This window comes from Cornus florida, unplaced genomic scaffold (assembly GCF_030987335.1).
Source record: "Cornus florida cultivar Cherokee Brave unplaced genomic scaffold, ASM3098733v1 CherokeeBrave_3.0.0_Hap2_Chr10, whole genome shotgun sequence".
Lineage (NCBI taxonomy): Eukaryota > Viridiplantae > Streptophyta > Magnoliopsida > Cornales > Cornaceae > Cornus > Cornus florida.
Genome location: NW_026775580.1, coordinates 106,219,810 through 106,291,898, shown reverse-complemented (window position 1 = coordinate 106,291,898; position 72,089 = coordinate 106,219,810). Strand labels below are relative to the sequence as shown.

The 72,089-nt window shown below is 33.2% G+C and overlaps 4 protein-coding genes and 1 pseudogene across 10 annotated transcripts in view; 2 read left to right on the top strand and 3 right to left on the bottom strand.

Annotated features, from left to right (window-relative positions):
- The window catches only part of LOC132276768 (uncharacterized), a 15,372-nt gene extending 10,477 nt beyond the window's left edge, over positions 1-4,895 (bottom strand). For all 3 annotated transcript variants that reach the window (XM_059778367.1, XM_059778365.1, XM_059778366.1), the window contains exons 1-4: positions 3,768-4,895; positions 2,234-2,422; positions 275-367; positions 1-169 (exon numbers count right to left, since the gene is read on the bottom strand). The exon at positions 1-169 is cut by the window's left edge and continues 14 nt beyond it. In XM_059778367.1, the coding sequence (XP_059634350.1) occupies positions 1-169; positions 275-367; positions 2,234-2,422; positions 3,768-3,995 (679 nt within the window). In that variant the 5' untranslated portion in view covers positions 3,996-4,895. The remainder of the gene's footprint in view (positions 170-274; positions 368-2,233; positions 2,423-3,767) is intronic.
- Positions 4,896-24,564: 19,669 nt separating this feature from the next.
- LOC132276765 (zinc finger CCCH domain-containing protein 1-like) lies at positions 24,565-30,149 on the top strand (annotated as a pseudogene).
- Positions 30,150-30,870: 721 nt separating this feature from the next.
- Positions 30,871-35,703, bottom strand: LOC132276764 (phospholipase A1 PLIP1, chloroplastic-like). Of its 2 annotated transcripts, XM_059778359.1 has the most exons (6): positions 34,616-35,703; positions 33,319-33,544; positions 32,510-33,040; positions 32,289-32,348; positions 31,776-32,189; positions 30,871-31,593 (listed from the first exon to the last, which is right to left on the bottom strand). In XM_059778359.1, the coding sequence occupies exons 3-6, from the start codon at positions 33,035-33,037 to the stop codon at positions 31,177-31,179; spliced, it is 1,419 nt and encodes a 472-aa protein (XP_059634342.1). In that variant the 5' UTR covers positions 33,038-33,040; positions 33,319-33,544; positions 34,616-35,703; the 3' UTR covers positions 30,871-31,176. The 2 variants fall into 2 exon arrangements, with proteins under 2 accessions (XP_059634342.1, XP_059634341.1); XM_059778358.1 differs by lacking the exon at positions 33,319-33,544.
- A 4,463-nt stretch (positions 35,704-40,166) lies between these two features.
- LOC132276767 (zinc finger CCCH domain-containing protein 1-like) lies at positions 40,167-47,285 on the top strand. 4 transcript variants are annotated; one of them, XM_059778360.1, is made up of 4 exons: positions 40,167-40,942; positions 41,753-41,907; positions 42,004-42,833; positions 46,920-47,285. In XM_059778360.1, exons 2-4 carry the CDS (start codon positions 41,871-41,873, stop codon positions 47,022-47,024), a joined length of 972 nt encoding a protein of 323 aa, XP_059634343.1. In that variant the 5' UTR covers positions 40,167-40,942; positions 41,753-41,870; the 3' UTR covers positions 47,025-47,285. The 4 variants fall into 4 exon arrangements, with proteins under 4 accessions (XP_059634343.1, XP_059634345.1, XP_059634344.1 ...); XM_059778362.1 differs by having other exon boundaries at positions 40,167-40,946; XM_059778361.1 differs by having other exon boundaries at positions 40,167-40,979.
- Positions 47,286-48,020: 735 nt separating this feature from the next.
- Positions 48,021-51,995, bottom strand: LOC132278337 (phospholipase A1 PLIP1, chloroplastic-like). The gene is made up of 5 exons (XM_059780129.1): positions 51,339-51,995; positions 49,608-50,138; positions 49,387-49,446; positions 48,874-49,287; positions 48,021-48,691 (listed from the first exon to the last, which is right to left on the bottom strand). Exons 1-5 carry the CDS (start codon positions 51,993-51,995, stop codon positions 48,272-48,274), a joined length of 2,082 nt encoding a protein of 693 aa, XP_059636112.1. The 3' UTR covers positions 48,021-48,271.
- Between the last annotated feature and the right edge of the window lie 20,094 nt (positions 51,996-72,089).

The following is a 72,089-nucleotide window of genomic DNA, read 5'->3' as shown; positions in this document are numbered from 1 at the left end:
AGAAGGAATTGTTATAAACATGAAATATGTAAAGAACCAAAGTCTCCAGCGCATAGGTTGAGATAAGTCCATGGTGAGCACCCAGTATCCGGCTCTCATAATAACACCATGCCTTAATCAATATAATGCTACGCTTGAATAAATGATTCTGATTTATCAAGTGATCAACCTACAAATATGAGATTGTTATTGAGTGAAGACATTACACGCCTCATACGAATTCATAATTACAAACAGAAAGACTTATTAGGTGGTGTATGAACACTCTACTAACCTCCTCAAGGAAGCAAAGGGTGCATAACCCACCAAGCTGGTTAAAAGATATGTCTACCACGATGTTTTCGACTAGACACTTTATTATCTTCACCTGCAATAAGATGAAGACACACACACAAAAAGTCAATTTATAACAATAAATTCTAGAATAAAAAATAAATAAAATAAATGTGCATTTATGTGGAACTTGTAAGTTGTAACAAAAGAACATCAAAATAACTAAATACACAATAATAAAGCACCATACTTAAACAATATAATATTTCCTTGATATGTAACAGACCGTAACTTGCAAAATTATTTTTGACTAAGGTCCAAAGTAATTACTCCCTCTGTCCCGTATTAGTAGTCCATCTTTCCTTTTAGAGATGTCCCAAATTAGTCGTTCCATTTGAAAAGTCAAAACAAAATAAAAAATGTCCTTCCATAATTACGCTATTAACTTTTCAAAAATCTCCCCACTTAGTAATATATTATTTAAATTTTAAAAGAAAAACTTGGTAATTTTAAAAGGGGACAATGCAATAATTGCATGTCCCCATAAAAAGTTCTACCCCCAAAATGGACAACTAATATGGGACGGAGGGAGTAATATTTATCATCTTGGCAACCCATTTAAAGCTTCTCCGATCCCCTATGTCAACCATACGACAAACGCCCCACAGGATGGACAGTTATACAAATACCCAAAAAATCCGTCAACCGACCAAAATAAATGAAACAATATAATGACAAAGATACCTAGCCTTCTCAGCAATGAACAAAGAAAACACTACCACAAAAACAATCCTATCATTCATAGCACAATTTCCGCCTCTACAACTAAGGATAACATCTAATTTCTTATCAAAGTGCCAAAATATTGCGATTAAAAGAATCTTCCCACCTAAGATGGTCCTTGGAAGCCAAGTGTTATGGAACTAACGGCATAACACCAAAGAAAATATTAACCAGAAAGTGAAAGAAAAGATCCTCCATTCAGAGTGAATAAATGGATCAATGATAATCGTCCATTTATATGAGCCCCATTCTTTTGTGTCCTAAAACAGAGGAACTTATTTAACAAATTAATGATGGATGACACCATACGCAAATTGATGTGATCAAATAATGGATAAGGAAAGATATTTATTCGCTTACCCCCTCCCTCAAGGAGAGGAGCCACATGTAAATCAACATGATGGTTAACTGAACACATTACAATCTCCAAGCTTTATCAGATGACTCACTGCAACCAATTTATAGTACCTGAGTAACTATCCCCGGGCCATCCAGAGCAGCCCCCAGGTGAGACATTGAATATTCATACCCACCAAGTTAAAGTATGGGATCATAGTTCTCCTGAAACATATTAATATAAATAATGCCACCTTGGAAGGAAACAGAGTTTTCATCACCTCTATGGAGTTTCCATTGCTCAACCAAATGGAAACTTTCAACATCAGTTCCATTAATAAAATACTGCCTTGTCTTACAGCAGAGGAGTGAAAAACACAAATTTGACAACGGATAATGTATCTACCCCCAAGGCCCTTATCCAAACTAGAATTTTGTTGCTAAATATTCCACCGCGAGGCACTACATGTACAGTGTCTATAAAGTTATTTTTTTTCTATTGCTTACGATACATATACGGCATATTGATCTCACAATCAGACTGAACTCCTATAGTTAAATTTTACAGATTGTTTGATTAATCTATATAACTGCGCATAATAAGTATAACATGTGCAAATGAGGTGGAAAATTGTACGGTTATCCAATTGACTTTTCAAAATAAATGTCAAGTAAAACACTATGCTGTTTGAGATGGATTTCGAGTAGAACAAACAATACATAATGTCTGTTAGGAACTGAATGAAAAATCAGTTATAAAAAGACCAACATGAATCTAAGATGCTGAGACACAATCTAAATATAGAGATTGAAACACTAAGCCTGCAGGAAAAGGACATACTTCTGCTTGAATGTACTGAACCTCCTTTACATGAAATTCAGCATTCTCGTTCTTCTCCTCATTCTCCAGCATATCACGAACCTGATTAGCCCATGTTTCCTTCAGACTTTGATTGTTACTAAACGCTGATAAGTCAATGTCTCCATCAGGTAAATAAGTTTTAAGGGGTACAGACCCAAAAGTAAAGACCTGTAGAAAAGGGTAAAACCACCAGAGAGTTAATTAATAATGCAGAAGCAAATAATAACAATATACATGTGAATTTGCATATTAATAGAAAAAGAGAACTCAAAACAGTTCATAGTACTGCAACTGTGAGCAACCACCAACTGCACTTTCTTCTTCTTCTTTTTTTATAAGTTAATATCAAGAAATACTCTAACCAAAATAGCATAATTCCAACCAGTTTTTCGAAGTCATATTGTTAGCCCAGCTAGAAAAGTGACCAGGGTAATGGTCAACACTTCAACTAAATGATACACTGAAATTGAACATCAAAATATATTATTGAATAATTGCAAAATATGATAGAATATAAAGAAGTAATTCAAATTACAAACTTTTGCTTGATCATCTGAAAGTTAACATCTAAACTCGAACAAAACCCATAAAATAATTTACTAAACTTGCAATATCCAATTCGTTTCTTCTTCTTCTTCTTCTTTTCATTTTTTTCTTCTTTGTCCGGTTTTTACTGCATTCTCATGGGTTTCCATTCAGTGATTAGAAACTAGACATCTAGGTGAACCATCAATCAGAACATGTATAGGTGCTACATAAAAGTTCTCACGCACAAGCATATACTTTGTTTGCCCTTTCTAGTCCGCTCACTTATCTAACTCAACATTTTCATGACCATAGTCTCATTCTATTACCATGCCGTCGTTTGATCCCCAAAAGCTCATATGATCAAGCACTTGTAGACTTGTAGTCTTTTATGGTTGTTTAATAAAAAAAAATCCATCAATTTGACAAGTTGATCACTAGCATCATAAGATCCATACCTCCCATTCCATTCATCTTTCTCTAGTAATAAGGCATACTAAAGTAACAAAAATTCTAGCTTTGTGGATATTTTTACCATCAACGACTATTTTCTACAAAAAGATTCACCTAAGTGACCAAAGATCTTTCAAATCCTCCTTACAATTCATCTTACTCTATACGACCAAGCTAAAGCAACAAAGGTTTCTAACTTTATGAGTCCCCTATTACCGTCAAGGACAACTATTATCTACATAAAGAACCACTTAAGTGACAAAAGATCATCAAAATCAAGGTTTTATTTCACATATTTGCAATTTTTTAGGTGGGATTGTGTGGACAATGCAATGGATTTGTGCCCATTAGGCCATTAGTGCACTGCACGGATTAAATCATCAATAAATTCATATCCATTTGCTAGCCACGGCAACAAGCTATATCACAGTAACCGACAATTAACGTAAATGACAATAGTAGTACCTAGAAAAAGGTAATACAAAAATACTGATGGTAACAATAATGATAGCAACAAGGAAAAGAAAAGCTTCACCTGGCAAGGGAAGCACTTCATGACGAGTTGTTGCACATAATGGGCAACTGCCTTTCTGCGCTCTTCCGATGGTGGGTTGGGCTGAATGCAGACAATAAGCTCTGCGGTTCTCTCCTCGGCCTTTAACCATCTCTCCGAGTCAAGGACTCGGATTACTGGACCTGCATTGGGCAAAAGGCCGTTTGGCAATAGGCCACTTGGCTGTGCCCAGCTCTCATGTTCGCCCATGCACGGCTATCCCCTAACTAGCCCACTGCTTGCTTACACTATGACAACTCTATTATTTGCGCCCCAAAAATAAATAAATAAATAGAACTATACTTTATATCTTTAGAGTGAAAAAAAGAGAGAGTTATAAACTTTTCTTCCCAGTTGCCCAGAAAATAATTTTCACAAACTGAAGTCAAATTTGTAGCAAATAGAAACTTATAGAACACCACATATTACATATATATGCATATGAGTATTATTATTATTATTTTATTTTACAAATGGTCAGCACTGCTACTATAAGCCTTGAAAGAAAAACAAAAATAGCGTATTTATAGAAAATCGTTACAAAAGTAGAACCCTAAAACAACATTCAAGATGAGCACTTTTATTACAAAATACAAGAAATTTTAAAAAGTCAAATAAGAAAATTGAATTAGAAAGTTAACGGGATGTTAAATTAGGAAAAGAACAACAATTTTAGATACAAAAGAACAATAGAAATTAGAATCGAAACCCTAAAGAGGGACTACTTAAGGAGTTTGAGAAAAAAAATTTGATCATACAATAGTCAGATCATCGGACTCCTAACTGAGACTGCTTTAGGGTTTCGAGGAAGACAAGAAGGCCATCAATCTCGAGATTTGTGCAATGTCGACGAATGTTATGGTTAGAGTACACGCGAAGATTGAGAGGCACGAAGAGTAGATTGAACCACCATAAACTGATATTGCTATTGATACAAAGTTGAAATTTTGAAGATCGTAAATCCAAAATACGAAAGAGAAACGAGTGTAACGAACTAAAAGAGTCTGAGTGCGAATCAGATTTCAGGAGAGAGAGAGGGGAAGAGGAGAGACGAAGGGAGGGAGAGAGGGAGACGGTGGTATTTTTCCTGGTTGTGCTTATGGGGAGGGGTTCTTCTCAAATGAACATTATATATATGGTAAATGTGAAATATGGGCAATGATTGAATCTCTAAGAAGAAAAATTAAATAAAAATCTTAGAAATAATTAATTTATTACCATTTGTTAAAACAATTTCAAGTGATTGATGTTTTAAGATAGATTGACAATACCATGTTGATAAAAAAAATACAAATGCATCACTATATATATAGACGCTTACATACAGCATTATTTCTTTTAGGAGGGTTACTTAAATTTGTTACATACAGCATTATTTCTTTTAGGAGGGTTACTTAAATTTGTTTAAATTTAGTGTGTTCTATATTAATCTTTTTGTCAGGTACTTTTCTTTTTTAGGAGATTTTTTTCTTTCTATTGAATATTTCTTATAATGTCTGCTATTGGAGAAGAAAATCTTCAATTTCTTCGTATTAGATGTTAGTCTTTTTTTTTTCTTTCTTTTTCTTGTTTTTTTGGTTAATTAGGGCTTGTTTGGTTTGTAATTTTTGTTTTCAGAAAGCTGAAAACTAAAAAATTCTACTTTGGTTCTGTTTTCTGAAAACTCAGTTATAAAAATGTCTGTTTTCATAGAACTATAAAAGATTATTCTCTGATAACAGTTGATAACAGTTTTCTATTTTATGAGAACTATTTTTAAAGTTACAAACCAAGTAAACTCTTAATATTTTTGAACTTTGAGTTTTACTTTTAAAATAACAGTTGGATAGACTTCGTTTGACATGAAAAATAACTTAAAACTATAATAAATTTCGGACTTGGATCCTCCAAGTTGATTTTTTCTAAGTTATCATAAGTTGAATTAATAAGAAGTTGACAACTGTCTTATTAAATAGATCTAAGGTCTTAAAAACACCATGTCACTTATTTAAAATAACATCTCGACGTTGTCCAAAGTGTTGGGTTTGTCAATGCCATTACTGAACCACCGGAAACCATGGCTGAAATGCGTTCTCTCCTCTTCTCTTATGTCTTTCATTCTTTTCCCTGCAACACCACCCTTATGATCTTTCTCTAAACCTTTCTAATTCCTCTCATTCTCTCTCCGGATTTCAATCCCTTTAGTTTTCTAAATTTACCTACAAGCCTTGAAAAACCCTTTTTTCAATTTGTTTCTTTATGAACATTAGGATTTTTTTTAATTGTTTTAGAGAAGGTTTGAGGGTCCAGAACTTAGAGTAAAGATATATGTATTATGTATATATGTGCAATTATATATTTATATGTTTATATATAGAGATTAAAAGAACCCTAAATTTTTTTCTTTTAGAAGGAGCTAGGGGCTGCCATATTATGAAATCTGGTCTGTTTGTTGGCAGTATCAATATTTGAACATGACTGTAATAGAGTGAGGAATTGAATAATTGCAGGTTTGCGTATATAGAGGAAATAAAGTTAAGTGAGAGAGGAAAAAAGGTAACGTTTATTGACGGCGTTTTGTCATTTTGTCCAACATTATGTCGTTTTTGTTTTATTATTTTAAGTAATTGATGTGACGTTCGCAAATCCGTCGACTCACCTAAACTTACACGTGTAACTGTAGGAATGGCAAAAATCCCCAACTCGGTGGGGAACCGCCCCGCCCCCGCCCCTTTTACAACGAGTTTGGAGAACCGTTTAGTTACATGGGGGTGGGGATGGGGATTTAAAAAAAAAAAAAAAAAACTGGCCGGTTTTGGGGCGGGGACGGGGGAGTCCAATCCTCGGCCCAAACCCGCCCCGCAACAACCCCCGATTAGTATATAAAATTATTAATTTACACCTACCATATTATTATATTTACCAAATTAACTTACACTATATATACACATGTTGTAAACCCTAGACTCAATTAACTTCCCATATTCCTCCTAATGACAAGAGGCGGCACTAATAGATCTGACGAAAGGAAAAAAAAAAAATAGCAAGGAGGATGAAGCAACTAGCAGGTACTCGGAACTCCAACCGTCCTACACTCCCTCCTGCCTCCTTCACCATCTTCATCCACCGCTTCAGCCGACATCCACCTGTTTTCACAGATATTTTTCTTTTCTTGTTGGATGATATGTTGTGTACTCAATCCTGGATACTTGGAAGCCCATTGATTTGTTCAAACAATAAGATCCACCAATTGTTTTTTTGGTTCTCATTTGAAGTTATTAGAGGTGAGATTACAATTTTGTTAATATTTGATTTTTTTAATATTTGATTAAAGAATCAGAGGAGTCTGCACATCTCAACGAATTGCTTTGAGTTTTATATATATATATATATATATATATATATATATATATATATATTTGATTGATGAATGATGATGCTGATTGATGATGTTCTTTTGTGTTTGTTTAGTTGATGTTTGCTTGAAAGTTTAGATTTATGTGGCTTTGTCTTATCCAAAAAAAAAAAAGAGTTCAGATTTATGTGGTTTTATAGAAGAAAAAAAATTAGAATTTTCAAATTTTATCGGTTATGGGGTGAGGGCGGGGCAAGCGGTGGCGGGGCGGGGGCGGTTATAGGGGTTGGGGGTAAAAAAATAATCGGTTTTGGGGCGGTTTTGGGGGTTTCAAATTTAAACAGGGATGGGGATGGGGATTGAGAAACCCGCCCCAAACCGCCCCATTGCCATCCCTACGAGTAAGAGGTATGTTAAAAAAACCCTTTTATGTAAAATATACACTGTCACATATGATTGGTAATTTTTTTTCATTTCCAGCAGTTTGTTAAGATACACTACCACATTACCAATGTGTAAAAGGGTTGTGTATTTTACACAGCACCTTTACACAACCACGTAAGCATATTTTCTCTCTCCTCCCCCTTTTCCTACTGGCGGTTCTCTTTCTTCTCTTATTCCTTTACACCTCTTTGTTTCCCACTTTTCTAGAGCACCATAGAGAATAATCTGCAACTGGCGGCAAAGTAAGAACTGTTCGACCATCTTTTATTTTATTTTTTTATTTTTTTTTATAAACATAATTTGATTCATCACTTTCATTTGATCTTATCTTCTACAATCATCGCTGTAGATTCTAGAGTTTTTTTAGATTTTTTATCTTTTTACGTTATATTCTAATGAGATAAATATGTACTAGCCAAAGATTAGATATATATTTTAATCACATAGTTTCTACATACTTGAATATTATTTGATTATTTGTTATTAAGTTAGAATTTTGGTGGTCACAGGAAAGGTTTGATATTGGCGGGATGGGGAAGTGAAATATAGGGAGAAATTATTATTTTCTTTCCTAATTGAAGAGGATTGGGACGCGAGGTTTAATTACGAAAAAGTAAAGTGAATCAAGTAGGGTTGTAAAAGTTATGTAGGGCCTTGGGTATGACATATGGTTGGTTGTTATTGGGGGATATTTTTTTACACAAAAGGAATAAAACAACCGTTGGAACTAAAAATAGGTAGTACAATTTTTTTTGTAAATCTACTCTGACACATCAGATTTACACAAAAATATATACACTACGGTTGGAGTTGCTCTAATAGTACGAGCAATTTAACTTATGATAACTTAGAGAAAATCAACTTAGAGGATCCAAGTCCAATTCTTAACAATCTCGTATTGATTTTTTTTTTTTTTCTCTACCAAGGCTTATTTTTAGAGTTTTTGTCATTCTGATTTTGCCAAACTTAATACTTAATCCAGTGTCACACTAAAGTATCCCATTAACAATGAAGTAGACAAGATGGTCTAAACTCAACGAGAGCATATGTAAGTAGTGGAACAAAATAAGTATCACATAGATTTTATTTTAGTTTATATTAGGTAATTAGATTATATAATGATGCATCTATTTTAGTGGACATTATCACTATGTTTCACTATTTTATTAGCTCGTGATACATTGTTATCACTACATAAAAAATATTTAAGTTTTTTTTTTTTGGTAAAAAGGGTTACTATTCAGTTAGTCATGTCTTTTCTGTACACACTAATGCAATAACTTGTGTGTGCGCGCGCTATTTTTATGGATGAATCAATTAAGCTTTATTATGATTCATTGGACTATGGGGCAGGGGCGAAATGGTATTTGAAATTTAGAATCCTATTTGGGTTCGAAGACGGATTTATAGTTAAACCTGCTGTCCCAGTCCATCCCGATTAAGGGATCCTATAAATACAATATAATATAGGCTTAAATTTTTTTTTTTTGGTAAAAAAAGTTATTATTCAGTTAGTCATGTCTTTTCCGTACACACTAATGCAATAACTTGTGAGTGTGTGCGCTATTTTTATGGATGAATCGACCAAACTTTATTATGATTCATTGAACTAAGGGGCAGGGGCGAAATGGTATTTGAAATTTAGAATCCTATTTGGGTTCGAAGATGGATTTATAGTTAAACATGCGGTCCCGGTCCATCCCGATTAAGGGATCCTATAAATACAATATAATATAGGCTTAAGTGAAAAAAAAAAAAAAAAAAAAAAAAAAAAAAAAAAAATCCCTGTAATATAGGTTTTGTGCACAAATAGTTCCTCTTTTTTGAAAATGTGCACTTCAGCTTATAAAATTCAAAAAAGGTTTAAATATGCCCCTCTGACCGCTTTTTGACAAAAAAGTAAATATAAAACCCCATTTTACGATTGTATTCCTATTTTACCCCTACCTATTTCCTATCCCTTCTCTTTCCCCCTCTGCATAAAACCCTAACAAATGCATAACCAAAATCGCCACCGCCGCCACCGAAAATGCAAAAAATAACACTTTTAAGTTTGTCTTCTTCCTCTTCACCCACCCCCCATTTCTCTAAAATTATCACCTTTCTATCTCTAAAACCAAACCTAGCAGAGTTACAATGGACTCCACCACCAACACCACCCAAACTTATCACCAATTCTTTCTCTAAAACCAAACTAGTCACCATTAGTAGCAGAATCAATTGTTGTGATGTTTCCAATTTTTGGCATTTTTTATTTTTTTTTGGAATTTTGTCGTTGCAAGGGCATTTTCATCCTTTATCGTTTTGCGTACCGGACACTGTGGAGTGTGCCGGTTGTGTCCGAGAGTTGTCTGGGGCATTTTATTGAGTTCAAGACTCTTTGAAATGCAAAGGTGATCATTCGGGTATTTTTTAGCTTTTCGGGCCGGACGGTCCCATGTAGGACTCACTACTGGAATTGTCGAGTACTATAATACCCCTAATTTTAAAAGGATGGTCTTGGTATTTATTTATTTGTTTTAATTGTATTTTTTAATTATTTAATTAATTATTTGACTAATTGCTTATGTGTTTAATTGAATTAGGTATTACTTGATTATTTGATTATGTGTCTATGTATTATTTGTATTTGTCTATGTGTTAATTGTTTAATTAGATTATGTGCTTAAATGGTGTTTTGATTAATTGTAAATTAAATGTTTTCTTTTCTTTTATTATTTTATTTTATTTTTCTTTTATGGTTATGGTTAGTAGTAATGGGCCAACCAATTGGGTCCCATAGACTACTTAGATAGGAGGTTGGATATGTATGGATTATTACCCATGGAAATTGTATGTATATATATTATATACATATATAAAAAGGAAAGTAATTTATTAATTATTTCTATGGTAACTTGGGTAGTAATATTTAATCTGATGTATATGTTTTATATTTAAATAATAAAAATATACATAGATTTGATACGTGTTATGTTTTAAGTTACTTTATAATATTATGGTAACTTAAGTATTATTGGATAATCCATTAATAAATAATGGAATGTGTATAATTTATTTATTTAATAAACATATACATAAATTATATACGTAACATATTTTACTTACCTTTTTAATATATATATATATAAAAGAGAAAGTAATTTATTAATTACTTTTATGGTAATTTGGGTAGTAATATTTAATCTGATGTATATGTTTATTTAAATAATAAAAATATACATAGATTTGATACGTGTTATGTTTTAAGTTACTTTATAATATTATGGTAACTTAAATATTATTGGATAATCCATTAATAAATAATGGAATGTGTATAATTTATTTATTTAATAAACATATACGTAAATTATATACGTAACATATTTTGCTCACCTTTTTAATATTTTTATTTTTATTTTTTTTTTTTAGTTGACTTGGATTGGGAAAAGGGTTAGGGTTATTTTATTTAGCCTATAAATATATAGCTATAGGTTGTAAAATGGGGTTAGAAATATTCACGTGATATATACTAGAGAGATAGTGTTAGAGAGGGAAGGAGGAAAATGAAGGAATGAGGAGAAAAATCCTGTAAAGAGAAGATCAAGGAAGAAGAAGTTTAACTTTCGATCCGAAAGTTTAAGGCAAGTTCTTCTTCTATCTCTTTCCCTTTGATTCGTGTTTCTGTACATGCCTAGGAAATTCCAGGATTTTTTAAACACGTAAAATTAAATAATTATGCATGTTTAATTGGGTTAGAACATATGTTTTATGAAATTGGTTCATATCTGTTCTTGTGTTATGAATTGATAAAATGCATGATTTTGATTTGATTTCTTATGTGAATTTTTACATGTTTAAATTATGTATTTTTCATATCTGTGGAATGATGGAACGTATAAATATGCCTAGGATTCCTGAACATTAAATAGGGACTAGGTTTGGGTTTTAATAAATTTAAATAGACTCAATCATAATGATGCTTGCTATTTGAATGTTTTAAACAAACGAATGAATTTAATCTTTTAAAATATTTTAGCAATTGAGATTAAATGTGTAGGATGAATTGGATATAGAGAATTCTTATTTAACGGTATAATAAAATATCATCATGTATAAGATTCAGTTTGTGTAGGACATATGATATAGGAAGTTTAAAGAAATAATAAGTCATTCCTATTATGTGATAACTTGATATCATATTTATCATAGTTATTTATGGAATGTTTGATGTATTTCCTTAATTGTTACATCAATTGTTGGATTGTGTGGTTTAATGCACCGGTATGGGACGGTGGCATTCTAGGGATGGATTAACTTATCAGTTAAGTCCTACCTATTTTATATAAGGGAATGGATTAACTAAAATGTTAAGTCCTACTTATATTTAAGTCAGGTCAGCTGAACAAGTTGAATGACTTATGGATGATTAATTTATTATATATGGGAATGGATTAACTAAAATGTTAAGTCATACTTAGATTCAAGTCAGGTCAGCTGAACAAGTTGAATGACTTATGGAGGATTAATTTATACTGGATAGGATGGTTACTAGATTTTATATATATAAGTATGGTGCCATGATATGAGCTTGAGTCTCAGGATCAATGGTTAGGGCGCGTATATCGCCAGGGATGTGTAGCTAGATATAGTGTAGTTGTGTACCCTGATAGGTCTAGGTACTCATGCCCACTATATGTGCGTTTTGCATGCTGCCTACTATTCAGGTTGAGACAACCCTATAGTCTAGTGAGGTTCCTTTAGTGTGTATATATGTATATACGGACTACTAGTTACTGTTGGATTAACTAGGATGTATACGTGTATCGGATCTCTGCTTGGACTGTAGTAGAGTAGAACTTGTTTGTGGGCTTGACCCACCATTATTTTTCAGGTGTTCGTCACGAGTAGAGGTTGTTCGTGCTGAGCGGGGATCAGTCTACTTCATTCTTCCGATGCTACATAGGAGTTCCTTTATGATTCAGTTTCCTGTTTTAGATTACTGTCATTTGTTTAGTTTCGATTTTCTAGGGGTCCACACAGTATGGATTCCCGAGTTGTATTTTGGAGGATCAGTTGTATCAGAAGAGTTTATTAATTAATGGAAATATATTATGAGGTTTATTATTAGATTATCATTTTAGTTTCTTGTCAGCATTTTATTTATTCTTCTTTATTCTTTTGTACTCTGTGTTCGTTTATTATCAATTTGTTTTGATATCCTCAGGTATTCGGGCGTGGGCCTGGCCAACCCGCATTCGGAAATTCGGGGGTATCACAAGTACTGAGGCTTTAGTTGGATCCATTTGCATCATAATCATTTTTATTAATGTGTTATGTGTGGTTTTTGTATAGTTGGTGCATATATATGTTTTTGGTGGGAATTAATAAGAAAAAAAGAAAAAGAAAAATTATAGAAGAAATTAGTAGGACCCACTTTAGCCTTTTGAAATGAATTAGAGACCACATATGGTCTCATCTCTCTCTCACTCTCGTAACCCTCTCTCTCACCCTCTTTCTCTTGATTTTTTTTCTTTTTCCTTTAGTCTTAAATCTTTAGATCTTGATTTCTCCTTCATTACTTGGTGTTTTTAAGTGCCGTTTGCGGCAAATTGAAGCTCACGACGAGATCTACGAGTTGATCGGAGCCAATCTCCATTTGACCACCATTTAAGGGATCTCTAAATCCTAGGGGTTGAGGTGAAATTGAGGTTTTTCATCAAATTAGAGGTAGGGGTCTCTAATTCATACAATCTTACACCTTTGTGAGTTAATCTTACTTGATTAGTGATTAAGCATGCTAATTTGTGTTTATTTGCCCTAAAGTGATTGATTTGTGTATATAAAGTATATGATTTTGTGTGTAGTTGATGTTATGCAAATAAAAATGCTTAATTGGTATTACTTCTTGCCTATTGTTCTTAGAATTTGCCAAGTTTCAAGCATGATGTTCTCTTGGGATTTCTGATGAAATTTTGCTATGTAATATGAACTTGAATTGGTGTATGATAATGGATAATGATATGACATGGAATAGCATGATGCATTCATGCATAACATTGGGTAAGGAAAATGGGAAAGTTGTTTTGAAAAATGAAATAAAGGAGTTTTTGGAAAAAAGTTTTGATAAAAGGATTTTGTGAAAACCCAGACGCCAAGGGGGTATCGAGGGTCCGTGACGTTAGTGTAGCCTAGAGGGGAAACTAGGAAGATCGCCCTAACGTGGTTGAGTTATTTGGCCCCAAATGACACCACGGGGTTACCAAGGATCAGGAACAGTAGCCAATCATTTTCTCATGTCGCTAAGGGGGTACCAAGGGACGGGTTACATTAACGGTTTGAAAAGTAAAGAATGGAAGTGATTTGAAGCATGGGGAACGACATACATAGCATCACACATCATGGCATGGCATTGTTTATTTTTAAGTTGGAACTAGATGTTATATTTTCTCCCGGTAAGGCATGACCCCTAATTCTCTATCCCTATTCATTATTTGGGATTCACGGGGCCACAAGAGGTGTGTCTCAGGCATCACCTACTGAGCAAATTGTTCACCCTATTATTAAACATTTTTTAGGGGCGGGGAAAGAAGTAGTGGATGCTGACCTTCCACAAGCATGAAGAGGGCTAGAAATCTATTTTAATACATTTTGTATATTTCCTGTTCTTTTGTAAAGTCTTAAAATTGTAGTAAAATGCATTCATTTTTGCAAACCTTAACTATGTATTGTAATTGTAGTTCTTAATGGAATTTTGATGTAAGTTTAAGACTATGTAAACATTTTATCATAAATGGGACAAGTTATGTATGTTTAAAAATCTTGAATTATTGTTCATTCTTTTGCCGTGAATTCGGACTTGTTGCAAATCAGGTTTTCCGCATAAGTTGGCTTACAAAGGGACTTATCATTTTGATGTTTGAGACAACAGGTAGCAGCATCCCACAGCCTATCAACCGGCTGACTCTCACCATCAGCCGACTGAACCTCCATCATCAGCAGACCGATGCTTGTACAGTGAAAGTCCTGAGAGCATTTCATTTTTCCCATCGTTTCAACCGACCGACCCTGTAGGTCAACCGGCTGATCCTGCTTTGTCAGTCGGCCGATGAAGGCCCATCAGTCGGCTGATCATTCCCTTATAACATGTAATGTTTGACCATTATTGTAAGGTTATGTTATTGGTTACTTTGAGACCCCAGATTAACTTGTATGGCAGATAAGGACACGGAAAGTTGATGGTTTGACCAAGTTGACCTCGGGTTTGGGAAAGGACCCGGTTAATGGTCCGGACCCACAAGTTCGGGTCGTTACAACAATAATGGACTCCAAAAAGATGGGTATAAGCACTAAATTACGAACCCTAGAGTGCATATGTAACCATTAAATGTCGAATTTTAAATCAATTATGAGTAGAATATAGACACACACGGTGTTTTGAAGATTTTCAGACAGACCCAACCTACAAACCCATTTTCAGTGATCTCAAATCCTTTTTGAGAGCTTAGCGCGCGCGCATACACACATATATAGACACACATATTTGAATATATATATATATATATATATATATATATTCAAATATATATATATATATATATATTTGAATATATATATATATATATATATTCAAATACAGAGCTTTGTGACGATCATGGTGGTATACATTGCTGATGAAGATAGTTGTGGTGTTTTGGTGCTTCAGATTGAACCGTATAAATACATACACATATATACTTAATAGATGTGGTGGTGTAATGATAGTTTCAATCAGTGATTGCAAATATATATATATATATTTATTTGGGTTTGTGTAATACCCCTAGTTTTCAAAAGGATAAAATTGGGAATTTAATTTTGTTTTTCGTTGATTAATTGATTTAGTTATGTGTTTTAGTTGTTTTGTTTCTTAATTGTTTAATTATGTGTATTTAATTGTGTTTATTTAAATTAATATTGTCTAATTGTGTTTTTATTTAATTATTTATTTGACTTGAAATTTTCTATGTGTTTTCAGTGACTTATGTAGTTATATTTTTTTTTATTTGTTTTTTTTTAATTGGATGATTTAATTGTGATGTAATTTAGTTAATTAAAAGTAGGTTAAAAGACGTGTGTTTTAGAATAACTCAATTGGTTTATATTTTCCATGGTAGTGTATATAGTGTAGGTTTAGCGTTTTGAAGATTAGTTAGCCGGCTTTTAATGAGTCGTGGAATTAGGATTAGGGTTTAGCAGGAACCTATATATATATAAGACAGTATGGTTTGCTAGGTTGAAAACCCTATTCATGACATAGTATATTGAGAGGAAAAACAGAGAGAAACTGCAGAGGGAATCAGAGAGGGTCATGAGAGATCACCTGTAAGGCTAAAGGAGAAAGAAGGGGTTGCTTTGGGATGGAATTAAGAAGTAACAGAGGGATGAAACAATGATCAGAGGAAGGAACGATCTTGGAGAATTCTGAAACATGAGACGGCATTGAAAGGTTTCAAACTGAAACCTAAAGGCAAGTTTCATTATCTCCTTCCTGTAAACTTGTGTTCTGTGCATTCTTTATAGTCTCCAGGGACTAATTCAACTTTTAAAATTAATGGTTGACGCATAATGTATCAGACTGAAATCTGTTTATGGTTTAAATCACTGAAATTGGTTCCTGCATAAAACTGTGTTGATTATGGTTTTAAACTTCTGTAAATTAATTCGTAAGGGAATCCAAGGAGTTTTTAGGATGGTTTGGACTATAATTTAACACTGAAAACTTTAAAACATAATGTTGATACATGTTTCAGACTTTAAACTGTTCGTATGCTTAGTTAAACTGAAGTTGGTCTTTCTTGCACAAACTGTTGTGTGTTGTTTTAGTTTTTTGTCAATCGGTTCACACTGGAATAAGAGGAGTCTCTAGGGATTTAAGAACTTTAATTGAACCCTAATAATCTTTAAAAGGTTTGGAATAGGACACTGGACTTCGCCGGAAACATAGAAGGTAACCGGACGAAGTAGAGAAGAAGTCTGGAGCAGAGAAGGCTCTCAAAAGGGGGAGAGCCGGCTCTCTCAAAGAGAGAACCATCTCTAGGGCAAGGAGAGCCGGCTTCCCTTGTGGGAGAGCTGGCTCTAGGCTGGTTAGAGCCTGCTCCATGGTTCTAAGAGCAGGCTCTGTGGTTTTGTGCAATACAGAAGCTTAATTACGCACTGTTTGGTTCAAACTGGCTTAGTTTCAGCTGTGTTTAGGTTACTGTGATGGTTTTAAATCTTAATTCATGGAGTATTAAAGCCCTAGGATGCATTTATTTATTTATATACTAATGTTTTAAACCGTAGGAAAATTTAAAGCAAGTCGCAGGTTGTTTACAGACTTAACGGACCGGAAGGATTTAATTGTACAAACTGTGTCTAGAAAATTAAAAAGGGTTGGAACATGGATTTTAAACAATATTACCATGTTATATTAGAGCCACACATAATAAATTAGTGTCTTAGTATTCATGGATTTAACCGTAGGAAAGTGTACAACGGTACAGGCGATTAACAGATGGTAGGAGTTTAATTGCCTAATTTAATTTTAGTAATTTAACGGAATATGTTTATATTTCTAACTCTTGCTTTGGTTGCACGCTAGGATCATTTAATTAACAAGTTTGGTCTATGCATAATTGGATGTTAATGGTGGAATTACTAAATTCTTTTCTGCAACGCATGGATTTAAGCTTGGAATTTTAATTGCTATAATATTAAGCATTACACTGCAATTATTTGGATTACGGTTTGGATTTAAATTGCTAAATTAGTACTATTGGATATGGCCTGGAATTAATTGGAGAATTATAAATATATTTTCTGTCAATTAAATGGATGGATGCTGGAGTTTAGCTTGATGATTTATTAAACTTTGTCTCGTTAGTACATGGATGGATTCTGGATTTTTAGTTGATGAACTGTTTAAATTCTGTATTTATCAACTATTTGGATTATGTGGATTTTATGTAATGAACTGCTTAAAAATGTTGTATCATTTACTAATCATTTGCATGATATGCACCGGTATGGGACGGTGGCATACGGAGGGACGGATTAAATCAAAACGCTAATCTCTACCCATTCATACATAAGGAATGGATTAACTAAAACAGTTAAATCATACATGGATGCATGTCTTGTCAATTAAACGGTTGAACAACATAACGGATTTATGTTTTATCTTTCTGCACTAGGAAGGAATTTATATAAATACTTATGGTACCGTGGTACGAGCTTGAGTGTCCTGATCACGGTTGGGGTGCGTATATCGCCTGAATGGATAACTGGACCTAATGACGTTCCCTGGTAGGTCTAGGTGTGCATGACTACGCTACGGCATTTTGCGTGTTACCTTCTACTCAGGTGTGATGACTATAGGTTAATGAGTATCCTATAGTGTGTATCTATATCTATATGGACTATTTTAGATATTGCCGAACTATCTAGGATGTATCTGCATATTGGATTTATGTACGGATTGTAGTAGATTGGAAATTACATGTGGGCCTGACCCACTCCTATTTTTCAGGTGTTCGCCAGTACCAGACTTAGAGTTTGATCGTGTTGATGCAGTTACAGACACTCACCCATCCGACTACATAGGATTTTCTTTTCTTTTTAGTTTTGGATTTAAATTCTGTAATGTTAATTATCGTTTGGGATTATTAGGGGTCCACTAGATGGATTCCCGAGTTGTACAGATTTGAAGGCTTTAAATTATATTAATTTATTATTTAAAGTTTGAGAATTTTTATTTTTAGGATTTCTTTCAGCGCATTATTATTTTATCCTTAATTCAATTTTTATTCCTGCTTGTTTACATATTAATTGTTTGGTATCCCTCAGATCTGTGCTCGGACTCGATCACCCATGACTCTAGAATCGAGGGGTATCACAGTTTGCTTTGGAAAACCAAAAATCTGTTGCAGTGTTGAGTGGAGAAAGAAAGAAAGAGTGGACAACGGTGGAGGGGTTGGATGAAATGATGGAAAACGCCGACAATGGGTTCCTCCCCTCTGCACTGCCCTCATGGTGGAATGACTCGACGATGCATGCGGTAACAATTTGTAGTGGCGACAATGCCTTGGCGAGCGCGACCACAGACAAAGACGACGCCGATAGTATACCAGGCGAATCGGCCTCGCTGGTCCAAGGGCTGCGTCGAGAATGCGTAGGCAGAACTGCAATTACAATTTCGTCCCAGTTAATAAAATACTAATTCATTGAAAAAAGGGCATTTTAGGCAAAATGTTTACCTTCAAAATAAGGTAGAAAAAAAAAAGAAAAAAAAGAAGAAGAAGATGCTTGGGGGTTCGCCGAACTGTGTAAGCTTCACCGGTGCCACAGAGAGGGATGGATATTGATTATAGTAAAATGACTCAATTACCCCTTAAATTAAAAATCACAAGAGTATTTTTAAGGGTATATTTGTCACAAAAATGTTAGCTTTGTGGGTGTCACAAAAATGTTAGCTTTATGGGAATTGTCTAAAATTGTAATTTTACATTGCCTGATTTTTTTAATATTATTTCATTTTATTGACAAGAGGGTATTATAGTCTTTTTATGCGAACGGGAAGTATTTGCATCAAATTGATAGTATACGGGGGTTTTATACCACATAAGGACTTCTTTTCACTATATCACATAAAGCTAACATAAAGCAGAAGCGAATTTGAGAGCGGCACAATTAAATCATAAATAGTGAGAATTTGAGCGCGCGGAGCATGAGAGCGGGAGCGCTCTCGAAGCATGAGAGCAACACCCGTTGAGAAGAATTATATGACTTAGCTTCACCCTATAATATATATGTTAAAAGCGTTAGGGCTTATAATAACATCCTGGCTGCGTCGCTTCCCTCCCCTAATCAACAATTCTAGGTTTTAACATTCTTATACAACTCGCTGTTTGCCGACCATTCTTTCCGACCAACCACTCAGGTCACGATAGGTATGGTTTTGACCAAATCGTGTGAATAATATGTATATGTAGAGTCCAAAGAGGGAGAGAGAGTATTCTCTCTATATAATTATATACAATGTCGGATCCAAGGTTGGGCTGGGCTGGGCTCCAGCCCACCCAAATTTTTTTATTTTTTATTTTTTATTACTATGGGTATTTTTAGTCCCCCCCCAATAAAAATTATTATTACTATTAGTCCACCCAAATAAGCCCAAGACAGCTAAGCCACAATACTAAAATAAAGGCCCAAGCCAAACAAGCCCTAATACATGTACTAGTCGAACCAGAGCAACCTCTATTCATTCATCAGATCATCAGAGGCTTCCAGCCTTATGCTTTGTTTAGAATGTTGGAGTTGATGGGATTTGGATTTGGAAATAGGATTTGCCTTGTTTGGAACCATTGAATTATAAGTGGGATTTGAAAATTATAGGGTTTCAATTACCTTTTTTTATTGCGTTTCAAATCCAGTCTAAAAAGTTAGGATTTGACAAGATTTGACGGGATAAATAGTCATTAATTATATATTTCCTTAATTAACCCTCCAACGGCTTCTTCTTATTAAATTGGCCCTATCCTATTAAATATCTACTACCATATCTCAATCTCTAATGTTTTCCTTCATATTCTCTTATATATATATATTCCTCTAAGTGTTGAGCATATCTAGGTTAATAGTAAATTGCATATTCAAGTCTTTTGTGTATTTTGTTTTTAATTCTTTTTATATCATCTGAAATTTATTTAAGTACGTATCTTATCAGCTTTTAACCATTTAAGTCTTGAGGTTACCCAAGTTTGCTAGGTGAGTAAACTATGAATCTGTAATTATTTAAATTGAAACGAATTGATTTTTATATGCATATCTATAGTTCTATTTCTAATTGTTTCAAACTTGGTCAAGTCAGTAAATGAATTTGTAATTGAAACATTGTTTAGCATATTATATCCTCTCTGTTTTTTATTTTTTATTTTATTTATTATCATTTATTTTATTTATTATTATTTTTTTGCTATAGTTTAATATATTTAAATTGCATTTAACAAATTGATCCACCACTTTTGTATTTACTTCAAAAATCTACAATCCAGAATTTTATAACAAAAAGTGATGTTGCAATCCTCCATAATTTACACCAATATTTTTTTTGTTTGGTATACTTCAATATCTTAAATTACGTTTAACAGATTGATCCTCAAAGTTATGGAGTAAGACATCAATTTCTCAAAATTACCAAAAGTCTCTGTTTAACAGATTGATTCACCACCACTTTTGTATTCTTGTACTTGAAAAAACCATACAGAATTTTATAACGAAAAGTCATACTCCAATCCTCCATAATTTACACCAATTTTTTTGTTTAGTATACCCAAAGTGCGTTTAACAGATTGATCCACCACCACTTTTGTATTCTTGTATTTGAAAAATCTACCATTGAGAATTGTATAACCAAAAGTCTGCATTTAACAGATTGATCCACCACCACTTTTGTATTTTTGTACTTGAAAAATTTACATAAATGGAGCAGAATTTTATAACCAAAAGTCATGGAATCCAATACTTTAGTATACTTAAAAATTTAAACGAATAGAGCAGAATTTTATAACCAAAAGTCATATCATCCAATTCTTCAAAATTCACAACATTTATGTGCAACAAAATGTATTGTGATTGAATGAATAAATATTACACTTTTATAACCTTCATAAGTCATATATATATATATATATATATATATATATATATATATATATATATATATATATATATATATATAAAAGCCAATATTGCCAATATTATCTTTAATAATTAGTTTACTTAAATAAGTGTACTTAGTATTTAATAAATTAATTAATTATACGTAATAGTTATTATTAATAATTATATGTAAGGTAACAGTGAAAGAAAAATACAACAGTCATTTTATATTAGAAAATTGCAAGAATATATTCGTAATTTATTGTTCTTCCAATATATCCAACAATTTGAACGTGAAAAAAGCTATAATCATTTACTTTGCAACCTAGTGCTAGGGTTTCATTATTAATCATGATATATAAATTTAAATATCAAATGTAGATGGATATCAGACAATAAATTGAAAGGAAAAGACAAAAGGCCATTGGAGTAGTAGTTGTTTTCGTGGCACATTTAGTCACATTATTATCAGCTTAACAATAGTCTGGTTATATATGTAGATCGATTTCAGAAAATGTTGGTGATAGAGAAGAAGTAAGAAAAAAATTAATGAAGGAGATTATTAATAAAGATAGAACTCATGACCATTTACGTATGTGGCCAAATACTTTTGCTAAGCTTGTTGGAATACTTCGGGGAAGTGGTCGTCACAAAGATAATACATATAACTGCGTAGAAGAACAAGTTGCAAAGTTTTTACATATTCTATCTCACAATGTGAGAAATCGAACAATTCGATTTTTTTTTAATCGCTTCACTGAGACAATAAGTCGTCATTTTCACAATGTTATGAGGGCGATTATTTCACTTGAAGATTAGTTTATCATACAGCTTAACAGAACTACAACACCACCGGAAATAGTAAATAATAACATATTCTATCCCTACTTTAAGGTAATTTTCAATTATAATTTTGTACAACCATTTTATAACAACTACTAAACTATATTTATTAATTTGATAGGATTGCGTTGGAACTATTGATGGAACACACTTTCGTGTAAAAGTTCCAAAAGAAGAAGTTACACGATTTAGAGGACGAAAAGATTTTCCTACACAAAATGGCTTAGCAACATGCACTTTTGATTTAAAATTTACATATGTTTTGCTTGGATGGGAACGATCAGCAGCTGACTCAAAGATTCTACAGAGCGCGTTAAATAGAAAAGATAATTTAAACGTGCCTGAAGGTATTTAAATTTAATATTATCACAATAATATCATAAGTATAAGCAAATAAAAACTAATCCACTTTACATGTTTTTAGGTAAATTTTATCTTGGTGACGTAGGATTTGCTTTAAAATGTGGATTTATTACTCCTTATCGAGGGATGCGTTACCACTTAAAATAGTATTCAAAACGTGGTCCCGGAAATTCAAAAGAGATATTTAATCACAGACATGCTTCTTTACGTAATGCAGTTGTAAGGGCATTTGGTGTGTTAAAAAAAAGACTTCCTATTTTGGCCAGTGGAACTGAACCACAATACAATTTTGACACACAAACTAAAATTATATTAGTTTGTTGTATTTTACATAATTTTCTATTAGGAATAAAGCCAGATGAAAGATTAATGGCAGAAGTTGATGAAGATCTTATGAATTGTGTGAGGTTGAACACCCACAAGAAATGCCAAGGAACGACTTGAGTGAAGAGGGTAGACAAGGATCAATGCGAAGAGATCTCATAGCGGCAAACACGTGGACTGATTATGTGGCTAATCAATAATTCTAAGGAAATTTGATGCATTTGAAAGTAAATTTTCATTTATCTTATGATGTGAAACTTCTTTTTTTATTATTGTTATTTAAGAAATTGTTTACTTCTTACCTTATTTGTTTTATTGATTTTATTATAGTTCTTATTTCAAATTGATAATATATACTTTTTAAAAAATATATAATTTACTTGTGAATGTTGCTTTATAGCTTAAACAATGGATACGAGTGATTCTGATGACAAAACAAATGCACCGGAATACATTGTGTGGACACAACAAATGAATGAATTTTTACTTAACGTTTTGCTTGACCAAAAAACACAAGGATAGAAACCTGATAGAAATTTTAACCCTTCAGCATATAACGTTGCAATTGAAGCAATGAACTTGCATTTCACTACAAAGGTAAATAAAGATAATATTCAAAATCAATTAAAGACATTGAAAAGAAAAATGGATATTGCTTTGGAAGTTTTGAGGCGCGGTAGTGGCTTTGCTTGGAATGATAGTACTAAAACAATAGATGCTGAAATGCTTGTATTTGATACCTTAACTAAGATATGAAAATGTTGAATAAAATATTATCTTTAGTTTTTTTTATATCATAAAGTTAAATTTTTGAATGTTTCCTACTTTGATAGAGTTACCCGGCTGCATGCTAAGTCAGAAATGTCTCGCTTCCTTTGTTTAATGTTCTACGTGAAATTTTTGAAAAAGATAGAGCTACTGGATCAAGAGCTGAAATAGTAAAAGAGAAAAAACGTTGTTGGGTAATAGGAGGAAAAAGACACGAGCATGGCAATGTGAGGAAAAGACACAAGTATTGACAAAATAGATGAAATGGTTGCAAGAAATGAGATCAATCTTGAGATTTAAAGGAAATTGAATGTATAAGTGTTCGACAATCACAAACTACATAGGCGCCTTTTGCGTCTGCATCTTCCTCGAAGGATAGTAACAGTAAAAAAAATATTTCAAAATATGACGAGCTGAACCAAAATATTAGTGTCATTACTAGCTTAGTGACTCAAATTGCAAATGCATTTGATAGATCTAATATTGTGGCTGAGAAAGGTACACGTCGATTCTATTATGGTGTAGAAATATTTTCGGAATTAAAGAATATGGACGAAGTTAACAATGCCTTATTTTTTCTGCTTATGACTTTCTTATTTCGAATCCCCTTACAGTTGAATGATTTTTTTAGGTGCCTGGATGAGATGCGTAGAACTTAACTGTTTTGGAAAATGATTGCACGCTTTCCGCAGGTTTAGTTTACTTTTTAATATTATTATTTTTTAAGTATGTTGGTGATGATAGTTGAATAAGTTAGTTTTTTTTTTTTTAAATAAAAATAATAAATAATTATTTTATTTATTTTTTAAAATAAATTTCACTTTTGAGAGTTCCATCACGTAATGATCAAACTTCTTGTTTGTTTCTTGATATAACTTTATAACTTTGGAGTATATTTTACAATAAAATAATTATTTCATTTATTATTTAAACAATATTAAAAATAATATTATATTATTTTTATTCAAAACACCATTTTAAATCCAATTTGTTCCAAACATATAAATAAAACTTCATTTTAATTCCAATTCCATTTCAGATTCCTTTTCCAAATCCTAAAATAATTCATTCCAAATAAAGCCTAACCTCTTTAGGGGAAGTTCTTTTCGCTCATCTGCACAACTCCACCAGGACCACCGGCACCACTGTCCTCCTCTGCGTTCCGAGTCGCCGCCGAGATCCGCCCTTGCCCCTTGGTACGAGTTGAAGCCTCGTTGTGTCTGTCAGCAGGTATGCATGATTATGCTAGTTTTAAGTTTAATTTAATTTGTGATGCTTCAACACTCCAAGATTTCAAACCCCCTGACAGCGGGTAGCAATTAGAGAAGAGTAGTAGGGGAAATTTATTTGACTACTGATTGAACCAAAGCCCTCATTGGATTTGAAGTAGGTTTTTGTTCATTGGGTGTTCTTGGCTGATTTGTTGCCGGTCATTACAGAATTTGCATCATGACAACTGTGTCTCACTGTAATTTAATTGGTCTTAATGAGCAATTTAGATAGATCTCATTGCTTATTTAAAAGATAGAACAAGAAAATTAAACCCCATTAGAGAATGTGTTATGCTGAACAATAATGATGAGTATTAGGACATGAAGTAAAACATAATTTGAGATAAAATTGTTGCAGAGGCAGTTCTCTGAAATTATATATATAGAATAAATTCATAATTTGAACACTTTCAAATCATCATGAAAATAAACAGAGCTCTTTATCTAGAAAGTATTCAACAAACAAATACTTATAAAAAAAAACAAAGTATTCAACAAACAAACAAAAAAAAAAATCTATGGCATTATAAACTAGGAAAATTTGATGATTTTGATCTCTAAGTAGACTAGTAGTATTAGTATAAAAGAAAACATTTTAATCCAATAATTAACAAATTAGAGGTTACTAACTTACTACAGATTTAGATAAAACAAATATAGATGGGTAAGTGTTAGAATTTCAATTGATTTATAAAAAAAAACCAACAAACAAAAATTGCAATAATTCAATCTTTAAAACCCAAAAACCAAATATGAAACGTGTTAAAACAACGATGCGTAGCACGATGGGAGATGAATTTCTTGCTAATTGCATGACCGTACGGGACCTTGTTTGAAAAATTGACTTGGAGTCTATTATCGACAAATTCGAGTCTTTAAAGACTCGTCGAGCACAACTTAGATAGATATTTGTAATCTTTGAATTCAAATATATATCTAATTAAAATGCTACAAGGATCGGTCAAGAATGGCCCAGCCTCTGGAAATGAGGGCCATGCTGGGTAGATTATGTTATAAAAAAAATTTTACTTAAGAAATTGTGTTTTTAAATTTATATTTAATTTTAGCCCACCCCATTGACAATTGTTGGATCCGCCATTGATTATATATATTCTTCATCCATATGTATGTTGTCTTTGTATGCTTCTCTGTTCACTCCTAATAAGTTTAGACTGGATGGGTAGGGTTTGACGAAATCTTACCCGACCTGGTAGCCTAATTCCAATTTTATTATAAAGAGTTACTTTTATTATTTATTTATTTATTGTTATTTATTTATTTGTTAGGTTTTTTTGAGCCAACTGTGAATAAATCATTACAACTTGGGATCTGAATTCAATTCAAGTCCATTTACTTTCACTTCTACAAGCTTCGAATTGAATCTCTGCTCCTGTTCTTCTTATGGCCGACTCAAACGAGCCTCAACAATCTGAACAAGGTATGATGATTTCTCTCCTTTACCTGTCCTTCTGTCGTCTTTTATTGCATATATATCGATTTCATATTTCAATTTATATTTATTTCTGTTTTTGTATTTTACAGTCTGTAATTTCTTTCGAAAACCATCAAAGAACAAGAATATCAGAAAGCGAACACTTGATGATGAAAACGAAGAAGAAGAGGATTCAAAAACTGAGACCTCGCTGTTTGTCAATAAGAAAAAGCCCCCCAAACCTGACAATAAGCTACACTTCTCTACCGGACCCTCCAAGCGCACAGTTTCATCTGAATCAGACATAGACTCCAATGCCTCAATGTTTCAATTCGAGTCCTCAAAGGAAATTCAAGTTCAAGATGATAGTAGGGCAACAGCAACCCTTGAAACTGAGACTTTTTTTTCGAGAGATGCTTGAGCAATCCGTGAGAGGGTTCTCAAGAAAGCAGAGGATGCTTTGAAGGGGAAGCAAAAAAGCTCTGGCGATGAAAAGCTGTACAAAGGAATTCATGGGTATACTGACTACAAGGCTGGGTTTCGAAGAGAGCAAACAGTTGCGGCAGAGAAAGCCGGTGGGGCGCATGGGCCTCTTAGGGCTTCTGCTCAAATAAGAGTGTCAGCAAGGTTTGATTACCAGCCTGACATTTGTAAGGATTACAAAGAGACTGGTTATTGTGGGTATGGAGATTCTTGTAAGTTTATGCATGACCGGGGCGATTATAAGTCAGGGTGGCAAATGGAGAAGGAGTGGGAGGAAGCTGAGAAGGCAAGGAAAAGGAATTTGGCTATGGGTATGGATGACAGGGATGAAGGAGCAGCAGACCAGAGTGATGAAGATGATGATGGTTCATTGCCCTTTGCGTGTTTTATTTGTAGGCAGCCTTTTCAAGACCCTGTTGTAACCAAGTGCAGGCACTACTTCTGTGAGCATTGTGCATTAAAGGTTAGCCTTCTCAAACCCTTATCTTATTTGATCATGATCATATTGTTGGTTTATCTACGTTATCTTATCAGGTCTTATTGTATGCCTTAATATTTATTGCTTTTCACTGGACTATTTGAAATGAGAAATTTATACTAGATGATGAAGAAATAAGAATATTTAAATTACAAAACACGTACGCACATGTATAATTGTGTGAGTTCAAATAATTTTATTGCTCTTATTGTAAAGAAATAAACTTGTAAGATGCTGTTATAAGTAACTTTTCTTTGTCTGATGCAGTTGTAATTTTTAATTTCCACTACCATAAAATACAAGCATCTCCGTATCAAACAATGTTATGAAGATAATATCACATAAAGAACCTTCTTGAATTACTAACCCCATTACAGATTAAATCTTAAGGGTTTGAATGTTTCTTCTTTAAAGCTCTAGTCTCACTACCAAAGCCTTGGCTTGAGTGGTATGTCTTCCACCTCTCAGAAAGGGGGGTTGGGGTTTAGGGTTCAACACCTTGTGGGGCATGTTTGTTAGAATATATCTATTTAAAAAGGGCATTAAGTAAAATTGGTCGCTTGTACTCCTCACTCAATGCACACAACTTCTTAGTTTAGGATAATGAGACATGTTGTATTATAGGCATGGCAATTCTATCTAATTTTTTGTTGTCAGGTGTAGTAAATTTTGATTAAACATATTTGAGTTTTTGAAATTCGAGAGTCAAACAAAGTTCAGACTTGTCACACTCCTAGCGTATTCACTCCCGCAGTCATGGATATGATATTGGCTTACTCGGTGAGAACATTTTTGAAAATTACTGGTTTACCAATGGTAAGACAAAACAAGAAATGTTAGGATCGTATAAATGTTGTTGCAGGAGATAAAACATATTCCTATCATTTCAATCAGGTGGGGATATGCATCTTGTTTATATGACATTAAGTGGTGCATTCTAGTGTCTGGGCTACTTAGAGGAGAATAAAAGTGATAATGACCATTGCTTGATATAATACTAGCTTCAAGGGTCCGTCTTATATTAATGATTAAATATAGGAAACAGCACAATACATTTGTCGAAGTTACATAGTATGTTGATAAGTGGAATTAAATGCTGGAATTGGGTGTGGGAGCTGGGGTCCACCTTTGATGATATTTGTTGATATTAGATTTGTACACAACATTGATAATGATATGAAGTGGAATTGGGATTTTAACTAATGATCCATATGAAAAGACTTCCCGTTTTACGTGACATTGACTTTATTTTATCTTTACCGATTTCAATTGCCACACAAGTGTAGAAACTAAGCATCTGATGTCAAACTTGCTTTTCCTAGAAGGCATATGGGTGCTGTCTCCACAATTCTTGCTTTTTAGGTTTGGGTTCAAGTGATTTTGTTAGGTTTGGAATTAATCTTATTCAAGACAAGGGCCCAAGGCAGAAGTACTTAATGTTACAGAGATACTCATTTTAAGAATTAAATTGAGGTCCTATTCAGTAAGATTCCCCCAACTCCTCTCATAGAAATATAAAATTTAAGGTGTTAATTATGTTGTATTATGCATAAAATTTGTTCTGCATCTCGTTTGAGAAGGTGGATCCATCCCAACCAAATTTTTTTTTCTTTATTTTAAACATTAATAGATTACCCGGAATTTTCTCTTCTTTAAGTCTTTTCTTGGTTGTCCTATATCGTTTTCAGTGCAAAATGAAAATGCAATCTGATACCATCTTGATTCTGTGCCTTAAGAATAACTTTGTAGTCTTTTGACAACCTAAAACAATTATTTTGCTTCTCTTTTCTGGCAGAGAAGTTTTGTTCCTAGTAGATATTTCACTTGTTACCTTCCTTCAAAGCAGTAGTTGCTACCTATGCACCACCATATTTATTACACCACCCTCATAGTTGATCCTTAATCCCAGCTCTTTGATTAAGGTCGCTAAGAATGTGAACAGTTAGAAATTTCAGTTGTAAGTTGCAACAAATCTCATAACAAATACGGGTGAGATTTTTGGTGGTTTTTTGTTGATGAAGATGAATCATATATGGTGAATCCTGATGTATAACCAGTAACTCCCTCCTTGGATAAACATTAACAATCAGATTGGTGATTTTCATTGACTTTAGAATTATAATACTGCAATCTCATTGTGAAAAATTTTAGGGGAAGGAATTTTGGATGGTAAAGAAAAAACAATGTTCATAAAACAAGTGTGGTTTAAATGTGGATGTTAAAATGTATGCATTTTAAGACAAAAAGGGATAAATTTAGAAACAATTTCATTTGTTATAGCATCCATAAAAAAGTTAAAATGAGAGAAAATTGACCAAGACGGTTTAACCAAGATCAATAGCTATACCCACAAGGAGCGTAACATGGCTCGTATTAAAGATAACGTTAGAAAACTGAGACCAAAATTAGTACGAGTTGAGATAGTGATGAAAAATACAATAATGTGTTACTTAATTGACAGAACTGGCTTTAGATAGAACAGAATGTTGAAACAAGATTCACTTAACCGCCTCAAAATAGTTGGCTTAATGTTTTATTAAATCGAATTGAGTTAAGCAAGTTTGGTAGAATCTATATATATATATATTTTTAACATTTAAATATATTTATTCTGTTACAGCATTGCATATCTTACTTCTCATTGGAAACTTAATCCGATTTTCTATTATAGCATCATTCTTTCCATATTTCATATCTTCTCTAATTAGGCTGTTACTTCCTAATCTTTTTGTCCACAGCATCATTTGAAGAATAAAAAGTGCTTTGTTTGCAACCAGCCTACCCTTGGCATATTCAACACTGCTCATGAGATACGAAAGAAGATGGCTGCTGAGGGAAAATAGTAATGTTTGGCCATTCTGTTTGGTCGGTGCCATGCTTTGTAATTGCATATACTCGTGAAATATCTTCTTGACGTTGTAAGTTTACCTTTTATCGAATTATTGTTGATCCATTAGTCTCACAATCTACATGAATTGTATGAATCATACATTGTGCCAAAGTAGTTTAATTTTTACAGCCATGAGCATTACATCAATCTATGTATTATATGTCCCCCATTTGCAAGGTGCTCGGAGGGGAAATCATTATTTTTGTGCAAAGTGACTGTTCAGTAGCTCGAACCTGCTCCATCACCTTTGTAAGTCTGGGTTTTACCATCAATTTAAGTGAATTTGTTATAAATCCTACATTGAGAAACAGTGGTTTCATTTTTATTGCCAGAAGCATTTGCTATGGATACAGACATTTTAGTTGATTTTAAACCTTTTCCATTCTCAGAAATCATGCTTATGTTCTTTTCTGTCCCCTCATGGTCAAGATATGGTCTTTTCTGTCCCCTCATGGTCAAGAAAAAATATTTTAGCTCCAAATTAACCTAATAATTGTATTTTGGTATTCGTCAAGGGTACTCATCCAATAATACGTCCTTTGGAACTCCAGCACCTTTGACTAATTGAATTCTATCAAATTATGTGAATTTTGTACGGAGAAATTAGCATTTGGGTCCAATGTGTAAATCTAAGGAAATTGGTTTACGTTAGTTGTTTCAACACTAGAAAGCTTCTATGCTTCTCTCCACGAATTAAGTTTGCAATAAAAATTGTTATTAGGCCACTTCACTCTCTATAACTTTCTGTGTAAGTTCTTTTTATATATTTGGACTAATTTATCTTGCAGTACTCTGGTTGATAAAAAATTAAAAATAGAACTTTGTCTCCAATATTTATGCTTTCATCATGATCCAGTAGCACCTGAACCGAATGGCAGTCTCCAAAGTTTTTAGATTTTCCCCAACTCGAGACAATTTCTGGATAACATTTTTACTAGTTACATGAACATTTAATTAACAATATTAGCAACTGTACTGCTAAAAAAACATAAAAGTACAATTGCAAACTAAAACCTAAGACAGAATGTACATGAAACGGGGACTCCCGAACTTGAACTCTTAGGTACACTCTCTATGTTTTCTTTTGACCTTGGAAAGAACTTCAAGCGCTGGTCATTACCTCCTTGGTTACCATTCGATTGTTCTCAAGATTTTGTTCTTGGCTCCAAGCATGTGGAGATTGTGCAGTCAGTAAAGGCCACAAGAGATTCTGTTTTCGCACTTTCCGGACAACCATCTTCCTGTGTTGCCTTATAACCCCATTCATTGCCTTCAGATAGTTGCTCGAGTCGTGGTCTCTGAGAATGGTACCTTCCGAGCCATAAGCTGTGGGATCTTTTAGTGTTTCTAGCGGGTGGGGAGAATTGAGGAAGGCCTTAAGTGCACTCTTGGTGGAACCACATTGGTTTTGTTCCAGGGCATATAGGGCACATCCTGAAGGTAGTAAAGGGTGAGGAGGAGATGAATTCTCGTCCGATTGGAGAATGAATACTTTACCCATTGGAGAATATAACGATTTCTGCACAAAACAACATCATTTAAAGAGGAAGAATAAGATTGCAGGATGAAAGCAATTTTTCATTCTGAGATTGATTATATGGTATCTGAATGGATGATTGAAAAACAATTTGAAAATTTATAAAAATTTGTGAGATAAATAATTTTATACAAACTGAAGGAGTTGTAAAGGTATATACGCACATTCTTATTTAGAGAAGGGTGGGACCGGAAGGACTTCAATTGCTTGAGGAGCTGTGTGATATGGTTCGGGTAGTTGCAGGAGAATGCTCTCGGGACGATATCTCTATGCATCATCACACAATGAACATGGCTCTCATCCAAACCCAACTCATCAAGTATCTTTTGCCCTCCACAGAAGACAAATGGTGATCCAAAAGTAACAACTGGCAGGAGTGCAGATGGCTTGACAACCTTTCTTGCCAATAACATTAAGTTGACTAGTAGAGAAAGACTACCCCCAAGTGAATGACCAGTGAACTGAAACTTTGCTCGATCCCCGTATTTATTCAAGTGTTCCATAATTCCTGGCATGAATTGCTCATATATTCCCTTAGCAGCTTCATAAATTCCTCTATGAACAATAACTTCTGTCTCCTGCAACAAAGATGAATATATTCTCATGGTTTAGGTTTCTCTTTTTTACTTGATATATTAACTCAAGTGGTGTTCTGAAAGTCATGCACTTGCGCTTACCTCAAATTTGGTGGGTTCAAAGAAGAGATTAGCATGCCATGATGCCACTGAGTCTGATCCCTGTATTTCATAGAAAATTATTATGTCAAACAGAAAACAGTATCTGATTTCTGTTAACCACTTGTTCACAAGACAGTGATGTCTAATTATAAACATTTAATTAGCTGAAATTTCAGTCACGGAAATCTCTATATGAGCTATCATTTACATGCAGCAGTTACCTGAATGACGAAACAGTGAGTGCATGTGCTTAGATCATCGCAAACAAACCATTCACAAGGTGAGGAGTGAAGTGATTGAAGGTCTCTTGCAGCCTCCTGCTTTTCTTTCTCGCCTGCAGCAACCACTGATGTCATTGTTGATGCTGCCATATATGCAGCCATCTCTGACTTGTACACTCGTGAGGCAGAGTTCCCTTCCTCCTCCTGTGAGTGGTCTCCTTTATCGCGTGATACCACTCCATCACCCTCCTGTTGGGGCTCAGAGCCAAGGGATAAAAGGTCCTTGGCACGAGAGTGGACATAAGATGCAGCAGAAGCAGCAATGTCATAAGCAACAGATAGACGGATTGGACGTTTCTGCTCGGGGTATTTGGATTTCTCTGAATTGAACAATAAGCTAGCTGCGGAGGTAGCCGAAGGTACACTAGTGGAGTCCTGGTCAAGTTTGGCTTTGAGTATTGCTGCCTCTGCTTTCTTCTCCAAGAAAGACATTACAAAATCCAGGCCATAGTATCTTCTTAAATCCATGTCCTACATGTTAATTGGATAAAGTTACTTATATACACTTGAAAACCTTTTTTTTATTTATAAGTATATACACTTGAAAACCTGAAGGGAACTGATAAATCTACTGCGTGCTAGCAATAAAAGAAGAAGAATAACTATTATACTGCTAAAGCAAAAAAGGCTTGTCACCAATAACATGTATGGAATTATTAAAAAAATCAAATTCCAATAAAAAAAAAAAAAACATAAAAAAACATTTCCAGAGGACATGATTCAAATTAACAAAGCTAATATAGGTATACCACTGAAGGTTGCTAAGTTCCACTTGAGTGTTCCAATAGAGGGTTGCTAAGTTGATAATTGTATTGTCTAGCCACTTGGGAAAGGTACATCTTTAGCACTATATTCTGATTCCTGAACGAGACTGACAATCAATGGTCCTCTTTCCCACTTTGATGCAGTTTTCCTTTGTTAGCCCAGATAGAAAAGTGACCAGGGTAATGGTCAACACTTCAACTAAATGATACACTGAAATTGAACATCATAATAATGATGTCAAAATATATTATTGAATAATTGCAAAACATGATAGAATATAAAGAAGTAATTCAAACTCGAACAAAACCCATAAAAATATTTACTTGATCATCTAAAACTTAACATCTAAACTCGAACAAAACCCATAAAAATATTTACTGAACTTGCAGTATCCAATTAGTTTCTTCTTCTTCTTCTTCTTTTCATTTTTTCCTTCCTTGTCCCGTTTTTACTGCATTCTCATGGTTTCCATTCAGTGATTAAAAACCAGACATCTAGGTGAACCATCAATCAGAACATGTATAGGTGCTACATAAAAGTTCTCACGCACAAGCATATACTTTGTTTGCCCTTTCTAGTCCGCTCACTTATCTAACTCAACGTTTTCATGACCATAATCTCATTCTATTACCATGCCGTCGTTTGATCCCCAAAAGCTCATATGATCAAGCACTTGTAGACTTGTAGTCTTTTATGGTTGTTTAATAAAAAAAAATCCATCAATTTAATAAGTTGATCACTAGCATCATAAGATCCATACCTCCCATTACATTCATCTTACTCTAGTAATAAAACGTACTAAAGTAACAAAAATTCTAGCTTTGTGGATATTTTTACCATCAACAACAATTTTCTACAAAAAGATTCACCTAAGTGACCAAAGATCTTTCCAATCCTCCCTTCAATTCATCTTACTCTATACGACCAAGCTAAAGGAACAAAGGTTCTAACTTTATGAGTCCACTATTACCGTCAATGACAACTATTATCTACATAAAGAACCACTTAAGTGACAAAAGATCATCAAAATCAAGGTTTTATTTCACATATTTGCAATTTTTTAGGTGGGATTGTGTGGACAATGCAATGGATTTGTGCCCATTAGTGCACTGCACTGATTAAATCATCAATAAATTCATATCCATTTGCTAGCCACGGCAACAAGCTATATCACAGTAACCGACAATTAACGTAAATGACAATAGTAGTACTTAGAAAACGGTAATACAAAAATACTGATGGTAACAATACTGATAGCAACAAGGAAAAGAAAAGCTTCACCTGGCAAGGGAAGCACTTCATGACGAGTTGTTGCACATAATGGGCAACTGCCTTTCTGCGCTCTTCCAATGGTGGGTTGGGCTGAATGCAGACAATAAGCTCTGCGGTTCTCTCCTCGGCCTTTAACCATCTCTCCGAGTCAAGGACTCGGATTACTGGACCTGCAATAGGCCACTTGGCTGTGCCCAGCTCTCATGTTCGCCCATGCACGGCTATCCCCTAACTAGCCCACTGCTTGCTTACACTATGACAACTCTATTATTTGCGCCCCAAAAATAAATAAATAAATAGAACTATACTTTATAACTTTAGAGAGAAAGAGAGAGAGTTTTAAACTTTTCTTCCCAGTTGCCCAGAAAATAATTTTCACAAACTGCAAGTCAAATTTGTAGCAACTAGAAACTTATAGAACACCACATATAATATATATATATATATATACATATGAGTATTATTATTATTATTTTATTTTACAAATGGTCAGCACTGCTACTATAAGCCTTGAAAGAAAAACAAAAAATAGAGTATTTATAGAAAATCGTTACAAAAGTAGAACCCTAAAACAACATTCAAGATGAGCACTTTTATTACGTACAAAATACAACCGAAATTTAAAAAAAGTCAAATAAGAAAATTGAATTAGAAAGCTAACGGGATGTTAAATCATGAAAAGAACAACAATTTAGATACAAAAGAGCAATAGAAATTAAAATCGAAACCCTAAAGAGAGACTACTTGGTCAGATCATCGGACTCCTGACTGAGACTGCTTTAGGGTTTCGAGCAAGACAAGAAGGCCATCAATCTCGAGATTTGTGCAATGTCAACGAATATTATGGTTGGAGTACACGCGAAGATTAAGAGGCACGAAGAGTAGATTGAACCACCATAAATTGATATTGCTAGGATACAAAGTTGAAATTTTGAAGATCGTAAATCCAAAATATGAAAGAGAAACGAGTGTAACGAACTAAAAGAGGCGAATCAGATTTCAGGAGAGAGAGGGGGAAAAGATGAGAGAGACGGAGGGAGGGAGACGGTGGTATTTTTCCTGGTTGTGCTTACGGGGAGGGGTTCTTCTCAAACGAACTTTTACGGCGGTAAATATGAAATATGGGCAATGATTGAATCGAGAAGAAAAATTAAATAAAAATCTTAGAAATAATTAATTTATTACTATTTGTTAAAACAATTTCAACTAATTATTGATGTTTTAAGAGAGATTGACAATACCATATTGATAAAAAATACAAATGCATCACTATATATAGACGCTTATATATATTAATCTTTTTGTCAGGTATTTTTCTTTTTTAGGAGATTTTTTTCTTTCTATTGAATATTTCTTATAAGGTCTGTTATTGGATAATAGGATATTCAAATTCTTCATATTAGATGTTAGTCATTTTTCTAGTTAATTAGGGCTTGCTTGGTTTGTAGTTATAAAAATAATTTTTTGTTCTCAAAAAATAGAAAACTGAAAACAGAAAAATTCTATTTGGTTATGTTTTCTGAAAGCTCAATTATAAAAATGTCTATTTTCAGATAATTATAAAAGATTATTTTTTTATAATAACTTTTTATTTTCTAAGTTTTTTAGAACTGTTTTTAGAATTATAAATTAAACAGATTCTCAATATTTTTGAACTTTGAGTTTTACTCGTTAGATAAGAGTTAGATAGACTTCGTTTGATATGAAAAATAACTTAAAACTATAATAAAATTTAGACTTGGATCCTCCGGATTGATTTTCTCTAAGTTATATAGGTTGAATTAATAAGAAGTTGACAAGTGTCCTATTAAATAGATCTAAATTCTTAAAAACACCACGTCACTTACTTAAAGTAACATTTCGAAACTCCGTTGTCCAAAGAGTTAGGTTTGTCAACTCCGTTACTGAACCACCGAAAACCATCGCTAAAATACGTTTATCCCCTCTTCTCTTCTGTCTTTCATTCTTTTCCATGCAACACCACCCTAGTGATCTCTCTCTAAACCTTTCTAATTCCTCTCATTCTCTCTCCTGATTTCAATCCCTTTAATTTTCTAAATCTACCTACAAGCCTTGAAAAAATCTTTTTCAATTTGCTTCTTTATGCACATTAAGATTTTTTAAAATTGTTTGAGATAAGGTTTAAGGGTCCAGAACTTAAAGTAGAGATATATGTATTATGTATGTGTGCAATTGTATATTTATATGTTTATATATAGAGATCAAAAGAACCCTAATTTTTTTTTCTTTTAAAAGGAGCTAGGAGTTGCCAAATTATGAAATCTGGTCTGTTTGTTGGCAGTATTAATATTTGAACTCTCCCTTTTTCATTTACTTGTTTCCCTAATGCTTAGAATGATGTCTACAATAAAGTGAGGAATTAAATAATTGCAAGTTTGTGTATACAGAAGAAATAAGGTTAAGTAAGAGGAAAAAAGGCAACGTTTATTGACGATGTTTGTCATTTTGTCCAATATCATGTCGTTTTTGTTTTATTAATTTAACTATATGACGTGAGATTCACCCAAACTTACACATGTAAGAGTATGAACAATTTAACTTACGATAACTTAGAGGATCCAAGTCCAATTCTTAACAATCTCATACAGACTTGTTTTCTCTACCGAGGCTTATTTTGAGAGTTTTTGTCTTTTTGATTCTGCCAAACTTAAAACTTAATCCAATGTTACACTAAAATATCACATCAATAATGAAGTAGACAAGATGGTCTGTATCCAACGAGAGCATATGTAAGCAGTGGAAGAGAATAAGTATCACATAGATTTTTATTTTAGTTTATATCAGGTAATTAGATTATATAATGATGCATCTATATTAATAGACGGTATCATTATGTGTTACTATTTAATTAGCACGTGATATATTGTTTTTTTTTTCCTAATTGATACTATTCATACACACGTGTCTTCGCTGAGGATCGAACCCCGACCTCTCTTTGAGAAGTAGGGGCTTAGTACCATTAGGCCACTGACATATTGGTCGTGATGCATTGTTATCACTGCATCAAAAATATTTATTATTTTAATTTTTTTGGTAAAAAAAAGTTATTGTTGAGTTAGTCATGTCTCTTCCATACACACTATCAAAAATATTTATTATTTTAATTTTTTGGTAAAAAAAAGTTATTGTTGAGTTAGTCATGTCTCTTCCGTACACACTAATGCAATAACTTGTGTGTGCGTGCTATTTTTATGAATGAATCGATTAAGTTTTATTATGATTCATTGAACTATGGGGCAAGGGCGAAATGGTATTTGAAATTTAGAATCTTATTCGAGTTCGGAGACGGATTTATAGTTAAACCTACCGTCCCGCTCCATCCGGATTAAGGGATCCTATAAATACAATATAATATAAGGTTAAGTGCAAAAAAAACCCTGTAATCTAGATTTTGTGCACAAATAGTCCCTCCTTTTTTAAAATGTGAATTTTCAAAAAAGGTGCGACCACTTTTTGACAAAGAATAAATATAAATACTCCATTTTATCCTTTTTATTCCTATTTTACCCCTACCCCATTTCCTATTCCCTCTCTTTCCCCCTCTGCATAAAACCCTGACAAATGTATAACCAAAATCGCCGCCGCCGCCGAAGACGCAAAAAATAACCCTCTTAAGTTTGTCTTCTTCCTCTTCGCCCACCTCCCATCTCTCTCTAAAATTCTCACCTTTCTATCTCTAAAACCAAACCCAGCAGAGCTGCAATGGACTCCACCACCAACACCACCCAAACTTATCACCAATTCTCTCTCTAAAACCAAACCAGTCACAATCAGTAGTAGAATCAATAATGGACTCCAAAAAGACGGGTATAAGCACTAAATTACGAGCCCTAGAGTGCATATGTAACCATTAAAAATCGAATTTAAAATCAATTGTGAGTAGAATATAGACACACACGCATATGTGTGTTGAAGAGTTTTAGACAGACCTAACCTACAAACCCATTTTCGGTGATCTTCAAATCCTTCTTGAGAGCTTAGCGCGCGCGCACACACATATATATAGACACGCAGTGAGTAATATATATATATATATATATATATATATCCAAATACAGAGCTTTGTGACGATTTTGGTGGTGTACACTGCTGATGAAGATGGTTGTGGTGTTTTGGTGCTTCAGATTGAACCGTATATTTATTCACACGTAAATACTTGATAGATGTGGTGGTGTAATGATAGTTTTAATCAGTGATTGCAAATATATATATATTTTTGATCTGGGTTTGCTTTGGAAAACCAAAAATCTGTTGCGGTGTTGAGTAGAGAAAGAAAGAAAGGGTGGACAGCGGTGGAGGGGTTGGATGAAATGATGGAGAATGCTGACGATGGGGTTCCTCCCCTCTGCGCTGCCCTCATAGAGGAATGACTCGACAGCGCACGCCGTAGCGATTTGTAGTGTTGACGATGCCTTGGCGAGCGCGACCACAGACAGAGACGACGGCGACGGGTTCTTTAACGAGTTGAAGCGTCGCGAAGGCTTCAGGATCCATCCGAAACTTGCCCTTCTTGCCGCAGTACACCAGACGAATCGACCTCGCCGGTTTGATGGCTGCGCCGAGAATACGTAGGCAGAACTGCAATTACAATTTTGTCCCAGTTAATTAAATACTAATTCATTTAAAAAATGGCATTTTAGGCAAAATGTTTTCCCTCAAAGAAAGGTAGGAAAAAAAAAAAAAAGATGCTTAAAATGACTCAATTACCCCTTAAATTAAAAGTCATAGGAGTATTTTTAAAGGTATATTTGTCACAAAAGTGTTATCTTTGTGGGTGAGTTCGGGAATTGTTTAAAATTGTAATTTTCCATTGCATGATTTTTTTAATATTATTTCATTTTATTGACCAGAGGGTATTATAGTCTTTCTATGCGAACGGAAAGTATTTGCACCAAATTGATAATATAGGGGGTTTTATACGTCTTTTTTCACTAAATTCTAGGGTGGCAAATTACAACATAATCCGTCAACACGACTTGAACACGACACAAGATAAACGTGTTTAGGTAGACCTTAAACAGGTTTGGGTCAGGTTAACACTTGACACAATTAACCCATTTACTTAAGTGTGTCGGGTTAGGCCTTAGGGTTCAACCCGCGTAACTCAACATGTTATAATCATAAATATGACCTATGTAATATATATATTACTTGTTTAAACCCAATTATTATGAATAGTTAAGTCATCTCAACATAAACCTCGTTTACGCCTTATGATTTTTCTTCTTATTTTGAATATTTGGGTTAATTGTGAAATTTTTTTTCTATTATTTATTATTTAATTAATTATTAAATGTCTCGTTTTGATATAAATAGGTCATTAAACATGTCGTTTAATAAACGAGTTATGTTAGTGTTGAGAGTTTTTGACACGATTATTAAATAAATTAGGTTTATCTGTTTAGTTTAACACCCTTATATAGACATGATTATTTGTCACCCCTACTATGTCCACGGTAGAAGGTTTTTTTATTTTATTTTATTATATTATTATTTTTTTTAGCATATGTTAAAACCTTTAGGGTTTCTAAGAACATACTGGCTCCGTCGCCTCCCTCCCCCAATTGACAACTCCAGGTCTCGACATTCTTATACAACTCGCTGCTCGCCGGCCATTCCTTCTGACCAACCATTCAGGCCACGATAGGTGTGTATAATATATTAATACGTATGTGTAAAGTCTAGAGAGGGAGAGAGAGAACATATTCTCTCTATATAATTATATATATTTTTCATCTATATGTATGTCGTCTTTGTATGCTTCTCTGTCAAGGACAGATAGAGAGGTAGGCTGTGATGTGCTTGAGCTCACAATTTGTACTATCCTATTTTTAGCCCAGCTCAAAATAAAAAATTATTAATAGTATTAACTCACTCCAAAATTAATCCATTCAATCAAACCCAAGTCAACTCAGCCACCATTCTAAGATAAAGGCCCAAGCCAAATAAAGCCCAGGGCCGGCCTGACCCTAGGCCACAAAGGCAGTCGCCAGGAATTTTTTACTCGTATTGTTTAGGGCAAATCATTTCAGCCTCCCCAATCGCCTCCATCTCTATTCTCGTTCTCAACTCTGATCTCTGCAACTGCAAACTACAAAATCTACAAGAATTAGGAGTTCAAAACCCATATATTTCAGTTTATCTATCTCTCTGCTTCTGCAAGAATCAAAAGTTCAAAACCTATTATCGGCATATCTTTCAGTTTCCATCGCCCGCTGTTCCAGTTCGGGTTCGCCGTTCGCAAGCTTCAGCCGCTGGCCCGCTGTCTCCCAACTCTCAAGCTTGCCCCCCCTCTCTCTCTGCAACTGCTAACTTGTATGTATGGGTTTTCTCTCTCTGCAACTGCTAACTTGTATGTATGGGTTTTGTTTTAATTTTTTTTTCTAAATCAACTAATCAAGGTCTGCAATTCTTGTTTTGCAAACTAAATTCTATATATATATATATATATATATATATATATATATATTTATTTCTATAACTTTTTTTTTTTTGTTGTTGTCAATTATGTCTACAAGAAAATTTGAATCTGGGCATGAAAAAAGAAAAAAAAAAAAATCTGAATGGGATTAGAAATCTGCAAAGATTGAATCTGAAACAATTTTTATCAACATGCCAAGCTTTTTGAAGATGGAAATCTTTTCAGAACTAAAAAAAATCATAACAAAAGCTTTGACAAGCAAAAGTACTTAATACAGGGTAAAGCTCTAAAGTTACTTCTTGAAAATTAAAATACTTACAAAAAGCATGCTTCTGAGTGAATTCCATAGTGTTGGAAGGGGCTTGCCATGAACTACCTCATACTCTGCTTCCACTAGTAGATTCTCAAATAGGATTAGTAAATTGGTCAAAAGAAGAGATAGGGTACTGAGTGGTGAATTGTTTAGAAATAAATTGGTAATTTTGTTTATTAATTACCCAAATAGGATTTTCTATGCCTTAATCAGTCAATTGTCTAAAGAAACATTGTTAATTAACTAAAATTGAATTAAACAACAGTTGATTTTGGTTGATATATTTTGATTTAGCCGACCCCATTGAGAAATCCTGGATCCGCCCGGTAGCCTAATTCCAATTTTATTAAAAGAGTTAACTTTATTATTTATTTATTTATTTATTTGTTAGGGTTTTTTCGAGCCGAAACTGCGAATAAATCATTACAATTTGGGATCTGAATTCAATTCAAGTCTATTTACTTTCACTTCTACAAGCTTCGAATTGAATCTCTGCTCCTGTTCTTCTTATGGCCGACTCAAACGAGTCTCAACAATCTGAACAAGGTCTGATGATTTCTCTCCTTTACCTATCATTCTGTTGTCTTTTATTGCATATATATCGATTTCATCGTTCAATTTATATTTATTTGTATTTTACAGTCTGCAATTTCTTTCGAAAACCATCAAAGAACAAGAATATCAGAAAGCGAACACTTGATGATGAAAACGAAGAAGAGGATTCAAAAACTGAGACGCTGTTTGTCAATAAGAAAAAGCCCCCAAAACCTGACAATAAGCTACACTTCTCTACCAGACCCTCCAAGCGCACAGTTTCATCTGAATCAGACATAGACTCCAATGCCTCAATGTTTCAATTCGAGTCCTCGAAGGAAATTCGAGTTCAAGATGATAGTAGGGCAACAGCAACCCTTGAAACTGAAACTGATTTTTCGAGAGATGCTCGAGCAATCCGTGAGAGGGTTCTCAAGAAAGCAGAGGATGCTTTGAAGGGGAAGGAAAAAAGCTCTGGCGATGAAAAGTTGTACAAAGGAATTCATGGGTATACTGACTACAAGGCTGGGTTCCGAAGAGAGCAAACAGTTGCGGCAGAGAAAGCCGGTGGGGCGCATGGGCCTCTTAGGGCTTCTGCTCACATAAGAGTGTCAGCAAGGTTTGATTATCAGCCTGACATTTGTAAGGATTACAAAGAGACTGGTTATTGTGGGTATGGAGATTCTTGTAAGTTTATGCATGACCGGGGCGATTATAAGTCGGGGTGGCAGATGGAGAAGGAGTGGGAGGAAGCTGAGAAGGCAAGGAAAAGGAATTTGGCTATGGGTATGGATGACAGGGATGAAGGAGCAGCAGACCAGAGTGATGAAGATGATGATGGTTCATTGCCCTTTGCATGTTTTATTTGTAGGCAGCCTTTTCAAGATCCTGTTGTAACCAAGTGCAGGCACTACTTCTGTGAGCATTGTGCATTAAAGGTAAGCCGTCTCAAACCCTTATCGTATTTGATTATAATCATATTGTTGGTTTATCTACTATTGGTTATCTTATCAGGTCTTATTGTATGCCTTAATATTTATTGCTTTTCACTGGACTATTTGAAATGAGAATTTTATACTAGATGATGAAGAAATAAGAATAATTAAATTACAAACCACGCATACACATGTATAATTGTGTGAGTTCAAATAATTTTATTGCTCTTATTGTAAAGAAATAAACTTGTAAGATGCTGCTATAAGTAACTTTTCTTTGTCTGATGCAGTTGTAATTTTGAATTTCCACTACCATAAAATACAAGCATCTCCGTGTCAAACAATGTTGTGAAGATAATATCACATAAAGAACCTTCTTGAATACTAAGGGCCCGTTTGGTATGCGTTTTGTTTTTGGTGTTTTGTTTTTGACTAAAACAGAAACAATGTTTTTGTTGTAGGGTGTTTTGGAACAAATTCGAAAGTACGTTTGGGAACTATACTTTGCTATAGATATGTCAAAAACAAAAACATGTAAAATATGTTTGGACACACAAATAAATAAATAAATAAATATATATATATATATATATATATATATATAAATTTTTGCAAGGTAATGCTAGAGCGAGGTTTGGAATAACAGACCCCCCTCTCTCTCTCTCTTAAAAATCACTCTGCAACTCTCTCTTTTTCTCTGGGTTTGGGATAGCAGACCCCTGTGGCCAAACACCGCACAACCACTCTTCTTCTTCTTCAACGAAAGCTGCAACTACCGGCCAGAAACAAAAGACGGCAGCCACTGAAACACCTGCGCCGATGTATGAAGCAAGAAGACGACCGGTGATGAAGCTAGGGACACAACACAGGACGACGACAGCAAGGAAACTCCGGCGATAGCAAAGAATGAGGTCGCGGCACGAAGAAACAGATAAAAAATTTCACGATATGGCAGACAACTCGTCAATGATGAAGACACCAACACACAAAGAAATCTTCGGTTCGGCTACTGTACTGTCCCTCCGATTAGGATCCTCCAAATTGGGTCGCAAGAAAAAAAATACAACCCCTGAATCAAAATATCGACCCAGTTGCAGAGAGAGAGAGAGTGGGCAAGTTCAGGTCTAAGAACGAGAATAGAGATGGAGGCATTATTTATAGGTAATAATATGTTTTGATTCTTGCAGACAATGCCAATACGAAAAGAGCGACATAGTATCCTCAAAACCAAACCAACAATTAAATCATCCCCAAAACACTGAATACTGATTACAACCCTAAAACATGTAAACCACAAAAGACATCTGAAATACTAACCGATCAAAGAACATCAACATCCATTAACAAAACCTAAAAGTTGAAATAAATCTTACCAAATTTGAAAAAGATGATGAATCCGTGGTTGATTACTGAGATGTTGGTTTGTTGTCGGTTACTCGGTTGTACCCGAGTGAGACAGATCTGCAATTTTTGTGTCTACTGTGAAGTTTATATAGCTAAAACAGATTGGGCCGGCTGTTTCATCCGCTACAGTTCTTTTTATTGGGCTACAGTATTAAAACAACAAAAAACACCATTTTGGTGTTTCACTTTTGGGCCACTGTTTGAAACAATGTTTTGTACTGTTTAAAACAAAACAAGTGTTACCAAACATGTTTTTGGGCCTGAAATGAAGCCCTACGACAAAAACACCAAAGTAAAACACCAAACAAACAGGCCCTAACCCCATTACAGATTAAATCTTAAGGGTTTGAATGTTTCTTCTTTAAAGCTCTAGTCTCACTACCAAAGCCTTGGCTTGAGTGGTATGTCCTCCGCCTCTCAGAAAGGGGGGTTGGGGTTTAGGGTTCAACACCTTGTGGAGCATGTTTGTTAGAATATATCTATTTAAAAAGGGCATTGAGTGAAATTGGTTGTCTGCTTGTACTCCTCACTCAATGCACACAACTTCTTAGTTTAGGAGAATGAGACATGTTGTATTATAGGCATGGCAATTCTATCTAATTTTTTGTTGTCAGGTGTAGTATATTTTGATTAAACAGATTTGAGTTTTTGAAATTCGAGAGTCAAACAAAGTTCAGCCTTGTCACACTTCTAGCGTATTCACTCCCGCAGTCATGGATATGATATTGGCTTATTCAGTGAAAACAATTTTGAAAATTACTGGTTTACCAATGGTAAGACAAAACAAGAAATGTTAGGATCGTATAAATGTTGTTGCAGGAGATAAAACATATACCTATCATTTCATTCAGGTGGGGATATGCATCTTGTTTATTTGACATTAAGTGGTGCATTCTAGTGTCTGGGCTACTTAGAGGAGAATAAAAGTGATAATGACCATTCCTTGATATAATACTAGCTTCAAGGGTCCGTCTTATATTAATGATTAAATATAGGAAACAGCACAATACATTTGTCGAAGTTACATAGTATGTTGATAAGTGGAATTAAATGCTGGAATTGGGTGTGGGAGCTGGGGTCCACCATTGATGATATTTGTTGATATTAGATTTGTACACAACATTGATAATGATATGAAGTGGAATTGGGATTATAACTAATGATCCATATGAAAAGACTTCCCGTTTTACGTGACATTGACTTTATTTTATCTTTACCAATTTCAATTGCCACACAAGTGTAGAAACTAAGCATCTGATGTCGAACTTGCTTTTCCTAGAAGGCATATGGGTGCTGTCTCCACAATTCTTGCTTTTTAGGTTTGGGTTCAAGTGATTTTGTTAGGTTTGGAATTAATCTTATTCAAGACAAGGGCCCAAGGCAGAAGTACTTAATGTTACAGCGATACTCATTTTAAGAATTAAATCGAGGTCCTATTCAGTAAGATTCCCCCAACTGCTCTCATAGAAATATAAAATTTAAGGTGTTAATTATGTTGTATTATGCATAAAATTTGTTCTGCATCTCGTTTGAGAAGGTGGATCCGTCCCAACCAATTTTTATTTATTTATTTTAAACATTAATAGATTACCCGGAATTTTCTCTTCTTTAAGTATTTACTTGGTTAAATTAAAATATTAAAATTATTTCCTATATCATTTTTCAGTCCAAAATGAAAATGCAATTTGATACCATCTTGATTCTGTGCCTTAAGAATAACTTTGTAGTCTTTTGACAACCTAAAACAATTATTTTGCTCTCTTTTCTGGCAGAGAAGAAGTTTTGTTCCTAGTAGATATTTCACTTGTTACCTTCGCTCAAAGCAGTAGTTGCTACCTATGCACCACCATATTTATTACACCACCCTCATAGTTGATCCTTAATCCCATCTCTTTGATTAAGGTCGTTAAGAATGCGAACGGTTAGAAATTTCAGTTGTAAGTTGCTACAAATCTCATAACAAATACAGGTGAGATTTTTGGTGGTTTTTTGTTGATGAAGATGAATCATATATGGTGAATCCTGATGTATAACCAGCAACACCCTCCTTGGATAATCATTAACAATCAGATTGTTGATATTCATTGACTTTAGAATTATAATACTGCAATATCAGTGTGAAATATTTTAGGGGAAGGAATTTTGGATGGCAAAGAAAAAAGATGTTCATAAAACGAGTGTGGTTTAAGTGTGGATATTAAAATGTATGCATTTTAAGACAAAGAGGGGTAAATTTAGAAACAATTTCATTGTTATAGCATCCATAAAAAAGTTAAAATTAGAGAAAATTGACCAAGACGGTTTAACCAAGATCAATAGCTATACCCACAAGGAGAGTAACATGGCTCGTATTAGAAAACTGAGACCAAAATTAGTATGAGTTGAGATAGTGATGAAAAACACAATAATGTGTTGCTTAATTGACGTGACTGGCTTTAGATAAAACAGAATGTCGAAACAAGATTCACTTAACCGCCTCAAAATAGTTGGCGTAATGTTTTATTAAATCAAATTGAGTTAAGCAAGTTTGGTAGAATCTAATTTTTTTTAACATTTAAATATATTCATTCTGTTACATTATTGCATATCTTACTTCTCATTGGAAAATTAATCCAATTTTCTATTATAGCATCATTCTTGCCATATTTCATATCTTCTCTAATTAGGTAATCTTTTTGTCCACAGCATCATTCGAAGAATAAAAAGTGCTTTGTTTGCAACCAGCCTACCCTTGGCATATTCAACACTGCTCATGAGATACGAAAGAAGATGGCTGCTGAGGGAAAATAGTAATGTTTGGCCATTCTGTTTGGTCGGTGCCATGCTTTGTAATTGCATATACTCGTGAAATATCTTCTTGACGTTGTAAGTTTACCTTTTATCGAATTATTGTTGATCCATTAGTCTCACGATCTACATGAATTGTATGAATCATACATTGTGCCAAAGTGGTTTAATTTTTACGGCCATGAGCATTACATCAATCTATGTATTATATGTCCTCCCACCTATGCAAGGTACTGGGAGGGGAAATCATTATTTTTGTGCAAAGTGACTGTTCCGTAGCTCAAACCGGCTCCATCACCTTTGTAAGCCTGGGTTTTACCATCAATTTAAGTGAATTTGTTAAAAATCCTATATTGAGAAACAGTGGTTTCATTTTTATTGCCAGAAGCATTTGCTTTGGAGACAGGCATTTGAGTATTATTAAACCTTTTCCATTCTCAGAAATCATGCTTATGTTCTTTTCTGTCCCCTCATGGTCAAGAAAAAATATATTAGCTCCAAATTAACCTAATAATTGAATTTTGGTATTCGTCTAGGGTCATTACTCATCCAATAATACGTTCTTTGGAACTCCAGCACCTTTGATTAATTGAATTCTATCAAATTATGTGAATTTTGTACGGAGAAATTAGCATTTGGGTCCAATGTGTAAAATCCAAGGAAATTGGTTTACGTTAGTTGTTTCAACACTAGAAAGCTTCTATGCTTCAATTCACGAATTAAGTTTGCATTAAAAAACTATGATTAGGCCACTTCACTCTCTATAACTTAAATCTAAGGAAATTGGTTTACGTTAGTTGTTTCAACACTAGAAAGCTTCTATGCTTCTCTTCACGAATTAAGTTTGCAATAAAAAACTATGATTAGGCCACTTCACTCTCTATAACTTTCTATGTGAGGTTCTTTTTATATTTTTGGACTAATTTATCTTGCAGTACTCTGGTTGATAAAAAAAAAAAAAAAAACTTGGCCTTCAATATTTATGCTTTCATTACGATACAGTAGCACCTGAACCGAATGGCAGTCTCCAAAGATTTTAGATTTTCCCCAACTCAAGAGACAATTTGTGGATAACATTTTTACAAGTTACATGAACATTTTATTAACAATATTAGCAACTGTACTGCTAAAAAAACATAAAAGTACAGTTACAAACTAAAACCTAAAACAGAATGTACATGAAACAGGGACTCCCGAACTTGAACTCTTAGGTACACTCTCTATGTTTTCTTTTGACCTCAGAAAGAACTTCAAGCGCTGGTCATTACCTCCTTGGTTACCATTCGATTGTTCTCAAGATTTTGTCCTTGGCTCCAAGCATGTGGAGATTGTGCAGTCAGTAAAGGCCACAAGAGACTCCTCTGTTTTCGCACTTTCCGGACAACCATCTTCCTGTGTTGCCTTATAACCCCATTCATTGCCTTTAGATAGTTGCTCGAGTCATGGTCTCTGAGAATAGTACCTTCCGAGCCATAAGCTGTGGGATCTTTTAGTGTTTCTAGTGGGTGGGGAGAATTGAGGAAGGCCGTAAGTGCACTCTTGGTGGAACCACATTGGTTTTGTTCCAGGGCATATAGGGCACTTCCTGAAGGTAGTAAAGGGTGAGGAGGAGATGAATTCTCGTCCGGTTGGAGAATGAATACTTTACCCATTGGAGAATACAACAATTTCTGCACAAAACAGCATTATTTAAAGAGGAAGAATAAGATTGCAGGATGAAATCAATTTTTCATTCTGAGATTGATTATATGGTATCTGAATGGATAATTGAAAAACAATTTGAAAATTTATAAAAATTTGTGAGACAAATAATTTTATACAAACTGGAGGAGTTGTAAAGGGATATACGCACATTCTTATTTAGACAAGGGTGGGACCGGAAGGACTTCAATCGCTTGAGGAGTTGCGTGATATGGTTCGGGTAGTTGCAGGAGAATGCTCTCGGGACGATATCTCTATGCATCATCACACAATGAACATGGCTCTCATCCAAACCCAACTCATCAAGGATCTTTTGCCCTCCACAGAAGACAAATGGTGATCCAAAAGTAACAACCGGCAGGAGTGCAGATGGCTTGACAACCTTTCTTGCCAATAACATTAAGTTGACTAGTAGAGAAAGACTACCCCCAAGTGAATGACCAGTGAACTGAAACTTTGCTCGATCCCCGTATCTATTCAAGTGTTCCATAATTCCTGGCATGAATTGCTCATATATTCCCTTAGCAGCTTCATAAATTCCTCTATGAACAATAACTTCTGTCTCCTGCAACAAAGATGAATATATTCTCATGGTTCAGGTTTCTCTTTTTTACTCGATATATTTACTCAAGTGGTGTTCTGAAAGTCATGCACTTGCGCTTACCTCAAATTTGGTGGGTTCAAAGAAGAGATTAGCATGCCATGATGCCACTGAGTCTGATCCCTGTATTTCATAGAAAATTATTATGTCAAACAGAAAACAGTATCTGATTTCTGTTAACCACTTGTTCACCAGACAGCGATGTCCAATTATAAACATTTAATTAGCTGAAATTTCAGTCACGGAAATCTCTATATGAGCTATCATTTACATGCAGCAGTTACCTGAATGACGAAACAGCGAGTGCATGTGCTTAGATCATCACAAACAAACCATTCACAAGGTGAGGAGTGAAGTGATTGAAGGTCTCTTGCAGCCTCCTGCTTTTCTTTCTCGCCTGCGGCAACCACTGATGTCATTGTTGATGCTGCCACATATGCAGCCATCTCTGACTTGTACACCCGTGAGGCAGAGTTCCCTTCCTCCTCCTGTGAGTGGTCTCCTTTGTCGCGTGATACCACACCATCACCCTCCTGTTGGGGCTCAGAGCCAAGGGATAAAAGGTCCTTGGCACGAGAGTGGACATAAGATGCAGCAGAAGCAGCAATGTCATAAGCAACAGATGGACGGATTGGACGTTTCTGCTCGGGGTTTCTGGATTTCTCTGAATTGGACAATAAACTAGCTGCGGAGGTAGCCGAAGGTACACTAGTGGAGTCCTGGTCAAGTTTGGCTTTGAGTATTGCTGCCTCTGCTTTCTTCTCCAAGGAAGACGTTACAAAATCCAGGCCATAGTATCTTCTTAAATCAGTGTCCTACATGTTAATTGGATAAAGTTACTTATATACACTTGAAAACCTGAAGGGAACTGATAAATCTACTGCGTGCTAGCAATAAAAGAAGAAGAATAACTATTATACTGCTAAAGCAAAAAAGGCTTGTCACCAATAATATGTGTGGAATTATTAAAAAAATCAAATTCCGAAAAAAAAAAAAAAAAAATTACATAAAAAAACATTTCCAGAGGACATGATTCAAATTAACAAGCTAAAATAGGTATACCACTGAGGGTTGCTAAGTTGATAATTGTGTTGTCTAGCCACTTGGGAAAGGTACATCTTTAGCACTATATTCTGATTCCTGAATGAGGGACTGACAATCAGTGGTCCTCTTTCCCACTTTGATGCTGTTGTTTTCCTTTCCCTTTCATTTATTTTTTATTTTTTATTTTCCTTTAAAAATTTTAGTGGAAAATTAGGAACTGTATATAATCTTTAGAATTTTCTTCCCCAATCCTATAGAAGTGATGGTACCATGGAATCTCTAAAATTTTGACCCATGGTGGTATGTAGCCCCAACCCACCATTAATTTTTCCAGATACCTCTAGCATACCTAGTATGGATGGAATACAAATTAAGTCCCTCACTTCATGTCAAATGCCTCTTCCTCCATGCTACCGTCAATGAAAATTTTATGCCGACTTGGGTGTCTATATAGAAAAAGCTGCAATCTTACATTCGCAGGTGCCTAACCAAGAACACCTGGGTTGGCCGCTGGACAGTTGAGTTCAAAAATAAACTATTTTATTCTTTCTGGTTCATGTATCATATTAGTAGGTATAATTGTTTTAGTGGGAATTGTAGATGTTCAAAAGTCTAGTTAGTGGGAGTGGTGGTCTCAAGTGTCTGATAGTTTGATACATGTATTTGATTAGATACATAATTTCAAGTCTATGTAAACCCATGTAATCTACCGATCTTTATAATTGGAATAGAGCATTTTCCAAGTGTTTCTCCCTCTCCACATCTCTCCAAATACTAAAGTTATTCTAGCCCTCATTTCCAACAAGTTGACCTGCCTGTCTGTTTTGGTTTTTATGCTGGAAAGGTGATCTATACAAATATTTCTAACCTCAAAATGACATACTAGTGACATTTTTTATGATATCATAATGTATTGCTATTCTAAATTCTAATACTCCATTTGAAATGCAGAAAAAGGAAACGAAACATACCTTGATATCTGGTATCACATAAGCCATGTTGCACAGGAAAGCCAGTTGAGAGAAAAGCTTTGCATCAGACAAAGATACATGAGCTAACAACCTCGAGAATGACCCTCGATCAATGGTTATCTTCCCTTCTTGTTCCTCATCGTCACTGTAGTCTACTTCGCAAACATCGTTAAATCCATCTTCATCACAAAATTTGTCGTCCCCTCCATCGCCATTTATGTCATCTTTCTGCTGTCTGTCTCTCCAATGACTTCGAATTTCTAGGAGCCTTTCGATCCAGTTTGACCTCTTCTTCTCTTCTATCTTCATCTCAAATTCATCACTCTCCAGTGGGTTCTCCACTACATTCATCCCCTTGCTCGTCTCCGGATCAAATAGAAATGACCGGAGAGAGTTTGGAATAATCGAACCCGAGAACTGAAAGTTAAAGATTCCAACAGAAGGACTACTTTTGAGTTTCGGTGGGCTTGAGGAGGACGAGGCGCGAATGCAATTGACAGAGTAGCAGATGTGGTTGTCTGAGTACGACCTTCGGATTTTCGATTGGTGACACAAATCTTTGTTGGAGAAGGACCGACGAAAACTGTTGTGTTCTTTGACTATATCTTTTGTTGCTGTGGCCACTGGAGAGCTACAAATAGATAGCGAATTTACCATGGTTACAAAGCTTTCTCGGACAAGTTGGCCTGGAAAAAAATGTTAAAACTTTGTTAGTGAAATCTATGACTCACTCTATCCCAACTTTATTAGTGAATTTTCTTCCTCTCTCTCTTGGGTGTTAACTAGAAGAGTAAGCACAAAACTTTGGACTTGAGTTCTTGAAACCAGAACAATGTAAAGCAATGCACCATATAAGGATCAAGGAAGCAAAAGGTGACAAAATAAACGTTGTTAAGAACAAGAGCTGCAAGCAGCTGATACTGTTTTACAAATTTAACCCATGCATATGACTCGATTTAAATGACCATACTGCCCTATCACTAGACATGCCACAACATGTTAATTTTGAGGGTAACATTTGTAGAAGTTTTGGTTTACAAAGCATGGTACAATCATGTTATAAAGTTTATGTGCGTTCAACACAATTAAATCTAATTTTAACGTATTACTCTCATCTTGTTCTGGTTATTTATCGAGAAAAAAATAAAATAAAAAAATTTGCGCGTTCCAGTTTCATCTAGTTACTAAAACAAGTCACAATAATGTTGTGAAGTGAGATGAATATTACAACATTTTTGTAACGTACTTCACTAATTAGATGGAACCGGACCACTGTTCCACAGGAAAGAATTTGAGTCCGTTTCGGGTTTTGTTTGTTGCTGTGGTTATAGATTTTAACGATTGAGCCCATATAGAGTTCCGTCTAGCTAAAACCACCAAATCAAGTAAAACAAAGGAGTACTTAATGATTTCTGAAACTAAAGTATGATCAGGTGGCATATTTTTTAATGTCTTGACGATTTCTGAAACTAAAGTGAGATCAGGTGGCATATTTTTTAATGTCCAAGTTGATGATAAGTACACAAATTGTTGGTCAAAACATTTCAAAGCAATTAAATTAGTAGTAGTGTTGAATAAAGAAGAGTGTTTGGCCTTGGGAAGCAAAAACAAAACAAGAAAACATAATTGAACAAATTTGTCTTGTTACCTGGAAACAAAATATGTTTTGGCAAGCTGTTGATTTCAATGAGAACCTTTAGCGTTTTAAACTAGATCTCTTTGCTTGAGGAGTCCGTCTTGTGACAAAATTAACTGAAGAAGAATGAGAAATTAAGACAAGAATTAGAAACCATTTTTTAATTTTCTAAAGATGCAGACATATATTAGGACCAACCATCTCTTTAACAAATTAATCCCATAGACATTCTCGAGAAAGCTGATAGGAATTGGTATATATAGCCTAAAGTCACACACACTTTAGCAATGATACTTATTTCTTTGACAATTTTAACGACATTTCTTGGAATTCTCGCCCTATATAGTTGTTGTGTCATGTTGCTGGAAACCAAGACAAAGTTCCGTCAAAGTTGAAATCTCTCCAGCATAGAAAATTACGAGGGAATTTAATTTTTAAATTCCGTAATATTCGTACTCAAGAAAAAACTCGTCAACCACATCTCTTTACCCTTTTTATGATATTAGAAGAAATTATATATTTATACTATAAAATCAAAGCGGAGGAGAAGGGATTCCGGTTCGTCAAATATATTCTCAGAGTGAAGAATGTTTTGCGTTGAGTGTGGATCCCACCGGTGCTTTTTTTTTTTTTTTTTTCTTTCTCCAAGGCCAAAATTAAGAAGAAAACAAGAGGGTGCTCCACCACTAGGGTTTCATTAAATGAAAGCACTTGCATTTGCGCCACGTGGACATAGGTTTAACGGACTGACTTACGTGTCACCACATTTTTCTCTTTTAGTCTCACAAACTCACTGAGTCACTTTTCTAAAAAAATTTCTCGTTTCCTTCCTTAAAAAGTCTCCCCTTCACTGAGTCACACACACACACAAAAATTCAAATCTATCAAAAGTATTCTCATATTTTTTAAAATGATATAATTGTTCTTAAAAGCATTTTGAAAAATTAAGAGCAAAAATACTGATTAGAACTAAACATGCTTTTACATACAATAAATTTTTTTTCAAACACACACACACACACAAAAATTCAAATCTATCAAAAGTATTATCATATTTTTTAAAATGATATAATTGTTCTTAAAAGCATTTTAAAAAATTAAGAGCAAAAATACTGATTAGAACTAAACATGCTTTTACATACAATAAAATTTTTTTTTTTTTTTTTGGGCAAGAAATTACGCACCTAGCGTGTCCCTACGGACTCAAATAAATTATTTTATTAGTAATTAAATTTAGTTATGTTAGTAATTCTTTTAACCAACCCTTTCGCTAGAGTGATCAAATAGCGGTGGTTAGGTTCTTTATTACAGGAATAAAAAGTCAAAAGAATGCACTCAACTTCGAAAGTAACAGAATTTAATTTGCAATTTATGCAATGACATACGCAGTGGACATTAAGATCGATCGTCCGAGCTTAGCAGGGTAATAATGTGAGTGTGTTTGCTTCGAAAAAAATATCAAAGACAACTCTGTAATTCTGTATTACATGCATGATATGGAAGCAACAAATTTGAAATTCAATCATAAAAAAATACATACATATTAAATTTAAATCAGGGAAAAGGTATGAACATCATATTGAAAACACAATACCTAGACTTGAAGAACAATTTGTCTCAGTTGGATCAGATCCTCCGAGTCGCTACGAATCACACGATCGAGATTTCGTCGGAAAAATCTGCAGAGAAGGAGAAATCAAAAGAATCGGTGCGAGAATTCCATATACATTTCGCATAAATCCTTTTGAAACTGGGAGATGTATAGAGATAGTGAAAGCATGTACGTACTCGATCTGCTGCGAAAGCTCCCAGCGACGGAGAGCTCGCAGCAGAAATATACAGATCCAGAGAATGTAATGTAAATGTACTTTTGTGTGTGTATATATATACACACAAGTACACACACAAAGGTTTACAGCTGAATTTTGACAATAATATTAGCGAAAAATAGTAAATTTTATATATTCATGCATTGAATTTTCTATACGGGTATACAGCACATATGACTATTATCTCTTTCTCTCTCTAAAAGTGTATCTCTTTCTGTCTCAGGTAGTGAGATCTGGTTCTCTATACCGGCCTTATATATGCGGGAAAGAAGCGATGGAATCACAGAACAGGCATGAGGGAATCTAATCACGTGGACATGAAGGGCCAGTCAGGCTTCAATGTATGGACGTAATTGCCACTGCATCTTTATATATTTACCTACCAATCCTCTATGGAGTTTTTTGTATTTAAATTTTGCAGTATAATTCGTGAAGGGGCATTATTCATTAGCCTAGTTGGTTGAATGCGTTTCTTGAATTGGTGTTGCTGTGTCTTAGTATTCTTTTCTCTTAGTTTGCCAAATATATATATATATATATCTATAAAATAATTTTTAAAAATAAATTAAATTTAGCCTAGTTGGTTGAATGCGTTTCTTGAATTGGTGTTGCTGTGTCTTAGTATTCTTTTCTCTTAGTTTGCCATATATATATATATATATATATATATAAAATAATTTTTAAAAATAAATTAAATTTTTTTAAAATAAGGTTAATTCAGACCTCAGTGTAGCTTCAGGGGCGGAGCCAAAAATTAAATTCAAGAAAGACATAATGTAAAAAAATAAAAATTTCAATAATCACGACAATAAATATAGATTCTATAAATTAAGAGACGAAGAAGAAAATTTACTCAAAATAATATGTAGTAATTTAAGAAAGATAAATAGTTAAAAAAAATTAAAAAGAAAAGAAAAATGAGAGAATTTTGAAAGGAAAAAAAATTGGAATTTGATTCAAAAAGCAAAATTTAATTTTTTAAAAGGAAATTAAACGAATTATAAGAGTAAAAAATAGAAAAAATACAAAATTTAATAGATAATTTTAGAAAATAAAAATTTTAGGGGTGCATTATATGAATTTTTTTCATATATATATATGTAAAAATATATAAATTTAGTATATATATCCTTCTGACATACACTAGTTCTGTCCCTGTACAGCTTTATTTTATAGAGAGGTTAAATGAAATTAGCTTTATTGCAAATTCAATGTAATCAAATAAAATTTTGAAATGTTTTTTTAATTATTGGGAATTTTTTTTTTTTTTTACTCCAATGAGAAGATTAGGGCCTTTTCCATTAAAAGGTATAAAAAAATAATTCGGAAACTCTCAGTGTCTGAAAATTAAATTTTTAAAAAATAGATTGGATTTAGTTATTCATATTTTTTAATATAATTCTCTAAATACTATTTTTAAATTAATAGATGAATTGAACTTGTTTGTATTATGAATAAACAAAAGGGGCATTATAGTGAAATTGAGTGAAGCGGTTGAGATACTTTGTCTTGGGATCCTTATTGTGCGGGGGTATTTTAGTAAAAATGAAAAAAGGGAGGAGGCCAAATGTGCGGTTGCATGGAGGAGACACCCGGATGTTTGCTTCCTATTCCACCTGCTTCAACAAGGAAACACGGAAACGGAAAGGATATTTCTGTTTGGCAGTCCTTGCACTCGCCACATTTCATTTCAATTGGATCTTCATGCACGTTACAATTCAATTATATATATATATATATATAGAGTATATAGGGGCAGAGTCCAAAATAAAATCTAGGGCCATAGTGTAAAAAGAAAAAAAAAAATCAATAAGAATGACAATAAATATAATTTCTTCAAATTAAGAAGTAAAGAAAAAAATTTATTTTAAATAATATGTCCATCAATGAGTAGTTTAAGAAAATTTTGAAAGGAATTTTTTATTTTTTTAAAAGAAAATTAAACGAATTTAAAGAGTAATAAAGAGAAGAAATATAAAATTTAAGAAATAATTTTAAAAAATAAAATTTTTTAGAAAGGGTATTAATGATTTTTTTTCAAATATATGTATAAAAATACATAAATTTAGTATATATATTATAGTAGGTGGGGTCAGGCCAGTGTATGCCCATGAGAGGCATATATATATATGTATATATATATATATATATATATATATATAGTGTAGGTAGTCTGAAAATTTCAACTGATTTATGTAAATATGAGTTGATAACATCCGTTTTTACTTAAATAAAATTAGTCAAACTTATTCGAAATTTATCATTACTCATAATATAAAGTCGTGTTAAAGAAATTGAGTTTATAATTGATTTTTCAAATTTAAAATGTCAGTAAAATGAAGCGGAGTTTATTTGAGATTTTAAATGTGTAGTGTTTTTTTTATTTATTTATTTTTAAAAAAATACTCCAAGAATGTCTATCTAAAATCATCCTAAAATGAGCGAAATTAGAGTCTACAACACAAAGAATGTCTATCTAACTCATTATTTAATCACGGAACTATCAATAAGTGTAATAATACAAGTTCAAGCAAGATAGTGATTATTTTTTTATACAAATATAATGTTTCGATCCTTATGGGATAAACTAATAAAGACAAAGATGGCAACGATGAAGCCAAATAGTGTTAAAGATTGTGTCTATTTTTTGTTTCCTCTCAACATCTCACCTAAACAACAAGGTGCAAGATTGTTTACATTGATTAATTACAAAGATTAAAGATTATTAGGTCACAAGAAGTACATGACTGAAAAATTAATAATAGTTCAGTTTAAAATATTAAATGTACACTTGGCTTGGTTGCAACCTTTAAGTCAGGGTAAATAAAATAAAAAACTGTTTAATTTGATTAATTAAAGTGATTAAAGATTATTATGTCACACGAAGCATATTACTGAAAATTTGATCATAGTTTAAAAAAATTAAATATTGTACACTTCGACTTGGTTGCAACCTTTAAGTCAGGTAAGAAGGTTTGTTGCGCACTTTAATTGGTACTAATAATGGCACAACTGTTTGGGTTATCTCTCTCTCCCTCACATCCACACAGTGTTGAAGCTCCATTAATAAATATTGAAGCTTGTTCTGGTTAGGTAGAAAATAATATTCAATAAGGAAATAAAATTTTTTTTTTTTTTTTTTTCAACATTTTTAAAAATTTGGATAGCAAGGAAAAGGATAAAATTTGAGGAAAATATTTTTGCATGACCACTCAATTTTAACAGATATATATATATATATATATATATTTTTTTGTGTAAAAAATATCAAAAAATTTATGTACAACATTTGAACTTGCAATTATTTTCCTAAATGAATGGTATATTAGTGTGTATTTTTCTCTTCTAATACCTAGAAAATTATTTATTTAGATTTTCAAATTACTAACATTTTTTTGGGAGACCAATATTGATTCGACACAAAATTTATACATTGTATCGGTCCCACAACATACGCACCATTCAAGTCATGAGTACAATTCGAAAACGAGACCTCAATAACTTACCTTCCAGATCCCTCTCAATGCGGCTATATCTATGAGACTTATTTGTTCTTGTTATACAATTTGTTATTAATAAAGATAATTTAGTAGACCATATTATCTACTTGCGGACCTTTTTTGGCTATCCAAAACCATTAAACAGAGTTTGTCTATGTTTTGCTTACAAAATTTTCAGTCTAATCAAATACAGCTTGAAAAACTTATTTTATTTTTCTAATGTAAATAAAGATTATATAATTAACCTCTTGTACTTACTAGGATAACGGACTATTGGCAAATAAAATAGCTACACAAACATTTTTTTCCCCGCAAGTAAGTTGAGAGTAAAATGATGATATCATCACACGTTTCTCAACAGTCTCTATTTTTTATTTTATTTTTCTCTTCTGAGATCTATAGCAGTGAAATGATGACATTTGTTATAAGAAGCCAAACTCAATGTTAGTCTTCATTTATGAAACTTCCATAATATTATTGTTCTTGTAATCTTACCCAAATAAAATGATAATTATTAATTAAAAACTTTAAGCATATGCAAGCCACCTCTTTTATAATTATTTTATTTTATTTTTATGATAAAGTGTAAAAAACCCTACTATATACGGAACTTGCAAATACACTCCTAGTGTTCAAAAAACTAATTTTACACCCTATTTTATTTGTATAGTTAATATATATTGACTAATTTGACTGGGCAGATATGCCGACACACACAAATCTATGAACATGAAAACTGTTTCAACAGTTTTACGAGTGATGCCATTTAACAAAAATTAATACAGATGCTGACTCTTCTGCCTAATTCATAATTTGAGCTCGACTTTATATATTTTCATAATGAGCAACGCTATATAATAAAATTTGAGGTATATATCTGGAATATGATGCCGCGTTATTTAAAATACGAATGTGTTTTCAATTTTAATAGATATTATATATATATATATATATAAAAGTTATAGTTAAATTAAAAAAACATACAAATTCAAAGATGAGAAGATGATTCCAATCACACACACATATATTTATATGCATGCATTTGTGTGAATTACTCATTGGAGGAGAAGTGAGAACTAACATTAAAATTAGGTTTCTTTATCTAATTTTCCTTTCTCTACTTTTATTTTCTGTTATATATATATATACTCTTTTGTACTCTCAACTTTATAATTATTATAAACATGAAATTAATTATCTATTAATCAAATTATTCAAACATAGGAAGTTAGGGTTCTTATTTAAGAGAGAGAGGAATCACAGCATAATTTTAAAAAACTTTAAGTGAATTATATATTTATTTAATTATTTACACATTTGGTTCAGAAAATTAGGATTCTTATTGAAAAGAAAGAGTTAAGCCCTAAAACCTCTATCAAAAAGTTTTATTTGGGTTCATATTTTATCATAAATAATTTTTTCCTATTTTTTCTCTCAATCATACCATGTATTATTTGGACAAAGTCGTTTTAAGAATACTCAAAGTTGAGTTGTCATATCATCACCCCAAAGTTGTCATATTATTTGTCATGTAATTCAAGTTATTTTTGTGATACAATAATTTGTGGTGTTTAGCATTTTCTTTTAAAATTCTATGTATTATATATTTATAATGGTGATCAATTTTTTACCCTAGTTAAATTTTGAATAATAATTTGGAGTTCAAAAATTTGACAATTCCAACGATTTTATGTAAATAAAGGCTTGTACATAATAATATTATTAATATCTTTGACGTTATGATAACATCAATTCTTACTCATATAAAATTAATTAAATTTGTTCATCAACTCATCCTCCCCTCTCCCTCTCCCTACCAAGTAAAAAAAAAATTGTCCGATTCTATATCATCACTCTTAAATTTTTTTTTTTCTTCGTATATTAGTAAGAAATAACTTATTTCTAGAGTTTACGTACCGAAAATGAGATCAGCTTTGAATGCCTGACGGAATTGGACTTGTGGTTGAATATTTTTGTATACTGAGTGGAGTTTGAATGACCATTTTAAACTCTTTGGTTACACTTCAAATTACACAATTATTCTAAATAGATGCCCTTTTTACGCTCCGCACAATTCTACTCTTACGTCCCGTGCGCTCAGCTGTGGCTCTCACTCCACTATTCTCAACCGACTCAACCCTTTCAAAAGTAGGGGGAAGCCATGTCTTCAAGACGTGCAATCAGGTTCATCATCGGAATGGGCTGTGCTTGGTTGGTTAAAGTAGTGGCTTGGCCCAAAAAAAAACAAAAAATTTACATTTGTAATGCAACTCTAAACTTCACAATTATAGGTACAGTTTGGTAAGTCTACTAGTTGTGGAAAATTATAGAGTACTATAACTGGGTTGGACTGGGCTTGGTGAATCCAAACTTTTAACCGAATGCAAGACCCAAAGTGCTTCCTCTCGGCCCTAACCAAGCCCAAATAAGGTGTAAAGTGGGCTCGGGAATGAGAATTGCGAAGTTTTGAATAGACTCAACTTTAAAATCACACATGGCCCGGCCCAATCCATTTGTTGTTACCAGAAATTCTTAGGGGGCTTAATTTTATTTTAATTGCTATTATTTTTTTTTACATGGAAATAAAGTTTTACATTATCAACATACCAGTGACCTAGCGGTAACAAACCTCCATCTTTTAAAAGAGGATTGGAATTCGAACTCCAATAAAAACACGTAGTGTGCGAACACTAAGTTTAAAGTATTAGAGTGGTTAAAATTTTATATTATATTACTAGAATGCTGATTAACTTTTTTACATGGCAATAAAGTTTACAATTTTTTTTTTTTTTTTTTTTTTACGTAGTTTTTTTTTTTTTTTTTTCAAACACATCCAAAGAAATTTGTTTAGTCTTACGAGTCAATATCAAACGGTCAATTTTAAAAAGGGCCAATCACGTGGTACGCTACATCTAAATTTGTCTTGTACCTCTAGCTTCATAACTTCAAGACCTATTATTCAATTTGCTAAAGTTGGACCACACTAAAAGGTATTCCCTTGCCCACTTTATTTATTTATTTTTTATTTTTTTCTGAGATTATTATATTTCAAATTTTCAAAACAAAGAAAAGGTAAAGGTGAAATATTAAGATGCCCATATACTGCAAAACCTTTCAAAAACTTAAACAAGGTAGATATGTTTTGGATTCAATTCATTTTCAACCACACACACACATATATATATATAAACACACACACACACAAACACAGAAATCGTCTTTTCCTCGTTGATGAGTAAAGAATTTATTCATACTAACTCTAATGACTAAAAAAATGTAATTCTTGTTATAAAAAAAATATAACAATTAAATGCAACAATCAGTATAATTTGATATGAATAAATCTCTGACTTAACTATAAGCAAGACATTATTTTTGTGTATAAATATAAAAATCATTGGTCCCATGACTAATTAAGGATCATGTTTTCCTTTCTTTTCATGAACTATTTGTGTGGATTCTTCTTTGTCTACCAAAGTGGAAGACAGCATTTTTGTTACCTTTTTCTTTGGAATAGTGATACCATGTATAGATGGACATGACATCAACTCAAAAAGATTAGGAAACACTTTCACATCCTAGTAGAGATTTTCTAGGCATGGTTGGATTGGTCGATCATGTTCTTGAAACATCCAATAAGAAGGTGACTCTTGGATGTACAATAATGGTGACATGGAATTGGTTTGTAGATAAAAAAGGTATTGTTCTTTGACTTATTCTTTGGGGCACAATTGTGTTGAACCACGAGTCCTTAACATGTTTAGGCTCTTGATTTTGATGGAACATAAATGGACCCATGTCAAGTCAGGCTAGAATGGCCACTTTACCAATCCATTGGGGATTCTAGAAAGCGTGTGAAGTATTTCTTCTTAATTGGAATTCTTTCAACATCACATTTGTCCTGTATTTGGGTGTAATGGTAAATTTGAATAAATGCGCAGAGGAAAATTAAAATTTAAGCAGTTTTGTATATATATATATATATATATATATATATATATATATATTTAGAACAAGAAATATTAGAAGTTAAATTACAGATATTAAAAATTTTAAAAATTAAATTTTAAGCGTTAATTGTAAATTGATTTTTTTAAAATAATTTTTTAATATTCAAGTATTCCGCATTCAATAACAAATAAGTGAAGTAATTGTTACTTAAAATTATATTTTTTATTAAGCGACACTTAATTAAGTAATTTTAAATACCTTATTAAACAAACCTAATTACAGTAAATAAGTACTTATAATCTAGGGTGAACTATATTAAACCCTATTTTTCTATCTGTATTTTTCATTAAACCCCCTTTTTTTCTAATTTTTTGCCAAAAAAACCCCATCAACTATTCAAGGAGGGTGATTTAACTAACGGATGTTAATTAGAAGAGAACTAAAATATAAATTGACTTAAATACCCATTAAAGCCTATTTGAAAATCTACTTTGCTTTTTTATTATTTAAATAACATAAACGACATCATTCACATAAATTAACACTTCTATTGTTTTTTTTGTTTTAACATTTTACTAGACTGACAAGTTCACATTAGTCATGGAAGGAATTTTTTATTTTTTTATAGAAAAAAATGATATTGAAATATATATATGTATATATATACATATATATATATATATATATATATATATATATATAAAGAAGAAGAAGAAAACATGTAGGCATAAATATTAATATAAAAAAGGATAAAAGTAGCCATTATTTCTCTTACTGTCCCTTTAATAAATCTATATAAAATGAAAATTAATAAAAACCAAATAAATGAATGCACAATATAATTTTCAAATATATATATAGCAAATAAATTTTAAGAAAAAAACCTAAATTTATATTGGTTTGAAGGCTAATGAAAATATAGTATAAATAATACTTAATCGTACATATTATATATACCATTATATTATGATACAAATTATATATAATATTATAATGATGGAAGAGTACGTATTATTTGCAATGGTGGAAGATATGCGGTTAAGAGTGATAATATAGTAGATATATATGTGAGAGTAATATTAAAATAGGTACAAGGACATTTTTGTCAAAAAAAATATATGAGAAATTAAATTTCCAAACAGCTCCCTTTCAGCTAACTTTCGTTAGTTAAATCACCCCCCTCGAATAGTTGAGGGGGGTTTATTGACAAAAAAAATAAAAAATGGGGGTTTAGTGAAAAACACAAATAAAAAAGGGGGGTTTAATGTAATTCACCCTATAATCTATTCAAAATTAAATACTGAATTGGGCATCATCATCACATGATAACTTTCTACAAAATTATGACCAAAGTTTTTTTTTTTTTTTTTTTTTTTTCCCCTTTTTAATAGTACTCTGTAAATGGTAGAATAGAAATAAACCATTGTATTGTGTAATAGTTATTATGGAGTAGAATAACATATAGGTTATAGATTTGGGAAACAATGACAACATATTGAAGAATAAGAACTCGATGACATGACAATTTTACGAAATAGATTATGCAATATGTCTAAATGAAAATATGATATAATTATTATTATTATTTAGTTTGAAACTTACATACTTACCAATTTAAAGTTTCCAATTAGTTATATTCGAGGGATAAATTGAACAAAAATTTATATATATATGTCGACTGATAAAGATATCAGTGGGGCGAAACGCGAGCCATAGTGCATAACATTATCCTGACATCTGTATTAGGACCTATGTCCTCACTCACATCCTCTTAGAATGAATCATAACTTGTATATTATATATCAGCAAAGACCGCCTAATGATACTTGCTCAACTTTCAAATAGAGAATTGATAGTTCAAATTTTTAAATGAGTAGCGCAAATGTTATATGTATTTTAGTACTCAGGGATGGTCTGATGGAGGTATTCAAATGTAGATGTTGAGTGTGATTGCCTGCAGGGACAGATCCAGAAACATAAGTTAGGGGGGTAATGTGAATTTTTTTACTAATTTCAGGGGAACAATAGTATAATTTTATAGATATATATATCAAAATTCTAAAAATATTAGAGTATAATACTAAAAAAAAAAAAATTAAGTGGGGGCAATTGCCCCCATTGGGAACACAATAGATCCGTGCCTGATTGCTCGTCAGTGGTTAACTTTGCCCCTACACAAGCACAAACCTACATAGGTTTTCTGTAAGGGATAATTTCACTTACCTCCCTCGAGGTTAGGCCTAATTACAGACACTATCCCTAACGTTTTAAAAATATCACTCACCTCCCTTCAATGTGGCCGGTGTTGGTTTCCAGTAGAAATTAATGTTAAATAACTAAAATACCCTCTAATATTATATTAATATAACATAATATAGAATCTTTTTGTGAAATGACTATATTGCCCAAAAATAAAGTTATATTAATATACACAACTACATACACACACCACCGCCTTCCACCATATATACATACACAGACAACTACCACAGGTGGTGGCACCGCGGCCATAACCACTACCATCATAATCATCACCACCGGTGGACTCTTCCTCTCCGACGATCAATAGGACACTACCATCCACAAGTGAAGCCAACGGACAACCGAAAATAAGGAGACTGAGGAAGAATAAAACTTAATGGATCTAAGAAACTCAATGGGTCAAATTTGTGTATATACAGTATATCTATATATAGATATATACGTGTGTAGGTAGGACAAAGCAAAGCAGAGCTACCATGTGATACCCCTCGATTCTAGAGTCACGGGTGATCAAGTCCGAGCACAGATCCGAGGGATATCAAACAATTAATATTTAAACAAGCATTGGAATACAAGATGAATTAAAAATAAATAGATAAGCTGAAAGGAAAACTAAATAATAAATTCTTATTTAAAAATCCTCAAATAAATAATGATTAAAATCCCATAATAAAATCCTCCAATCTTCTGATACCAGTAATTAATTAAACTACAACTCGAGAATCCATACTGTGGACTCCTAATAATATCCTAACTAAAATAACTGAATCGAAATAAAAATAATAAGTTACTAATGAAGAAGAGTCCTACGTAGAGTCGGAAGAATGAATGACTGTCTCTGCTCGGCACGAACAATCTCTAAGACTGGAACTGACGAACACCTGAAAAATAATGGTGGGTCAGGCCCACATACAAGTTCTAATCTACTACATCCCAAACAGAGACCCGATACACGTACACATCCTAATTAATTCAACAATAACTAAATAGTCCATATATAGATATATATACACACTAAAGGAACCTCACTAGACTATAGAGTTGTCTCAACCTGAATAGTAGGCAACATGCAAAACGCACATATAGTGGGCATAAGTACCTAGACCTACCAGGGTACACAACCACACTATATCTAACTACACATCCCTGGCAATATATGCACCCTAACCACTGATCCTGAGACTCAAGCTCATATCATGGCATATAATTCTATATGTAAAATCCATCATATCCAACCATCCAAATAAACTATCCAATTATTATTTCAATAATATGTCATCCAACTATTTTGTTGACCTGACACGAATAAGTAGGACTTAACACTGTGGTTAATCCGTTCCCTTATTAAAAATAGGTAGGACTTAACTCTTAAGTTAATCCGTCCCTAATATGCCCCCATCCCATAATGGTGCATTAATCCATATCACAACCAAATAAAAGTTTCCAATTCAAGGATAATGTAAATAATATTTACATTTAATAATCCAAATAAATATGATATAAATCTTATATACATCATTTGCATTTACTTAAGCAAAAATATCAATTCTAATTAGCATGCATTTAATTTACATCACAACAAATTAACATGCATCTCGACTAAATTGTACATCTCCATGTTCTGATTAAATTAATTTAAATCTAAACAATTGATTAAAATAATTTAATCCAACAATATTTAATTAATTTATCCTTTTAAAATTAATTAAATTCCATACATAGCATGTAAACTTAAATCATGCATTTCAATTTAAGGATAATGTACTTAAATTAAATAGATATTTAATTCAGATCCATCATTCAAAAATAATAAATACTAATTTAACATTTTAATATTAATCAAAATAACATTTAAAAAAAATATTTAATGCATAACTAAGTATTATTATTATTATTATTATTATTTTTTCATGTACAAGATTTATTTCTAACCCATATAGCATATCAGATTGTAATTGTTGCTTGTTTCCTCCTCGTGCAGCGTGTGAACCTTATGAAAACAATGAAACTTTAATTTAAAGAAAACAGCAAACTGATACATGATTCATATCACTTTGTAATGCTTTGTTTTCCATCCCCTCGTGTGGCGCGTAGTCTTATGAAACAATGAGATTTAAATTACAATGAAACAAAACTGATATACCACATGTTTCCTTCCTCGTTCGGCGTGCGTACCTTATGATGAGTTACCAATTTTGATTTTTCTATCTATCACACACAGACACACACACAGACTGATACATACGAACATCATGTGAACAAAAATTTAAACACTACATAAACACATAATGGAAACCATAACTCAAACATATGCATCGATTTGTCAATATTAAAATTCATTACAAACCTATTATTAAAACACATGAACTGAAATTTTCAAATAGATCCATGTAATTAGATTCAATTAATTTATTTAAGAACCTAGAATTAATCTAGCATGCATAGGGTACGAATCAAAGGAGAAGAGAAAGATTAAAACTTGTTTTTAGGGATTAGATAAAACCCTAGCCTCCTTCTTCCTTTTCTCTTCCTTCCTCTTCCTTCTTTCTCTTTCTAAAATATAGTACGTAATATATTTCTAACCTCTTTCACAACCCTATAATTATATATTTATAAGCAAATAAAATAACCCTAATCTTTTTTCCAATCCAAGCCAAACTAATAATAAAAACAAAATAAAATTTAAATACCAAAAAGGTAACTAAAATATATGGTACGTATAATCTATGTGTAATCCTTTTTATATGTAATATATAAATATATATGACTTTTCTTATATATATATATATATATATATATATATATATTTATTTATTTATTTATTAAATATACATATACATGGATAATTATCCGTCCCCATTAAACCCCTTATCCAAGTAGTCCATGGAGCCCAATTGGTTGGTCCATTACTACTATTCATATCCAATTCCTTAAAAATATGAAAATAAAAATAAAATAAAACAATTAAATTCCTAAATAAATACACACCATCACACAATTTCATTTAAACAATTAAATCAATTAACACATTTAATAAATAATTAAATCAATTAAACAAGTAAACAATTAGCCAAGAAATCAACTAAATAATTAAATGCAATTAAAATAATTTTTAAAAAATACCGAGACTATTCTTTTAAAATCAGGGGTATTACATACCATCTCCGGCTTAAAGTTCACCGGTTCGAACATGAACATCCGCTGCCTCGACTTCGCCGACATAGACGTGATCGCCATAATATTCACCGGCGAAACTCCTGCTTGGATGCAAATCCAAATTTAGAAACTGTAGCGAACTCGACCGGTGAAGCGGTTCGAGCCATTGATCAACTGAGAGTTGCGAGACTTGTGAAACGATGACGATTTGACGACGGTGAAGTAGTCGTTCTTCTGGTACTTGTTCAGTTCGTCTCGGTCATCCTCGCAGGAATGATGTTTCTGGATAAGACAATTGTAATGTTGCCGATTTTTCCTATTTTCTAATTTTGGGAATTTCATTGATTTTTTGGATTATTTTAATCCTTTTTCATTTTGCATGCCACGCGGGTCCCGAATGGCGTTTTGGTCATTTTCTTGAACCGAAGGTTTTAGAAGTGTATTTTTAATCATTTTAAGTCAGTTAGAAAGACGGTATCATTTTTTTAGAATTTTTCAAAAATCGGGACGATTTTCGAACTCTGGAACTTCTCCCGGTTTTCTCATTTTAAGTGAGGGGTATTGTAGTCATTTCACATGTATATATATATAGGTGTATCTATTTTTGGTGGGAGATATTTTGGGGACTTTGTTGGTATTGAAATGGATGTAGAAGGGCAAAAGAGTAACTAACCAAAAAGTGACAAATACACACATTTTTACAAGTGGCATGCTATTGACCACAAGGCAAATTATTGACCAACTCATTTTCTTTACTTTCCCCTTCATTTTCGGCAGAATGTTTCCCCTCTCTAGCATTTCACTTTCTCACTCTATATTAATCTATTTGCACTAAATATGTTCCACACTTCAAGCTTGTTTTTGGAGAGATTAAAGAAAGATTTTGATGAAGCTATAGGTGAAGAAGTGATGAGCTTGAGGAGAGCTTTTATTTGAGACCATTATTGCAAGGAGTTAGGGATCTCTAATTTGGGGGTTTCTTTTCAAAGAGGTAGAGTTGTCTAATTGACGATTTTCCTTAGATTTAGTAGTTAATTTGATGTTTTTCCCCTCTTTTGGCATGTTAATTTGATATTAATTGAAGAATGAAAATTCTAGGGTTTGGTTCATGTTTGAGTTTTGTAAAATTGATGGGTTGGATGGAATTAAATGCTTATTTTGTATATGAGTTTCTAATGACATTCTAAAAGATGACAATGTGGTGAATTGTATGTGTTACTCCTAGTATGGTTGATGTGGTGTATGTTAAAGCATGCTAAGTTGTTAAATTAATTTATTGTGATCATGAAATTGTTTATTATGTAATGAATAAAGGTTGATGATTAAATGATTGAAAATTTGAAATGTTCCATATGCATGGCATGAGGGCATTGATAGGCATGAGAGAGATGAGGGTGTAGATGAGATGTGTAGATGTGTGGTAGCGGGAAAGGGAAATGTGGGTACATGATGGTTTGGAGGAGAGGTGTGAACAAGAGAGAGTATGGTGTGATGTGGTTTGCATTGACAACTATGCATTACATTATATGAGATAGTGATGAGGATTGATTGGAAATTTAAGTGCCATATGTGAAATCCCTCGCATGACCCCACTCCTTTTTCCTATTCATTGTGTGTAAAGCATTGGATTATTTACTTCGTTTGAGGAGGGGCCACTTAAGCAATCTCTGCTGAGCCGTTGTGCTAATCCCCCGTATTAATATTTTTTTTCAGGACTCGAAAGGAGGTGGTAGGAGATCTACAACTTCAATCATGCTAATATCGTAGACATATATATATATATATATATATATATATATATATATATATATATATTTTAAACAGGCCTTAGCATAATTTGAAAATTGTAAGATTGATGTAAATAATGAAACTTGTTAAAGACCGAGTTTTGATGAGGCTTTTGCATATAATTTGATTTTCACGTAAGGCCTTAAGGCCATCTTGTTATATATTTGCAATTGTTGTGATTTTCGTTGACAAATTAAGCTCACGTATAATTTAATTAAATGCATAAAAGTTTAATTATGATGGATGACATCAAACCCAGGCTTGGGACAGTGTTTTGATCATATTAAAGGTTTCATATGTTGTCTGTTTGACATCAAAATGTTTGCGCACTCAAGCAGTGAGGAAAAATAAATAAATAAATAAATGTATTTTCGTATCGATGTAGGAAATGACAGTGTTGTCCTCAGTTGACCTCGGGTTCGGTTAAGGACCCGGTTAATTGTTTGGACCTACGGGTTCGGGTCGTTACAACAATGTTGTTGTCGATTGGGCTCATTGCGGAGTTCAGATCGATGAAGAAATAGGTCTTGATCTATGGGGGGTTTTTGGATTAGGGTGCAGTTACGGATGGCGGAGCTGAGGAGGAGAGTTGTTCTATCAGCGGTAAGGGGTTTCCATAAATTCCGGCGGCGAGATACTCCATCGATTCCGGCAGCGCGATGATTTGCAGCTATGTATATAGACCAATATATATATATATATATATATATATATAGGATGGACCAGTTTATATATGTATATGTGTGTGTGTATATATATAGACCAATATATATATTATGTACAGAGAGCCGTGCTTGTAAATAGGTTTTAGAGTGAGATGTCAAATGTGTATACAGAGATTGTTTTGAGGATACAAGAGTAATTTTCAATTCAAAAGTAAGGGTGAAAATGTCTTTGTAATTATAGTAAGGGAAAATATGATATTTCATGCTAAAAAATGGCTGACGTCATCAAAAATCGTTATTGACCGGCGTTAACGGTCACCGGAAGGGGCAAAGTGTAACCTGGGAGCTAATTTTGAGGAAGGTTGGTGTAATTATTAAAACGTTAGGGGTAGTACCTGTAATTAAGCCTAACCTCGAGGGAGGTAAGTGAAATTATCCCTTTTAATTATATACCTTTAAAATATTACTATTTCCCATATGAAGTTATTAAAAAATTTCATTATCTCCCCCCTCACAGAATATCCTGGGTCCGTTCTTGCCTCTGCATACCCTTTATATCTAGTCATCATTCAAAATATCCAGTTCTTGATGTTGGGATTTATATGCCCTGGCATAGCAAATTCCTATCTGGATTATAGTGACATATGTTTCTGACATATCTGAAATATTTATGATTTATATAATTGGTGAATTCAATGTATTATGTTTCGATTCACTATGAAATTGATAGTGTCCATGTAATTACAAGAAATATTTATATATATGTATGTGATGGCAATCAATGCATGATATATAAATAGTAATTATAAATTGTTCATAGTCGGTAATTATGGATGGACTCATAATTAACTAAGACTTGAACTGGATCCGCGTCAGGTTGAAATATATTGCGAGAGCCGTCGTATGCAATTACTCCCTATCACCGTCATGGCATTTGACTCTTAAGCATGAGAAAAGTATAGACTCTTTTATTAATTAATAATTACTTTGATTTGTTCGGCGGATTCTTCGGGATCCTTAGACCGACACTTTGGGTAGTTATGTAATTAATAGTTAGAGGGTTATATTTTTAATATTTGCATCATTGTTACTTGTATTTATTTTGTATTGATTATGGTTGATCACAAAGTAAATTCAAAGGCCTTCGTGTGTTTTTGGACAAAATGATTTATTATATATTTATTTATTTAAATTATTATTTTTGTCAAACAAATGTTTTATTGTGATCGAGTCAGAAATAATCAAAGGTACCAAAATAAATATATTAATTAAGTAGTCGGATTGATGGCTATATTTATCCGATAACTAATTATGCATAGAGGGGTCAAAGTGCAATATTGACTTAGAGGTTATTTATTATTTAATTGGAGTTCAATTAATTTCTTTTAGTGGAGTAAAAATTAATTTATGAATTAATTGAATTGGGTTCATGGACCGGGCCAATTATTAATTCATTGTAGCCAATAAAATAATAGGCCCAATGGATTCTCACTCATAGCCCAACTTGATATTAGAATCATATTAGATTTGAGACATATGAATTAGAGATGGAGAAGGATTTGTTGTTTCCTTTTCTTTATTTTTATGTTGCCTATAAATATACATGGTATATGTATATTTTAGGGGGTAATTTTTATGAGAAGGAAAAAGGGAATAAATTTTCTCTCTCTAGAAAATTAGGGTTTATGTTCTCATCTAATGGAGGCTCCCACAAGCCTAGTTTTCCAAGGTAATTCATGGAGGCTTATGAGTGATTTCTAAAGGCAAAATAATTACCAAGAAGATGGAGATCCAAGGAGAAGGCATCTTGCTAAGGGATCTACAATAAGTGAGAACATTCACTTTAGAGGAAAGTTTTAAAGGTTTACTCAGACCTTTGATGTAAGTATTCAATCCATTAATTGAATGATACATCATATTTTTATTTTTGCATAAAACTTGTCTCTATGTGATGAATCAAGATC

Bases quoted from the DNA above. Each gene is read 5' to 3' on its own strand.
- LOC132278337 (XM_059780129.1), bottom strand. From the start codon at position 51,995: ATGGTAAATTCGCTATCTATTTGTAGCTCTCCAGTGGCCACAGCAACA. The intron at 50,139-51,338 runs GTATGTTTCGTT...ATTAACATGTAG, and splicing joins ATGTGATACCAGATATCAAG to GACACTGATTTAAGAAGATA. The intron at 49,288-49,386 runs GTAAGCGCAAGT...TCTTTGTTGCAG, and splicing joins TTGAACCCACCAAATTTGAG to GAGACAGAAGTTATTGTTCA.
- LOC132276764 (XM_059778358.1), bottom strand. From the start codon at position 34,636: ATGAAGTGCTTCCCTTGCCAG. The intron at 33,041-34,615 runs GTGAAGCTTTTC...ATTAACATGTAG, and splicing joins TGAAGTGCTTCCCTTGCCAG to GACATGGATTTAAGAAGATA. The intron at 31,594-31,775 runs GTGCGTATATAC...TGTTTTGTGCAG, and splicing joins ACCCTTCTCTAAATAAGAAT to AAATCGTTATATTCTCCAAT.
- LOC132276767 (XM_059778360.1), top strand. From the start codon at position 41,871: ATGGCCGACTCAAACGAGTCTCAACAATCTGAACAAG. The intron at 41,908-42,003 runs GTCTGATGATTT...TGTATTTTACAG, and splicing joins GTCTCAACAATCTGAACAAG to TCTGCAATTTCTTTCGAAAA. The intron at 42,834-46,919 runs GTAAGCCGTCTC...TTTTGTCCACAG, and splicing joins GTGAGCATTGTGCATTAAAG to CATCATTCGAAGAATAAAAA.